The 72,089-nt window shown below is 31.4% G+C and overlaps 3 protein-coding genes across 3 annotated transcripts; 2 read left to right on the top strand and 1 right to left on the bottom strand.

Annotated features, from left to right (window-relative positions):
- The first annotated feature begins 32,568 nt into the window (after positions 1–32,568).
- LOC129289964 (putative two-component response regulator ARR13) lies at positions 32,569–38,581 on the top strand. The gene is made up of 7 exons (XM_054926702.1): positions 32,569–33,055; positions 33,612–33,688; positions 34,290–35,150; positions 35,583–35,678; positions 36,164–36,229; positions 36,355–36,398; positions 38,395–38,581. Exons 1-7 carry the CDS (start codon positions 32,569–32,571, stop codon positions 38,579–38,581), a joined length of 1,818 nt encoding a protein of 605 aa, XP_054782677.1.
- A 4,141-nt stretch (positions 38,582–42,722) lies between these two features.
- On the top strand, positions 42,723–44,696 carry LOC129290558 (late embryogenesis abundant protein 6-like). The gene is made up of 2 exons (XM_054927351.1): positions 42,723–42,881; positions 44,331–44,696. The coding sequence occupies exons 1-2, from the start codon at positions 42,804–42,806 to the stop codon at positions 44,523–44,525; spliced, it is 273 nt and encodes a 90-aa protein (XP_054783326.1). The 5' UTR covers positions 42,723–42,803; the 3' UTR covers positions 44,526–44,696.
- A 6,033-nt stretch (positions 44,697–50,729) lies between these two features.
- On the bottom strand, positions 50,730–52,775 carry LOC129290375 (uncharacterized). The gene is made up of 2 exons (XM_054927131.1): positions 52,243–52,775; positions 50,730–51,058 (listed from the first exon to the last, which is right to left on the bottom strand). Exons 1-2 carry the CDS (start codon positions 52,773–52,775, stop codon positions 51,016–51,018), a joined length of 576 nt encoding a protein of 191 aa, XP_054783106.1. The 3' UTR covers positions 50,730–51,015.
- Positions 52,776–72,089: the final 19,314 nt, after the last annotated feature.

Raw genomic sequence — 72,089 nt, 5'->3', positions numbered from 1 at the left:
TCAGGCATGTGGTTCTGTGCCACATACCGTGGCGCATGTATTGCACGTCGTGGCGTATTGTACTTTTTTAGGGTTGAAGAGTTGTGTGTTGTTGACTTATTTTAACAGCGTTTGTGCTTTTTTTAGCCCTCTTATTTGAATATATGTTTTAGGAAGTTGGGGTTCCACAAGTTAAAAATAAATAAAAGGCTATTACTCTGATATTATTGTGTTGGTAATTGTTATTTGTGTGATTGGGATGGTAAAGCCCGATATGAGCTGGGACTTTACAAAACACTTGGCCAAAGGTGTTTTATCCTATCTCCAAACTACGATTTCCTTAATCTCACATACTTATAATAGAGATGTCATTGACTACTAACCATACCTTTACGAGCACTAGAAAGTTGCCAGACTTCCCATATATCCCATGGTAATAGTCATAATAAAATGTTGCACTGAATATACCATGTTTCAGCCTGATATAAATTGTTGCACTGAATATCTCATGGTCCCAGCTCAACCATATGGATTTATTCACTTACATCTCTACCTACACCCATCCATATATACCCAAGGTGAACTCCCACCCCTTATGATCATGCTTTCACACATAAATCACTACTTTTTCATACTTTACAATACTATATATATATATATATATATCCATTTCATTAAAAAATTAAAATTCATTTAGTAAACATTTCAAAATAACTTTACATGCAAAAACTAGTTACATTGCAAAACAATGCACAGAAAACTTACAAACATTAAAACCATAATTACACATTTATTTCTATTTAGTTATAATAGTTAATAAACATAACAAACTATATGGTTATCTCAACCCTTCTATTCTAAATAAAGGTTACCCATGTTATACTCTTTCACTCCAAGTTCTTTCTCACTATCCAATATGTTACATGCATAAATCTACACCAAATTAGCACCTTAAGTCAATTGACATATTGACTAATAGTATCAATTATAGCAATTAAACATCTAAATGCTATCACTTCCTTTATTTAAACCTATCTCCACATTCTATACCCAATCACTGTTAAATACAAGCGTTAACATACTCATTAATAGATTTTTCCTATTTTTCTTCTTCTAAACTCATCTAGTTTGAGCCTACAGCTTCAAAACTTTATCATTTAAATTGAAACTAGTTGCAAAATCCTAGTTTAATGCCAGAAGACATTTTTATTACTATAGGGTGAGAATTCAACTCCTTAAAACTTTTAGACTCAATTTCTCACTAGTTTAAAATAAGAGAAAATAGTGTAGAATCAGAGGTCAAGGCAATATAAGACTTACCCTATAAGTAACAGGTCAAAAACATCATCATTGCTCTTAAAAATAGTTACCCTCACAAAGGTCCCTTTCTTCTCCACTCTCCTATGTATTTTTCTGTATTTTCTTTCTATTTTTGACGAGTTAGACACATTCTTATCCATCAGAATTCTACATTATACATCACGACGCATCTAGCATTAGCTATAGTGTGTACCATAGTGAGGAAACTCCTCACCATGTTCACATGCTCTACTTCACAATGCAGGTCTCCTACTCTATTCTATATATATAACATCCCAAAGAGTCAAAATAATATTCCACCATCCAAAACCCTAATCTCACATTAAATTACTCATTCACCCTTTAATTAGCGTTAATGCAATAATCTGAAATTTAGGATGTTACAGATTGAACAAGGGGAACCCATAGTCCAAACTTGAGTGATGAAGCTTTTAGTTGGGAAATTCCACATTCTTAAAGAGCGGGTTTGGCTCAGTTTTATGAACTGTAGCTATAGTTAATTGCCTATGGGTTCAATCAAAGGAAATAAGGAGGTTATAAGGGGAAATTTAGCATACACCACTATGAATAATTATATACAAATAATTATGGAAATGAATGTTTGATATGTATTCTGATAGATGGTTTGTATGTGGATTTAAGTTGTACTTGTTGTATGCTTTATTGGTTATCATTATTGTATTTGATATTTTAAGTATGTTGGTTACTAAGATTTTGAATAAAATCTCACCCCTTTACATCTTATTTTTCTAGAAGGGAAGCAAGGCAAAGAGGAAGCTGAAGCAACAGGAACAAAGCACTAAAGTGGTTTCATGCTCTGGTGAATGTTTGTAATGAATTCAAATTACCAATTTTGTCAACTATAGGGAGAAGCTTGTTAAAATCATTATAGAATATTCTATTCTAGTACTTGTGGTAATAAGTTTAATTGGTATGTTTATGGCCATGAGTAAGTATTTATTACTTTAAGATGTTGGGTTGAGTTTAGGCTCTTTTGTATTGTCAAACTCTAGTTGATTTAGGAATTAAGCTTAGGAAGTTAAGAAAAGGAAATTATATAAAAACTATGGGATTTTCTAAATTGGGATTAACTACTTTGTATGAATAATACCTTGAGGAATATTGACATGTCAATTCTGGAATTGACAATGTGTGACACCTGCCTAGGCAAATGTGTGACATGTCTAAGCGAGCATGTGGTATCCTACTAAGGTATGAACACATACTAGTTAGGGTGAGTATGCTTTAACAGGTAAGACATGGTAAGTTATATGGCAAGCTAGGTCTAACATTCTTTGAGTATGCTAGTTGGGTTCTAAATGTTTGCAAAAATGATTATTAATATTTATGAATAGTTATATTAACGATTTATAACTTGTTCTAGCTAGCCTTGGTATAATTAAGGATTAACTAATTAATTAATTGTAAATCAATTAAGCCTAGTAGTGATTTAATGTAAAGTTATGTGGTGTTAGGAGTAATGATAAGGGTCATTACAAAATAACTCAATGTCATTTTCTTGATTTCTCTAATTCCTATTAGTTTCCATTTGACTACAATCCTTTTGTGACCTTATTTATTTTTGATGATGAGATTCTTTTATGTTACATAATTTCTAAAGGGAATGTACTATGACTTATGAGATTTTATATTTGATTTTGTTATCAAAAAGCCCCTAAGAATGAAATTAAACAAAGAGAAATTTTATAGAGCAAGGTGTATTAGGAATTGATCGAACTTATTAAAATTTGAACTTTATGTGCTCTTCTAGTTATAGCTCTTCTTCCACTCCTTCTTTTATATATGACACTTTTTCTTTCATGCATTTATGGTGCAGCTAGATAATATGATGCTTAATTATAGAAGAGTTGATTGTATATGATGTTAATTAGTCATCCTCTTATGCATTTATAGATGCTTTCGCTGTGCAATAATTTACAACTCAAATATATCATTATATGATTTTAAAAATATTTTATTTTGGGATCCTAAAGTTTTCAAAGTTTTCAAAGTAAATGATTAGGAATTTTGTAGTGGAGCGCATGGTAATGTCGGTAAAGGGCATTACATTGTGACTACCATACTTTAATATGCTTTAATTAAGTTTTCTTGATTATTGAGATTGTTTAATCTTACTCCCATTATTTATTATTTTCCAGGAGACAATAAAGAAAAGAGCAAAGGGGAAGCCTCTAAGGCCAAGAGCCAAAGTATAGCATTGTAATCTTTAGTCACTTATTATGTGTAATGAAATATATTTATATTTGCCAACATAGGATTGTTGTATATGTTTAACTATAGATCATTTCATGTGAGCTTTATTTGCTAGATTTGGGCATTTGTTGGATAGCCTTGAGCTTTTAGTGGAAAAGATTGATCATGTAAATGTGTGATTGTTGTGATTGGTGTTATGCTTGCTTGGATTATAACAAATAAATAGATATGATTATCATGCATGATTGAGTAGTTATAATTGGTTTGGCAAATTTTTCTATGAAGGGAGACACTTATTTCATATGAAAGGAGCACAAATGCTCACCTTGGCACTTGGTGTCTTAGGATAGTGTCATTAGTTAGATGTCTTATTTATATATATGTAGGTATTTGGATCACCTTAATTGGAGGTCCAACCAATTAATTAGGAACTTTTAAAGTTAATCTTTTCTATTACATTTCTATGCTGTCAATAAAGGTATACTGTGGTAGAAATGACTATTGGCCATAAGAAAAAGGCTTTTGTGCCTTGAGCCATAGTGGATTACGTATTTAGCTGTGGCAGAATGTATGTGGTGGAAGGATTAGTTAATTGTGATGAATTGTCATGTCTTGGGTTAGTAATGGTGGAAGAGGTTTTTAACTATGGCAGATGTACCCAAATTTCTAAAGTGTCTTTTTTACCCCATTTTGAATTTATTTTAATGCTCAACCTTTTTGTCCACGTTCCCGTATATCTTTCTTACTCTGGCTTTAATGATATTTAAGTCTTATCTCTTCTAAAATGATTTTTTGGATCATAACATTTATACAATCCTTTCTAAAGTTTGATTTATTTACCATGGTTGATCCTTAGTAATTAGGAATGATTTGATTTGATTAATTGAAATTGCTTGGAGTTAATGACGAAGGTCATTATAAAAGTCACTTAGATTATCTCATCAATATTTTTTCTTTATTAATATGGATAACACAATCTATTTTAGCATATTATTCATATCTATTGATGTACAGAGAAAATAAATTCTAAATAGGAGACCTATATCTATACTAGCAGCCTATTTAAAAGAAAATCCATAGCAGTATGGGGAGTATCAAAACAATGAGTGACTTGACATTTCTAAATATTTTAATTTAGTTTATTTACTAAGGTTGTCCTAAGATTGATAGTACCATCTATTATATCTTTTGCATTTGATCTCAAGGTCTTAGCATATAATTCATATTTGTTGATGATATCCATATATGCATTAGTTGCCTACCTAAAAGAAAATCCTTACAACTAAGGGCATATCAATAGAATATTTTTAATGTGGCCCATTCAAACTATGTTAGTGTCATTATAGTTGATTTCCTTCTTGGTCTTGATGCCTTCATGGGCATTCCATGATAGTACCATAAGTATGTAAGATCAAGGTCTATACACTACTTCATATGTAAATATTATGGGCTTACGGATTATAAGCGAACATTATTACTAGTTGTTTTTGCTTCTTCATTGCATGGTAGTTAATGTCATGAAATTGTTATAACTGAGAATGTTCTAGTAAATATATTCAAATAAGACCCCTTCTAAAGCAATCATGGTTATTATTTTCTATACAATTATACCAAGAGTAAATCATGGTTACTACCTTAGCATTACACCCAAGCTTTCTAATATATTATATGTATTCAAGTATGGTTCTACATCTATGTTGGAAGTTCTTGGTGGTAGTACATGGGAGATGTCCATGTAAGTAGATATTTCTTATTACCTAATATAAACAATATTGAGATATTGTGTATTATTTACTCGTGGTTGAGAATATATATGTATATAAATTATACATCCTTGGTGCTTGCGCATTTCTTGCAGGGATGATATTTTATTGATTTCACTCATGAATGCAATGAAATGTTAATGTTATTCTCTTTGTTTTAATTAAAATGATTTTTGGTTTGTATGTCTTTGGAATAATATTCTATATTTAATGTAAAAACTATCACATTGTGATTGAGTAGATCGTGTTTGAAGTTTTTGCTTCCCATGCATCGAAAATCATTAGCATTATCCTTTATAGTAGTACATATTAATAATGTTGTAAATGCTTTATATTTTTTGTCATAGATATTATTTTTTATATGATCATATGGTGTTGAATGCTTCCCATATAATACATAAGGGAGTTAGTGTTAATTGTCTTAAAAAACAATGTCCAAATTTTTTTTTCTTATTAAAGGCATAGGTTGAATAATCTTAATTCATAGATGATTGATTTTATGGATGTCTTTGAATCCTATGTAAATGCACAATCAAGGGCTCTTCTAGAAATACATCAATCTTGTTGTTTATAATATCATATACTATTGTGGAAAGTCGGCTTATGTTTTTTCCCATTAAATGTAAAGGATAGATAATCCTTATTAGATATATGATTATAATTGATAAGTTTTTGTTAGTTTAGTTATAATTTATTAAGATGGTTTAGGTTGTTGAAAAGTTTGATGCTTGGCCTACTGTGATGGGTCCAACTCACTAAGCTCTATATAAGTTATGTACATTTGAACATTCAATTTTAGAACATATGGAAATACATTTAGAAATATTATTCTCTTTTCTTTATTTTAGTATGATATCTAAGTCTACAACAACTCTTTTTCAACCCTCTTTCTTCATCTTCATGGCAACCATAGATAACACATTCTCTTCCAAAGTTCTTTATCAATAAAAAAATCATTATATGTCTCAATGATTTTAATTTTCTTCTTTAGGAGCAGCAAGTGCTTCTAATGGTAAAGTAATATTGTCTTTAGTTTTTTCTTAAGGCTGCTCAACCAATTCCTTTAGTGAAGATAAAGGACTCTAATGACTATGATATTTCTAATCCTACCTTTGAGGATTACCATTAGCATGATTCAACTCTTGCATTATGACTTTTGTCATCTGTCTCCCCCTTAATTCTCTTAGAACATGTTGGTTATGACACTACCTCTTAAATTTAGAATTGGCTCTGTACTCTCTTATCCAATAAATCAGAGTACAAAGTGTTACATTATCATATGCTTCTTTCCAGTTTGAAAGAAGGAAGATCTCATCATGCATGATTATTTGGGTTAAATCAAAACCACTTGTTATCACTTGACAATGCTTGTCCATTGTGTTGACAAGTGTTTGCATATCTCTTACATTCTTCATAGACTTTTTACCAAATATGAGCCTATTGTAGCATTGGTAAATTATGATATTACTTGATTTGGTCTTAGTGTTGTTTCTACAATGTTGGTTGATATAAAGGGCATACTAACGAGCCTTTCTTACTTATATTAGTGTTCAAGTTCATATGGCTTCCTTAGATGTATTTAGCTTATGTCCTTCACAAGGTGATAATATAGTTGAAATGGCATTTTACATGTAGGCGTCGTGTAATATCTTGATTTCCAATCTAAAGAAATAGTTACCAATCAGGGGTAAATTAGTAACCAGTGGATTAATTATGGTTGGGATGTTAAGTTGATATTTTATGTTATTGGTTGATATATTAGTAGGGTTGAAGGGTAGAATGACAGTTTGAGATGAAACACGTGAGCATAAGTGAGATTAAACTCACTGTGCGATACATCACAGCAGGTACAACATGTACTGCAGCATATTGCATAGAATTTTACTTAAGAGTTAAGTCAAAACTCGTGAAAATAGAATAGAGGAGTTAGGAAAATGTATCTGAAGAGAGAGAAGGCTTGGCTTTGTTAGGGCATTGATTTGCGGGAGCTTAAGAGTCTGTTTTGGCTAGTGACTTGTCAGGTAACTATCGTATAGTTCTAAGCTACATTTTTACCCTATTTTCTTTGAATTTAATTGGTTGAGAAATTGAATCAGGAAGTTTTAGATATTGGAATTTTAAAAAAAGGTTCATAAAAGGCTTTTGAATATGAAACTAGATTTTATGACTAATCCAGAGTTAAACGGTTAAAACTTTAAGAGTTTAAACTAAAATTAGCCTAAATAATTAGGTCAAAATTGAGAAATTGGTTGCTGAGATGGGTTAGGAGATTGTATGGTCATTTGAATAGCCTATAAGGCTAGTGACTATAAAGAATGGATTATATGAATTTGAAGGGTACTAATTGAACTATTTCATATGTTAAGGGATTTGGTTTAACCCAATTAATACTTGTGTAAATGTTAGAAATTAACTAAGGGACATTCCATTATGTAGATTAAGCATTCGAGAGTTTTATGAGGAAGCTGGACTAACTTGAGAGGTTCAGTGCGAATAGTAACCTTTAATAATAAGGTTGAAAGATAACTAAAGTAACCCTTATTCTTATTTGTTTGTGAAATCTATAATTATACCCTAGACTAGGGTTGGGGGTCGCGGCCCTACTCTATGTAAGTCTAAGAAGTCTTAAAGGTCTTGAGCGTAGAGCTATACTCCACCAGGAATGACCTAAGAGATCTTGAAGGTCTTAAGCCTAGAGCTTGACTTCGCCATGACAAACTTAGGATAATAATCCACGAGTGTACTCTAGACTAGGGTAGGGGGTTGTGGTCTTACTCTGTGTAAGGCTAGGAAGTCCTGAAGGTCTTGAGTGTAGAATTTGACTCTATCAAGTAGGATCTAAGGGACTAGCCAAATGTGAAGAGGATATTTGGTCAGAGATAGAGGTTTGGTAGGCCCTGTTTTGATAAGACTGAAAGTCTTGGTTCGAGCATAGAGCTTACTCCACTAGGGAGAATTAGGAGTGCATGATTATGAGCATGTTGGATGATCAGTATGCATTTATGTATATGCATAATGTGTTGTTTTCATTAAAACACATGCTACTTTATCTCTTGTTTATGATTTTACTACTTAACCAATATTTAGTGTTATATCTAAGTTACTAGGACATATGTTTCACTCCATTACCTTTGTACACAGGTAAAGAGAGCATAAGAAGGCTGGAAAAGGAAGTGAGGAAAGAGTAGCCTCACTTGATAATGGTATGACTACTAATTATGTATAATGAATGTATAAAGTTGTAATTAGAGATTTGAGTTGCCAACTAGGATGCATAAGTGTATGTGAATATAACTATGTGAATGTGTATATAGATTGTGATTGAAAACTTACTTGGGTATGTCATAATGCATCTCACTGAGGGTACCATAGTAATGGATATATGGGTAGTCTAGATGCTAATCAAGTAAGTATATGTTATTGTACAACTTGTTCCATTATGTATTGATGTGATTTTGTTATGTGAAATTATGTTTATATATGAGAACTTGACACAAATGGTGAGGTTGAGCCCTATTTAGAAGATTCAAGTATATTTGTTATTCACAACCATATAGTAAGCCTAAACCCTACATGTGAGAGTCGGATGGTTGAAAGTGGAACAAGTCTATATGTATAAGTGATTATATGTTTGTGTCCCATATAAGTCTACAATTGTGTAATATAGCATTGAGAGGTCAAAATAAGCATTTGATGTTATATATGTGATTTGTTGCATTAATCAAATGTATATAGTCCTTTTAAACTTAGTTCAAGGCTTGAAATATTTAATGGGATAAGGGTTGAGAATTGAGTACTTAGGGTGCAAGTTTTGAAAGAAAAAGTGGCTTTTTACACCTCAGGTATCTAATTTTAGATCAAACCATCGGATCGAATTCGAACGTATCTCATTAGATAGAATACATTGCAAGCTTCGTGTGGCCACTTGAATCACTTCAATCGGACGTTGGATGTCAAAAGGATAAGCGGTGGAAGTTCACCTTGAGAATTGTCTTATGATAGCATAATTTGCTGTTATATGCACTGTAACTCATTGTGTGCCATACCATGGAGCATGGCAGAGAGAAGAATAAAGCCCATGGCTTTGTACTACATGCTGTGGCACATGGCCCTTTTTCTGAGAAAATGATTTATGTTTCTTTAAGTCTTAAAGTTATAATTACACTTTTGTTAGCCCTCTCACTTGAATATATTTTATAAGATATTGGGATCCTTCATTTTTAAAATGATTTGAGGGCTATTACTCTGATATTATTGTGACTATATTGTAATGTGTGTGAATGGGATGGTAAAGTTTGAATTAAGTATAGACTTTACACATCATCAACAGGTGCTAGAAGAAGTGGTTTTTGTTCTCTAAATCCTGTTTTTTGAGGTGGATGTGGATGTAGACATTTTGCTTCACCTATTCAACTGACATGTCAATTTGTTTTCAAGTAGGTCATATGGCTTTTTGTTGTTATTTTAGGTTTGATCATTCTTTTTCATATACACCTAGACCAGATCAGTGTGTATACTATGTGTTTGGACCTCCTATGGTCTATCATGCCTTTTTGGACTATTCTTCTTCTCTTCTTCCTACTGATGGTTCTTATGCATATGTCATGCCTTCATTTAACTCTACTTTATGCCTAGTGTTTCCTCTACTTTGTCGCCTATTGTTTAGTATTGCCCCTAATACTACTAGTTTTATCTCTCATCTATAAGTTTTTGTGGCCACCCTTAACTCTATTGCTGATAATTCTTGGTACATGAACACTGATGTGATACAGCACATAGTTAAAGATCTTTCCTTGCTTTAAAAAATCAATTCCTTATACTAGCTTTGGATTTGTTAGCGTAAGTAATGGTAGTCTTAAACCTATTATTTTTGTGGGCAATTTATCTATCCATTCTCCTACTACTCAAATGCATATGTCTTGTATGCTATGTGTTCCTACTATAAAAAAAAATCTTTTTTATGCATCTCAATTCACTAAGGAGAATAATGTCTCTGTCAAATTCTTTCTTCTTGCTTCCTTGGTGAAGGATTTGCAGATACGGTGGCCTCTCATGCATGGACATGAGATTTATGGAATGTACCTGATGGTTACAATTTTGCCATTATTGTCTCCATTTGATGTCAATAGTAATCCTTTTTGTCTTCATACATCCACCACTGATACTCTGGATACTTGGCACCATCGTCTTGGCCATCCATTTGCAAAAGTTCTCCAACATGTCTTACAACTTTATTGCCACTATATTATTAGCTTGAAGCTTTTACCACTATGATTTTTTTTATAAAATTGTCTTGTCACTAAGGCTCTTGATAACATTACACCCTTTCAAAAATTATATGGCATATCTACTAATTACTCTAATCTTCGGGTGTTTAGCTACTAATACTTCCCATCTTTGTTCATATAATTCTCAAAAGATGGAGTTTTACTTTGCCCCTTGTATTTTTCTTGGCTACAACTCTTAACATAAGGGATACAAATGCCTGCAACCTATTTCTTAGTGATTATACATCTCAAGTCATGTTATTTTCCATAAACATTTTTTACCTAGCCCTAATCGTACATCTACTTCTCATTTATCTCCATCATCCTCTAACTTTTCTTCTTTCAAACCACTACCTACTTTTACTCAACCTCATCCTTCTTTTTCCTCCTCTTCTACTACTTCTTTGCGATTTATCCCTCTTGCCTCACCTGACCCTTATCCTTCATCTCCTATCATCTCTTGCCACCTCTATTTTACCCTTCCCTTCTTCTTCATCTCCCAACTTGTCTCAACCTTCCCTTTCAACTTCCCCTCCCCTTACAAATACTTATCTTATGACTACCTAGGCAAAGGATGATATTTTCAACCTAAGATCTTTCTTGTTAATTTTAATGATGTTGTTCCAACTTCAATAAAGGAGGCTTCTTATCCAAATTGGGCTTAAGCTATACATGATGAATATAATGCCCTCCTTAAGTTTGGTACTTAGGATCTTGCTCCACTTCCTAGTAGTTTGGTTTAAATTTTGTTAATCCTACTAGTTTTCAATTATTTGATGGTTAAATTATGAAAGTCTCTAGTTTTAGAATAAGTGGAACGAATGTGTTTTACTTGTATGGGTATTGGCATGTTACTTGTCATTGTATAACATATCTTTTAATCTTTGACCTCAGGTTTTGGTTTTGGTTGTTGGTTTTTGATTACTTAGTGTTAAATACAATGGCTCTTTTATTAGATATGTCTATCTTACACAAATGATTAGAGTTAGGGTTGTTGCTTGTTGTTTTGAAGAGGTTTTGTTAAAGAAGATTGTCATGTGTTAATGTTGGTCACAACACAAGGACATGGGTGATAACTCCTATATGAATACTCCAAGCTAGGCCTATTTGTACCAACAAGATAGTTGAATCACTTGATTTAGGCAACATGGTAAACAAAAGAACTAAAATTAGAAATATTTATATTAGAAAATGTAAGTCTTATTACAAGCCTCTCCATTCAAGCTATTAATCTCCTAAAAGAATTTACAAGGTTTAAGGAGAAAATAAAACAAGGATGGTGATATGGATGGTCTCTTGGATGAGAGAAGTTCAAATTGCTTAGCAAGAGATGAGAATATCTTTGACTAGGTTGAAGTGGATGGAGTGAGAAAGGTCTTAGTTTTGGATGGGTTCTCTTATAAGAAAAATCAACAAACATTTCTATGAAGTTTAAAAGGGGTTATTGTAGTTAGGGTGATACTATGATGGTTCCAAAGATCAAGAATTTATCTATGTACTCTATGTATTTCTTGTTTCCATTTTTTGAATTTCACAAAGTTTATGGATCAATGTAACATTTGAGTTTTTATTTTTAGAATTAAGCTTATGTAATTTGATTTAGTTAAGTGCAATGTCCTCCCTGACATTACCATATGCTCCACTACAATCAATCTAATCACTTTGAAATTATTAGTTTGAAAACATTGAAAGCCTTGAGATCCCAAGAAAATATTTTCAAAAATCATTTTACAAATTCCTCAAAACATAAAACATTACACATAGCAAAAGCAATTTTTAAGGGTAAATTCAAGTCTAAGAAAACCTGTACATTTCAGCAAAATTAAGTTAAATCTAGCATTGTGCACTGTAGATCATGCCACTAGCTCCAGTGAGAGATCCCTACTCAGCCAATATCTTTCCCCTTTGAACCACTAGCTTTAGAGCTTAAAAAATGTGAATAACCACAGGTGAGATAAAAATCTCAGTAATCAATATAGTTTATTTAATGCCTATTACCACAAATAACCATGCTAAAGTAACGAAAATAAAGTAATATCACACACACACACACCAAAGTATAAAGAAATATCATCCTTTCAAGAATATTTCCACACAAATACATATTAGCATGATTATCTAGTTACCGAACCTCTAATGCTCCTCAACATGAAATCATAGGCTCTCTTGGATCAACCACTTGTTAACCAGAGCATACTTTTGGTGGTAGAAACACCCGGCCAAAGGTAATCTAACCCACCTATGGACTATGGTTTCCCTCTTCACACATTTGTGATAGAGGTGTTATTGACTCCTAGTCGCACCTTAATGGGCACTAGGGAGTTGCCAGATTGCTCATATGTGCCATAGTAATAGTCTCATAATATGCTATACCGTATTTCCCATGCTAACAGCCCGTATAATGCTGCACCAAATATCCCATGGTGCTAGCCTAACCATATGAATTTTTCACTCACATATCTCTACACACACACACATTTCTCCACATATTCTGGGTGAATTCCCACCCCCTATGATCATGTTCTTTCACAATTTTTACTATTTATCCATATTTCTACAACATATATACTTTCATATCATATATGTACATATCTATTAAAATCAATGACTTTTCAAAATACATTTCACAAACCAATGTTCATGCCAAAACCATTTCAATAACAAATCATGCACAAAGCTCTTAAAACAACGAGTTCTCATTTGGTATTTACTTCTACATAATTATAATATTTAATAAACATAATAAACTATATGGCTACCTCAACTCTCTTGTTTGACTCTCCTGTTCAATAGAAAGGTTAAAAAATTCTCACTCCACTAAACAAAATTAACCAATAAAACACCTGGTAAACAGAGACTTAGCTCAACAAGATAATTACCAAGGTTTAATTTTAAAAATAAGGGATCCCAAGTTTTCTAAATGAAAATGAGTTAAAAATTGATCAAAATCTTTCATATCAGAGTAAAAATAAATTACGAAAGCATGGGATATATTAGAGGAGCAAACGAAGTTGAAAACGGTTGAAAAACAAAACATGTACTGTGATACAAGGCAATGCGCCGTGGCTCATGCACGCTGTGCCACGACATGTTACTCTCTATGCCACACACCACATCGTGTTGCATGAAATTTCTACTGATTCTGCTATCATTTGATAGCAGAATTATGAAACTTTTGACTCACCTTGATTCTCTGTCCAATGTCTAAATAACGTGAGGTGCCTATGAAAAGCTCTTTACATGAACTAGCTAATGGCATAGGCTTTACTTCCAAAACAAGACACAGTAGGAAGTTGGACACCTAAACACATTTTAACCACTTTTCAACACTTTTACACAAAATAGGTGTTTAAAATTCCTCAACAAGTGCCAAAAACTTTTCCTAACACCTGACCATGTCCAATGGACTTAGGACTACCAGTACAAACATCACAAGCACTGAAACATCATTATAACAAAAATTCACTCCTCAACCCTATTTTACCAAAAATAGAAGGGGAGGTAATTTGTCATTGCATTTTGCCCAAATCATTCACAACAAGTTTAAATCATTATTTCTACACTTGCACTAAATTTTGGCCCTATAAATGTACATATATCAACATACACAAAGACTAAGCTCCCAAAATACTAATCTAACATTTCCAATAATAAAATAGTGTAAGTATAAAGGCATGTATCCTAGAATTAGCAAATCATATATCATTACACAATTAAATCTAAACTAGAGGCATACAGTAGGAATTTGCTAATTCCCCACCTCTTGAGTCTTCTCCCTCTCAATACCAGAGCTAGAGCCTGAAAAATATTAAATAAAAGGGTAAGTCTAGTCACTTAATAACCAAGGTTAAACCTACCCTATGTAGTCATATGTCAATTAAAAACCAAATACATACACAAGGAAATCAAGTATGCAAAAAAAGTCCACATATATTACAATTTATCATTCTATAACTTCTTTAACTCTCATGACTAGGTACATGGTATCATATTCTTAGATATGTAACATGACCTATACTCATATGACTTGCCACCACTTAACACGCGTGACACATCATATATTTACTTAGGTAATGATCAACTAACCTTATATCCTCTGTATTTCCTCAAACCAAAATTGTGAGCTATAACACTGATTAGGGCTTCGTCCATGTGACTAGACTATCCAAGCTCACCAATTGTGAGATGTGACTTGACCAACAATCACAGAAATCACTCTCGGACCACGACTTCTCCCATTCTCGAATCCTTGGGGTATCTCATACCCTAAGCTATTCTCCTCATTAAACTAGTAGAGATAGTTAGATTCTAGTCCCTCGACAAACTATAGGATAGTCCCTCGACAAACTGTGGGACAAGGCTATACTCCCGTGCACTAGAAGGAAGCCTAAATACTATATGAATTTTTCTCTATTCCCAATCCCTAGGTGAACTCCCGCCACTGATCATGCCATAATCAATACTCATTTGTTCCCACTATTTTTTTTGCTTTCATATACTCACTATTACAACAACCATGTTGGCCTCACAACCTTGCACTACAAAAGTGTGTATTTTCATCATTTTCTCAAAATTCATTTTTCCTTAACAAACAAATACCTCTACACATCATCACATCCATTTTTCCAAAACAAAAGCATGATCATAGTTAGAATTCTCTTGACTTCACATTTTGTATTTTTAAGTCAAAAAGAATAGTTTTTTCATGCACTCGTTGAAAATAATATATAGTTTTTACTTTAACAATCAATCCTATGGATGTAACATTCACGATTTGCATTCAACAATCAATTATCAATTAACATATAACTACCCAAAGTAGAGTTTTCCCCCGGTTACCTCAAACCTTTGAGAGGTCAAAGGTTTACCCCTCAATCAACTAGCTTCTAAGCTTGAATTTCCAGTCCTCAAGGTGACTAAGAGCTAAAACTATAATCAACCAAGTTGAATTCCATTAACATAATTAACTCAAACATTTGAACCCTCAATCTCTACTCTCAAATTGCCCAACATTCACTCTACAAGAGTTAGAGCCTATCCATCAAGTATAATAATTACCTTTAGAGCCATTAAATCCCTATTAATGGTATCATAAACTTCCAACCACCTATAATAAATGAGATTTTTGAATATTAATGGTGCCTAACAACCCAAGACATCAAAACTCATTATACTTAGGTTTAGATACTCTAATCTACCCCCATTAACTCCATTTAAGTTAATAAATTTGGACCTATAACCTATATGGACCAAAATTCTACTTCCACTATCAAACCCTAACCATAAACTCATGAATGTTAAAGAAATAGAAAAATTAATAAGTGTGATACTTACTTTAGGTGTTTGTAACCATCAAAATACTCTCAATGTCATCTACAAGTAAACCTTAGTAGAGCATTGGCACGTCTCTTCATTCTTCCTTTCCTCTTTTTTTCTATTTCTGTCTTATTTCATGCCTGATAAACTACAGAAAATGGCCATGTGCCACAGTGGATGCACAATGCACCGTGGTGCATGGCACAGAGAGGTCCTTCTTCAATCAAAAATGTCTGTGTGCCGCAATGGATGATCCACATGCCATGGCGTGTGGCACAACAATATTAATTCTTCCCTTTCTTCCTTTTCTCAGACCTGCAACTAGGGTTGAAGTACTATCAAATATGATTATTAAACCTCTCTAGACACACACCACTTCAACTTACTTAATTAGCCTAATTAGGTTTAATTAATTAGGGAATAAAAACTCAAAATTTTATAAAGGTTTACCCCTGTAACTTTCTTATTGGAATCTCTTTGCTTTTTTACTCATCGTACACTAGAATGTACATAAAAATTGGCATTCAAAGTCAATTTCTCTATTGACAAAAGTGCCAATTATTATAAATTAAGCACCTAACTGCTTTCAACTCTACAATTCATACTCGATTACATGCATTACCACTGATTACCCCTTATTTCAATCTTAACATTTTTAACTAATTTTCTCTCACTACTTTCTCTAGATTGGGAAAAATTTTGCCTACAGCTTCAAAGCTTTATTGTTTTAACTTTAACCAGTTATAAAGTACTAGTTTAGTTTCAAAGAACCTTTTTATTACTATAAAGTAAGAAATTAACTCCTTAAAACTCCTGAATTTAATTGCTCACTAGTTAAAACTCAAAGAAAATAAGGTAAAATTAGATATTAAAACAGTACGTGACTTACTCGATAAGTAACAGGTTGAAAACACTATCCTTGCTCTTAATTTAGCTTGCCCTAACATATCCCCCTTCTCTTCTCCATGCCAGACCTCTCCTTCACACTCTCCCTTTCTATTTTCACAAGCTAGAAATGTCTTATTAATTAAAGTTCTGCACCATGCACCATGCACCATGGTGCATCTATCCCTTGCTGCAATGCGTAGTATAATGAGAAAAATCCTCAATATACTCATATGCTTTGCTTCAAAAACTTCACTCTTTTACTCATATCTATTCATATAACATCTCAATTAGTCAAAATAGCACTTCAATAATCAAAACCCTAATCCCACATTAAATTATTAGTTCATTCCTAATCAATCATTGATATAGGATTAAAAATTTGGGATGCTACATTAGGCATAAATAGGATTAATAAATAAATTAAACATCATATTAAGGTTGAGTATGGGCCTAGAATAGATTTAAGGGTTATAGTAGGTTTGAAAGAGGTTTTAGGATTAGTCTTAGGTTTATGGAGCATGGACTAAAGGCAAATGAATGCCTCTGTACCATGCATCACAAAGCATGCTGTGTCCACAATGACATACTTTTAAATAAATCAGAGTTGCGAAACATAATGAGAAGGAAGAAAAAGAAGTAGGGTAAGTGCAAAAATTTACTTCTTTACAAGAGTTTAGTATGGGGCATTGACTATACATGTTTTGGAGCGTTAAATCACTATGGTAATCTCCCATAACCCTTTTCCTACCATGTAATATCTATTATAAGCTAGATTTGTAGGAGTGAATAGTTAGGGTTTCTATATAATATTAGTTTCCAATCATGAATTCGAAATGGAACACTAAAAGGGTGTTTTATTGTTTTGTATGGTGGTGGATTGCTAAACAAAGTTGAATAAGTAAAACCCTAGATGTTTAAGTAAGGATTTAGGTATATAGGGTTGTAATTATGAGATAGATGTTTATTGTAATTAAGAATTGGCATGTTGCATGGCTAAATATTATGAGAAGAATTGTTAGAAATAAGGTTTAACCAATCTAACCCTAGAGTTAGGGTGATTATGGTTTCAAAGCTCAAATCTAATGTTCTTTATTATTGTAAATCGAGGAAATTAGAGTAATACTATGCTTTTCTTATTATTGAATCAATCCTTATAGGTCAATTAGGAATAGATAAGGTTTAAATTCATGGTTTTGCCTTGAAACTTCAAGGGTCTTCTTACTTTCCATTTGTTGTTATTGACCTTCAGTTCTTAGTTCCTCTTCAATTTGTTGATTTATGTCCCCTTTGGATTGAATTTTTGGGAGACAAAGAAATATGTTCATTGAAAGTAACATCCATAAAGACAAACACTTGTACCTCTTCTGACTTGGAGAATATCCTAGAAAAATACATTTGAAAGTTATAGGATCAAGTTTGCTTTCATGGTAGTTATGAATATAAGTAACATACCTAAATACTTATTTGTGATATAGAAGAAACCAGTTGATGATCAGGATATAATTTAAACAATACTTATATGGACTATTGAAAATCTAAGATTTTTTATGGTAATCTATTTGAAAGAAAGTTAGCAATTAGAACAACATAACTTCACCCCAAAAAGTCTTTAGGTACATTATGGGTTATTAAAAGAACTCTAGCTATTTAAGAAGTTGTCTTTTTTTCCCTCTATGCTATGCCATTTTATCAAGGGATATTAATACAATGGGTTTGATGAATGATCATATTGTCATTCATATATAGAGTGAATTGAGAACTAAGATACTCTCTCTCATTATCACTCTAAAGAATTTTGTTTATGGATGTTTGAATTAATTTTTTTATCATTTGATTATAATTTTTAAAAACTTAAACAAATCAGATATCTTTTTTGTAAAAGTTACCAATGTTAATTAGAGATGTTGGGTTTTGCTCTTCAATGATTTAAGTCTATTTATTTAGTTATAATTTTGCCATTTGAGCCTAATAAGATTTAAATTAAGGTTTGGTTTTTCATTATAAGGGCTAATGGTGAAAGTTGGTGACACTAAGTGAAGGTTTTTAATTGATTAAAAATTATATAAATTGGAAATTAGCCTAGTGATGTCTAATAAATGGTTTTGGTGGTTAAGTGATACTATGTGAATGGTTAGTTTAATATATGGACCATTAGGATGGATTATGACTCATTGGCTCAAGTTGTGTGGTATTAATTATAGTCTTCATTAATGCTATTTGTCATAATAAGTGATGTGGATCACTTATATGTTGTAAGATTGTTGGTGGAATTTGTTCGGAAGTTAAGGAACAAGCCAAGTCCTATTTTATACAAGAAGAACCCTTTTGGTACCAAAGGGTTGAGGTAATAGGGAAATTTATATTTCTTATTACTTTGTTTAGCTAATTTTTAATAAATATTACTAGCTATCATGCATTATATTTTTAAAAGATTAAATGTGCTTTATAAGGGGTTATGGGGTACTACTTTGATTATAGTGCAAATATGTTTTCTAATTGTTTAACAACAATATTTTTATGGAAACAATATTTGTTTACATGTATTGTAATCATAAGAAGTAGAAGTTGCACTTAAGGAAGTGTAACTAAATAAGGTACCTTAGATAGGCTAAGGAACCGTTTAAGGGAGATTTTTAAATATTATACTACCTTAGAGTGTTAAAGTGGTCAATACTCAGGAAAGGTAGACACGAATAAAAGGCATGATCTCGGTGGGAGTTCACCAATGAGAAGGTGTGGATTTTTGATATTCTATGGTATACTATCAGTACTCAGTGTTGCCTTACGTATTATGAGCTCAGTGCACTAAAGTGGTTAGTGTATTGAGTGTTTGACAGCTCTCATAGGGGAGGAAATCTGACATATAAAGTCTGAGGTTGAGTGCCTAGGCCAAGGTAGCCCTCACATGGAAAGTAAGTCAGGTTGGCTCTGGGAAGGAGTTAGCTTTGACTGCTCAAGATTCGTGTCAAAAGGGCATAGGTGGTTCGGTGGATTAGATCATGTCTTAGATATGTTTTATGCCAGTGGAGGTATAAGTAGGTATAAGATTTACCTGTGAGTTAAAGAGTGCCAGGGGGCATTCTGTTGGTCATGAAAGGCCATACCAGCCTATGTCATACATTCATGCATTTTAAATGGCTAAATTATATACTATGTTGAATTTATTATTCATTTATTCGATTATGGCTTACTTTGTAATAATCAATGTAGATTTCTTTGTTATTGAGACTGTGGTTGTCTCACCCCCTTTCTTTTCAATATTTTTATGTCTAGGTGAAGGAACCAATAAAGGACGGGGAAAGGAGCAGAGCTAGGGGTTGTTTGTGGATTGTAAAGAACCGTAACCCCTTTCTTTTGAGTAAATCTATTGTAATGTATTTAGGATTAAGGTGTCAGTAGGATATGATTATGTATAAGTGAGTGAGTATGTGTGGATTGTTTTGGCTTGTGTGTGAATTTTGTTTGCTTATCGACTTATGGTTAGAAAACTTAGCTATAGTGTGTGGTTTTGATGGATTTATTTAGAGACTAAGTTTTATTACAAGCAAATATTTATTTTGATATATATGTGATTCCACAAGCAAATGCAAAGTGGTTGCATTGCAAATGGTGTGCTATGGGCAAACATATACCTTGGATAGAGAAAGTAGGTGCGTGGGCCTCATAGAGATCTCTGGGCCAAGTAAAAATATTTAGCATGTGTATTCATATGTGTATATGATATTTGGATAGTTTTTAGCCACTCTTGTGTGATTTGTGCATTTTGGGGGTTTAGGGTCCATTTTGGGAAATGGCACCGGGTGGTCAAATTTTGGTATAAAGGGTTTTTCTATCATTTAAATATTCTATCAGGTGTTTTTAGTCCTATTTGATGTTTTCAAAGTTTTCCCATATGTTTGTGAATATTAGGATGAGATTTGGACAATGTTGAAAATGGTTTTTACTAAAAAACTGCACTTTTGCATCCGCGTGTCCAAATCTTAATCCGACCGTTGGATTTCTCTAAAATTTGGGTCACGAGTAAAAACTTTTATAAGCTTCATGTGGGATTTAGAATCACATTGATCGGATACCGGACGGAGAAACGGCACACTCCGGAATTTAGTCCGGAGGAGCTGTCATGACAGCAATATTTGTTGATATTGCAACATGCACAAAATTCAATCCGTCCATTGGATCTTTCCAAAATTTTATATGTTAATAGTACTATTTAAAAGTGATATATGAGCATTACAATCACTCCAATCGGAGGTTGGATGATGAAATGGTACACCCTGAAAGTTAGTCTAGAGGTGTTGTCATGACAGCTAATTTGACAGCAAAAATGACCAAACTTTTAACATATCTAATTTTTAATCCCACCGTTGGATTTTTTTAAAATTTGGTACGCTTATAGTACCCTTTGAATGTGATATGTGAACTTTAAAATTACTTTAACCGGAAGCCAGACGGTGAATCGGCACCTCTCGAAAGTTTTCCCGGGAGGCTAATGCTGTCATGACATCAATTAACTGCCCCTGTTTGCCTTATTTGCTTCCGTGCGCTACATTTAATCCTTTAAACTTTTCTAAAAGTTTTTATACGTGTGTTTTTCTATTATGTAAATTGTTATTAATTTAAATGATTTGTTTCCTAAGTTGCTTTAGGATTAACTCCTTAACCATATTTAGTTTATTGAATTCTGTGACTGTGATTTTTGGATAACACTCAGGGCAAGTGTCACATAAGTAGTGTAGGCTACCACACTTAATATGCATTATTTTGATTTGTGATCTATATTGCCAAGCATAGGGCATCAATATATCACCTAAAGGAAAATAAGCCATACCCTATATGAGTGAATAAGGATGGCTTATTTGGCTTGCATTGGGCTTATCGTGCCTTTTTTTTTTTTTAAGTTGAACATAATGGATGACTTTTGTCTTTTTGAAATTGAATTTTAAGGATAGTTTTTAGGTCCTTAAAAAAATAATGTTTTGATTAAAACACCTTGTCTGAGATGTACATTTAGACACTTACTTTTAGGAATATTTCAGTCATAATAATAATTTATACATTAAAAAATAATTTTTTTAATTTGTATGTATGAAAATATAATATATTTTCCTGTATTTTAGGGTGTTTGAGCAGAATTTTATATATCTATAATCTTTTTAATTACTACTAGGTAAATATATATTTTTTGCCTATTATAAGATTTACCACTAAGTGCAATACTGCATCCCTAGAGACTTAATTAAAATGCTTCATGCCTCATATCTAAGTACAATCATTGTTTTACCAAAAGACCCTTTCATTTCCTTGAGGGTTTTACAGTGTTTTTAAGAGCAAAGAATAGAAGAAGATCCACTCGAAAAACGCAACCCCTTCAAACAAAAAGAAAGCCCCACCGATGGTTATGCTTTTGACAAGGAAGGAAAGTCTTTGAGATCATGCCAATTATCACTCTATTAACCATGACTCCCATAACTACACCCTGAGCGTGTAGCCTCAACGGAAAGATCTTCGAGCTATAAACCCACATGATTAGACCTACTTTGATTAAGAAACTTGCCATGTATGTCGTCACTGTGGCGATAGTCAATTCATGAGCTCTGATGACTTTATGCCCAACTCCATATGCATTTTTGTGCTTTTGGTTTCAATTCAAATACACACAGTAGATAGATTAGTATAACCTCTTCTTATATCCACTTAATATAGCCAGGATCATCGCATTCAAACAATCAATCATAAAAGAAGTTTAGTTCAAAAAGCTTCGGTCGAAGACTTAATTCTCAAAACATCAAAAACCACAATACATCAGAGAATACGTAATAAAAATAATTTATATACATTCACCTCCATCATTGTATGCCTTAAAACTATAAAATTCAAGTTGGGATTTGGTTTGTACACTGCGGGATGTGGTACAAAGCCACATGCTCAACTTTTTTATGTCATATGCCGCGGCATGTCATACCATGTGCTGTGACACACCTGTCTAATTTTTTATTATCATTTTGACAGCAAAAATGATGAAATGCTGGCGTATGCCATTTTCACATACAACATCTGATTGGAGTGATTCAAATGCCCACATAAAGCTTAGCTCATAATCTAGCTAATGAGATAGATGTGGATACAACTAATGGTCTAATCAAAATTTAGACACCCAGTGCAAAAAGCTACTTTTTTGAACAATTTGCATACCCAAGCGCTCAAATCGATCTATTTCTCTCATTAGACCACATGAGGCTTTGAATTAAGTCCAAAAGGACCTAATACACCTGGTTGACCACAATCTATCTTAATCATAAATATATATTAAAATTTGACCTTCTCCAGTCAATTTCTACATTTCACAATTTCACACACTTTGCCATCTATTGGCATAACTTAGTCCATTTGGCCTTTTTTCAACATAATCAAGTACATTTACATTCATAACATATGTACATTACACTATTATCCCAAATTACTCATTTCGTTATAATTTCTCACTTGAGCTTAAGATTTACTAACACAAACAACCATTTTAACACAAATATACTCAATCATGGCCCCTTAAGTTATTTCATCACAAAAAACATACAATCGAGCTACAATTCCATAAAATCATCACTCAAGTTATCGATGCAATTCCTTTGGCAACTCATTTTTACAATATACACAAGATCTTAGTTTAGTTCATTACAAAGACTTAGATTATACACAACTTCACAACTTAAGTCAGTCTAGACTCTCTTCCCTTGCCTCATCACTGCCTAGTCTTGAAAACATGTAACCACAGGGGTGAGATAAAAATCTCAGTAATACTCCTATCAACTATCACATGCAATAATATAGGAAGTAAAGCATATTATACCATTTAAATCTCATTAAAATAATATTTATATTACTTTTACATATATCCATAACATCTTATAGCATATCACAGCATCATATAGCATGATATAACATGATTACTACTAACTGAACCTTTAAATTATCCTGACATAAAATCATAGGCTCACCTTAGACTAATGTATACTCTTATTGGCCTTGAGCTCACCTGCAGTGGTAGAATCATTTGACCAAAAATGTCCTAATGCACATACGAACTATGGTTTCCCCTAATACACGCAATGGGGCGTCGTTGACTCTAATGCTATATCACAAAGATATAAGGAGTCTCTCATCTCCAACACTGCACCTTAATAGGTACTAAGGAGATCTTTCTAACGTCGCACCTTATAAGGCACTAAGGAGAATTGTTTTCAACACCACACTCTATTGGGTACTAAGGAAACCTTGTTGTATGGTCTTTATTATCTCCTCCACTCAAGTGAACTCCCATCCCTATGATCATACTTCCTGAACCATTTAAGGTTTTCATTTATCGTTTTACTCATTTTCTCAAACATAACAAATATATTTACATTTTAGTTGAAATTACACATTTCAATGCTTTATTTCAACTATAAGCCATTTCATATAACAATCATAATGCTATAAAACATGCTCAATTCAAAATCATTTCATGCACTACATAGCTTACTCACACATAGTTACAATAAACAGTCAAACAAAGAAAGTTATTCGGTTACCTCAACCCTTTTGTCACTAAAAAGGTTACCCATTGATTCAACACCACAAAACTTATTCTAAGTTTCTTTTCTCTACTCACACATCCAATATGCCAATCTGAACACATTTGGCACATTTTAGTCATTTAGTCCCTTTTGACTAAAAACTCATTTTTACAACTTAGGGTTATGTTCATCCATAAACTCTTTTTTATTTATCCATTTTAAGTCTATTATTACTTAATTACTACTTTACCTTACCTCAATTGGTCTTATTTCACTTAAATAGATTTTTGCCTTAAAACTCTCTCTCTAAAACTAAATTGAGCTTAGGGCTTCAAAGTTTTACCATTCAATTTTAAACTAATCATAAAGCTCTAATTTAACTCTTGAGAACCTTTTTATTACTATTAGGCAAGAATCAAACCACTGAAATTCCATCAATTTAATTTTTCTATAACTTATTTTTAAAGAAATTTGTGTAGAATGGAAGGTAAGAGTTATACATAACTTATCTAACAAGTTATCAATTAAAAGCACCTTCTAATGGCCTAAAATAGCTTACTCTAGCTTCTCAACCCTTCTCCTCTCCTTCTCTCGTGTGTTCTAAAATTTCACTTCTGAAAATCACCAGATTTTATGACTTAGGAAGTAATTTCTTGGTTCATGCACTGCGACGCATGTAGCATAAACTGCGACACATGGCATAGTGAGATTTATTCTCACCACATGCACTTGCTTTGACCTGAAATACACTCCTCTGGCATATCTATTCGTACAACACACTAACAAGCCAAATCATCAAGTGATCATCTGAATCTTTAATCCCATACTAATTTCCACTTCACCCTTGATTAACCTCTAAACTCAGAATTAAAAAATTCAGGATGTTACAATTACGGCTTTAAAACTCTCAGATTGCTCCTCCTTTAATGCTTTAGCTCAATTTCTTTGGGTATCTTTTAGAGCTTATTTAATTATCTCATATGAGGGAGAGAACGCCTGATATATATTTAAGTGATTTAGATGTCCTATCTGATATTGAGTATTAGATGCATTTATTTTTAAATCTTACCCTAAATCTCCACAGGAAGGCCATGCCTCCTTCTTAATTCCTTTTGTTGAGCTTCGTGTATGTCTTTTGTGTAATCAAAAAGGAAAAGTTCTCAATGCATTTAGATATGTATCTTCCCTTAATATCTACAAGAATGCCATGCATTCTCCTTAATTCCTTTTGCTAAGCTTCTTGTACATCTTCAAATCCAAGCTCATCTATCTTTATTTTGATTATTGTCATCCATTCTTGACTTTAGAGCTTAACAAAATTATGTCTGAAAATGCTCAATTCTGCAAGCTATAAACACTCAAGTTTAAAGTACAACTGTAGGTATCTTCTTTTGTGTTAAGTTTTAGAGTTGAGATTTAGTTGAGATCAGTGCTTCCTCCTAAATATTATCCATAGACAACATTTAATAGTTATAGTATGTATTGGCTTTTTGTTTACTATAAATTTGACATGCTGAGTAGTGTATGAGCATACAAAATTGTTCTATTCTCTTATGTGTTTACTATGATTTGTTTATTTGAGATCATTAACCATACCTTTTAAGCCCTTAGGCATGTTTATTTAAGTGACATTCATTTAAATTCCAATTAATGGAGCGTGGTTGTGAGGATCTTGCATGCTTTCTCTAAGGCTTATGGTGAGTTTCTTAATGCTGACTTAAGCTATTCAAAGAAGGTCATATCAGTAGACTTTGTCCTTTTAAATGCTCAGGTACATTGTGGTGGAATAGTTGTGTTGATTTCCCTGTAATAACTTCTTTTTTATTTGCTATTTACATTTATGCATGACAAGGCACTAAGATGTTGGCTTCTGCTATGGGAGGACTTTTGGTTGACCATTTCATGTTTGAGTTACTGGAGAATAAATGTTACAAGATCAACTACTTTAATGTTGGTGAATGGCCTAATGAATTCCATAATGAGCATGATATTAAACTTCATAACTTTACCCAAGTCTAAGAGGTTGTTCTCCTCTTGCCTTTTTATGAGTTTAAGCTATGGTCTATAGTTGATCTAAAGGCATTACATATCTTGATGGCATGTGTTTTGGTACGTTTCCTTTAATATACGTGTTGATTTTACAGATACTAATCATTTGTTTTAAGTGAAGTTAGAATAGATTCTGATACATGGCCTTTTTGTGTGGTAGATATGTATAATGTCATGAAGAATGTAGGGAGTTTGGTTCCAATGAAGGTTGCAAGGTAATATAATGTGGAATTCATCTTCCATATCAAAGACAACTGATTAGGATATGTTGATATGGTTGTTGTAAACTTACAACTGAAGTCTCTTTTTTAAATCTTCATATATTTTTTTTAAATGCAAGGAGAACAAGATGAAGGTTGTTCTTCAAGGGGATGCTGCAAAGGATGCATGAACCCATTACCAATACTACAATGGGAGGGAGACATTGATGGTCCTTCTAGAATTTACCAAGTTGGGCTTCAAGTATGGTATGTTTCATTCTTGTTCTTGAGTTTAGTCACTACCACTCTTTAATTTATTCTAATAAACCATTTCTTTTGGATAAAATGACCGAGAGATATTGTGGTCTTAAACTATTCATTTATTACCAAAGTGTGTTATGATTCTACATTTCATGAGATAACTGGATTTAGGAAGGCAGCAAGGGTATTAGATTGAGGAAGATGTTGGATTTTATTGAAGAAGTTTGTGCAATCATGGCCGGAACATGTGTATCTATATGAAGCTAGATATGTTAGTTTTTAAAAGTTATCATATGTGTAACTATAGGATGAAATTCCTTTATTTAGCAAATGCTATAGGAAATCTTTGTGTTTTGGTCATTATCTTGTGGAAGTAGGAAAATGCTATATTAGATATGTTAATTTCTTGAAGTAATTATTATTGTTTTTTGTGTCCTATAGCCTTAAATGCTATGTTAGTTTCCGTACCAGTACAAATTTGGAACTCCTATTGTATCAAGTGAACCATTAATATATAATGAATTATCTATTCTAGTGTTGTTTAGCATTATGCTCTTTCTTTCAATGACTCTACATCAACTGCTCTCCGTGCAACATATGGGAGTAAGAATCTAGTTGTTTTATATATGAGCATAATTACTCTGCAATTTTGATTTGGCCCCATTTATAGCAATCACAAGATTGTAATTTTTTGTGCCTATGATTGTAATACACAAAGATATGAATATTTAAAATGTGTGTGAAGACTAATTCAAATTTATGAAATTATTGTTATGGATTTTATTATTTATGTTGGGGTGATTGTAATCCAAATTGAAAATATAATAATGTGATTGACGTTTTGATGTTTGTACAAGTTGTTTGGGATATATTGAATGTGGTCAAGTTCCCACACATTGACTATTAGCTTTGAAATTGAATGTTTTTAGGAATTGGAAAAGTGATATTTGGTAACCAAATGATTTTTTGTGAATTAAACTATCAAATATAAGTATTTTTATGTGAAATCAAAGCCAATAGCTAGATTTTATTTTTATGTGACATTTGAGTCATTTAAATTTTTTTTTAGGGGTGGGTTGTGTGTGAAGTTATCGAATTTTGAAGTTTATCATTATTCATTCTAGTATGGTTCTTCTCAAGTGCTATATGCCATGAAGGATTGTACATTGGCCGTGGTACACGACACAAGGGGGGACTTTACTCTCTGTGTAATAAGTCGCAGCAAATAGTGCTTCAACCACCACGTATCGTCTCTAAGTCACCAGCCATAGCTTAAGATGCATGTGCCATGGCAGATGTGTTATGTTTTACAATAATGCCCCTGTTTGTATTTTTAAATGTATAACAATAATTTTTCAGCTTTTTACCCTTAAATATATGTTGGACTATTTTACGCTTATACATCATATTCTAATATTATTTGGATTTCTTGGATACAAACTCCTTTCTTTCTGAATCTCATTTGTCCATTAATTATTTGTTAAATGAAATATTTTTTCATTGTGGTAACTTTTATTATTAAGTCTATTTCTTTCTACCACAATACATTCTTTTCTACCATGATAGTCAATGCATAGTTTAGTTTGTTATTTAAGAAAATCTTTTTCTTTCATAACATTCTCTAAAGTTGGTTTCTTTTTTCTTTCTTTCTTTCTTTGTTTTTTTTTTAACCATGGTAGATCCTTTCTTACCATGGTAGTAATTTAAAGGGATTAGTTTCATTTTAGTTACCATGGCACTGTTCTACCATGTTAGAGCTAAGCTTTTACGGATTGTAAATTAATCATGTGTTATTTAATTAAATAAGTGAATGTCATGTGTTGTTTGGATTTTATCATCATGTGTGGAAGTGGTTGCTTCACTTGAAGGCAACTAAGCCATGCTTCGGAAGTGCTTGTGTGGTTTTCTCTCCATGCAACCTTTTTCTAGTGAATGCTCATAGTGGCACCAGTGTCCTTGAGGTGGCATATCTCCTTGCTTGGGATGATAGCACTCTGTGAAGCATCCTTTGATGGCGAGTTCATTTTAGCTTCTTTTTCTGTTGATGCAACAGCTATCATACACTCATATCGCATTTGCTTCAAGACTTATGTTGTCTGCATACCTCTTTTTAATTTTCTTTGCAAGTTATGTTTGTTTGTATTTTTTTCTCACCCACATGAAACTAGTCATTTAGTTCATTTGGGCTTGTATATATACTCTTTTTATCTTTAATGATTTTTTTATTTTTATATAAAAAAGATAATACTAATTCACAAATGATTGTCTTTATATAGATATATTTAAATTCCTACAGATGCACCACCAAGGACTCTTCTAGAAATACATTAATCTTTTTCTTTGTAATACCATTAACTACCATAGTAATTCGGTCTATGATTTTACCCATTAAATGCTATAGATATTCTTAAAGATACATTAATCTTTCTCTTTGTAATACCACATAATTGTTGTAAAAAAATCAGTTTAATTATGCTTCTGTTCTCGTTAAATGAACAAGTTGAATAATCTTAGTTCGCAAATGACTGATTTTGAGGACATTTATGAATTCCGTGCAAATGTATAAGTATGAGCTCTTCTAAAAATACATTAATGTTTCATTTTTCTCAAATATGTAAAAAGTCCATGTGTAATTTTTCTCATTAAATGCATAGGATAAATAACCCTAACCTACAAATGATTAATTTTATATATATTTTTGAATTTTAAGCAAATGCATAGCGAAGGACTCTTCAAAAAATACATTAATCTTTTTCTTTGTAATACCGTACCATTGAAAGTCGGTCTTGATTTTGTCAGCCCATTAAATGCACGAAAAATAGATAATCCTAATTCGCAAAAATGATTGATGATTTTAATTTGCATAAATATTTTTAAATTTGTTATAAATACACCATTAAGAGCTCTCCTAGAAATTAATACATGAAAAAACTGAACAACTGCTATTTGATATTCTCTTTATCCCAAATTATAAAATACTTTTAGATAAAATTATACATACCAATAAATCTCATTAAATACACTTAATAATCTTATCTTTTTTAAATAAAAATATAAAATTTTTAAAATATCCATGATTTAATACATTGAAAAGAGAAGAGATGAAAATTAATTATAAAAAAAATACTATTAAAATTAATACATTTAATAAAATCTTAATTTATTTAAAATATTTTATATTTTAAAAAAATTTAAAAAAATATTTTATAATTTAAAACGTGAGTGTAACTTTTTTAATAAATTTGCATTTAATGCAATGAAGCCACTAGGTTTTGGTCATTGCCGAGTGTGACCAATTATCAGTGGGTAAAACCACTGGTCATGCATTGACTTCACTACTTTTTCATTTAATAATTCAGATTTGGTAAAATCTCTAAATAAAAGCGAACCATCTTATTATTATATAAAGCCTCTCTCAATCCCTTAATTCCTCCTCCTCCTCCTCTTAAATCTGTGTTTTTTCAGTCTCAGAAAGATAAATCATGGACTGTGAAAGAACACAAATATTAACTAATTTTCCTGGAAATAAAATTATTAGTAACAGAAATGATGCTCCGTTTGAAGTTAATGTTCTGGTTGTTGATGGCAATGCTGCTTCGCTTGAGATTACCTTGGGATTACTCGCTTCTCTGAATTATAGAGGTAATTAAAAATATCATATATCTGTTTATTTTGTTCTTTGTTTTCCTCATGGTCAAAATTTTGCTAATTAAATTATAAAATATAGCAGAATTCATATGTATGATGGAAGGAAAAATGAATTGGGATGTATACAGAAATTTTTTGTCCGAATTAAATTTAACGAAATTTATACAAGAGGCCTATTTTTTTAAGTAAGCTTTTAAATAATCAAGCGCCCAAGCTGCCAAGAAAATGATTCCGTACTACAACCCTGACTCATATATTATTATTATTATTATTATTATTATTATTATGAATGTTGATCAATTTTAGGAAAAATGACTATTTAATATACTCTCTTATTTTTAATTGATACTATATTTTTTAAATTTTTATAGTTTGTGATTTGCTATTATTACTCTAGAATTTGCGAATAGAAATTATTTTGGAATTAAATTGATTTTTAGGGGTCAATTGTCATTGATCCTTTATTTTTATTTTTTTGATCGATACATTATTGATCCTTTATAGGTTGTTTTCCTATGGATATATTTGTCTTACAAATTAACTTTTATGACTATAATGAAGATTTTTAAAGATTTAGATCTCTTAATTTTAATTAAAATTTTAAATTGACTTTTACTTAATACATTTATAATTCTATAAAAATCATTTTTACTTAATATCCACAAGGCCGTGTGTGGCTTTTGGTCATTAAGGCGGCAATCTTTAGACCTCAAAATCTTGTTTATAATTTATTTGATCATTATTTTTTTTTTCTATTAACAATTTGTATCAATCTTATTTACAACTTTCTATTAAAAATTTATTGCGACCTCAATGCTTTGTCAACAACAATTTTCACCCCCCTCTTTCTATATCTATCCTATCAATTTGGTAATGAAATTAATGTATTTGTGAATTAATTGAATTTCTCAGCTGAAGGAACAAAACATCCATTGATAGCTTTGGAAAGACTAAGAAGGAAAGAAGAGCATTTCGACATAATTGTGATAGACACTCATTTGCCAGACATTGATGGATTCCAACTAGTACACAAACTTGTTGATCACCATTGCTCAATACCTTTCATAAGTAAGTCCCATTAATTTCTTTCTTCTTTTTCAACTACACATGAGCATGTATGTTTTTTTATTATTGGATATAGAAATGAGTTGAATATATTAATAATGGCCAAACAAGGCATTACAATTTTATTTTATTCTATATATACATACACATCACATTACTTCATCAGGTATAGGACCTCAAATAAAATGAATGTTAGAAGGTATAGCCAGTAAAACAGATTTTGCTTGGCTAGCTAATGATGCCAAATTAAATTTTTATTTAAGGACAAATAATTGTTTTCAATATGAGTGTATGTTAGAAACAACAGAAGGATAAAAGACTAAATAATTTGAAATTAAATAGAAGTAAATCAAAAGAAGAAAAAAAACGAAAGATAACACAAAATTTAAGTTTAGAAAATCTCAATGTGAGGGACAAAATTAATGGCTGGGCAACGATAAGTGAGAAATTTTAGGAAACAAAATATATTTTACAATTATCGTTTCATCTTTATGAGAATGTAGAGACTAGAATAGATATAAAATTTCTAAAAAAAGCTAAACATATTAACTGAACCAATAAATAATATCTCCTGAAATCTCAATTATATATATAAAATAAAGATAATAAATTTTAATTAAACTAATATATTAAATAAGACTAATCATAATAAATTATAAAAATTCGAGTGATAGTCTCAGCAACGTATTATTTAGGTAAACAATATAAAAATTTTTGTTAAAATGAACATCATTCTCCCCATATAATTAGAGTGAATTATATATATATATATATATATTATTTAGAACTTGTGAATTAGGTGATCACTTTCTATAAATTTTATAAATATATTGAAAAATTGAGAGAATATTTGTAAACTAGTTAGTAGCCTATCTAGAGTTATCAAATAGACTAACCTGATGAACTGTGTTGGGTCAATCGTGAATTAGACAATTTTGCCCCTATTAACCCCCTTAAATCCTATTTAGTGCTAATTTTTATTGATTTGATCCCTTAAATTTTCCTCGTCAACTAATCATGCACTCTCATATATACAGTGATTTCGATGGAGAGGGATGAGAGAATGATGGAGAAAGCGTTGAATAGTGGTGTGGTGGTACGTTACATTGTGAAACCAGCAACAGCAAGTGACTTCAAAGGTATATGGCAGTACACAATACCTTCAATAGTAATGAAAATGAAAGGTAAGAAGAAGCCAACATCTTCATCATCACCACCATTAATAAGAAGCACAAGAGATCAACAAGATGATAATAACATTGAAGATTCTTCATGGACTACTAGCAAAGGACATCATAATTATTATAAAGACATCATCATGTCATCATCATCATCACCACCACCATTGAACAAAATTGTCAAAAGAAAGGAGTTTGTTGTGAGGGCTTCAAAGAATGCTGCTGCTTTTGAAGGCGGCGGCGAGAACAATGGATCATCGTCGTTGTCTGGGGTTATCAAGAAGAGCAAAGTTGTGTGGACAAGCGATCTTCAAAGCCGTTTTTTACAAGCCATAAACATTATTGGGTTAGAAAGTAAGTAATTTTTTCCCTCCTTAATTAGTGTGGGAATGATGTTTTGCATAGGGCTTAAGAAATTAGTCAAAGTGTTGATAACTTATAAATTTTATCACATGTTAATTAGAGTTTTATATTATATATATGGTTAAATCGCAAATTAGCCCCTAAACTATAGGTCTAGAAGCATCTAAAACTTTAAACTCATTATTTCCCCTCAACATTTCAAAACGGTATAATATTGTCTTTTTATACAATTCACCAATATTAACTTTGACTATTAGTTGTTCAAAAAATTACAGAAAATGACCTCAAAAATCACAAAAAAAATGACCAATCATATGTAACTTTTGGCTTCTTGTCTGTGATAGTTTTTGTAATTTTCTAGTTAATTAATAGTTAAAGTTAGCTTTTGCTAATAATAAGGGTCACATTGTACTATTTTTAAAAGTTAAAATAAACCTATATTTCTTGGATAAAGTTACTCTTTAATCCTTTTTTATATATAGATATATTACTTTACATACGTTAGTGTCATGATGTTTTTTGAGCTTTTTGGTGTATGCATATTCAGATGCAGTTCCAAAAAAGATTCTTGAAGTCATGCAAACACCAGGACTGACTAGGGAAAATGTGGCAAGTCACTTGCAGGTTTGTGTCCTTTTTAACATAAAACCAATCCAGATATTGATTAATTATAATGATATAATCGAACATATTTAATAGCCTGTAATTAATTTTAATTAATCACATATTATTATATGTGTGTGCGTATTCTATACTAGCTTTTTGGATGCAGTTGAAGTGAAAGATTGATTATCTTCACGGGGGGAAAAAAAGAGCAAAATCCAGACATGTCTTTTATTCTCAACATTAAGTGCATATTTATAAGTATTCAAATTTGAAAGAAGCGCTCATTATAATGAAATAAAAAGCTCATTGAGAAATGAAACAGACATAAATAGTAAATAAATAACAATAAGAAATCCTATTTTTTTATATATTATGTTGAGTTTATATGTGAGTATAGAAATAATCATTCATGCACACCAAATGTAATGCTTGCCCCACTCTAGAATCGGGTCAAGCCTTGTGTTGTGATATCTAAAATTACTCATGTCAAGCTCCTACTTTAATTTTAGTAAAAAGAACATAATTTTCGTGAATTGATAATCATGTTTTATTAATATTTAATTATCTTCTATTAGATATGAATAATTAATAAAATCTTGATCTGATGAATATTTTGCAGAAATATCGGCTTTTTCTAAAGAGAGTGGCTCGGATGTTTGCGATGCTAATGAACCATGAGACAAACAAGAAGGATGTATTCACAAGTTTGGGATCAAAGTACCCTAATTCACTGATGTTAAAGAACATTAAAGAGGAATTCAGAAGAATGTTAAAGTTCAGAAAACTTAGATCAACTTTTTCTTCTTCATATCCTTATTCCTCATCAGCCAACAAGAACCCTAATTCTTCTCCCTTATTCAAACCAACATCCATGTTTCAGTATCATCATCATTCTAGCTTCCCAAAGTCTCATCATCGTCATTCTACTTTTTCATATTCCACCCCAAAAATGAACGCTTATGAAATGTTACAGGATCAAATAATGCCTGCAAGTACTTCAAGTAATATTCACACCAACAATTTCACTGGCACTGGATCAGGGTTTGCATCAGCTTTTGATGAACAAAGGGATCAGATGATTCAGCCTATTGGATCAAATATTGGTGTTTCAAACACTTATTATGATTCTTGTGGGTATAATATTAATAATGATAATTCCTTCATCAATGGCTCATCAAATTTCGGTTATTTGGTTGATGGAAGGTTAAGTCCCTCTAGCTGTGAGCTTTTTAGGTCAAATCAAAGTATGGCAGATAAAGCGGGAAGCAATAATGACAATATTCTGGAGCAAGAAAATCTGTACGAGGTTTTGAATAATGAAGGAGATCACAGTTATCAAACTATTGAAGTTGAAGGGAATTACAATAATGACGCCTCACTTGTGCCACTAGCTCAGTATTCAAACTTCAGCACTGGATTTGATTACTGTGGTGATATCATCATGGAAGAATTAAATGATAATGGGCAGTTCTCTAATCAGGTATGTCTAATTATTTTCTAATGTGTTTACTATGATATTTTTTAATTAATGAATTAAAATTTTTTATCTAAACAGATTACAAGATTTTTAATAATTAATTTGATGAATTAAAGTGTAAGCCTTTTCAGTTTATCCCATAAAGTAGTGTTTTCCCTTAACCAATTTTGTGCCCAATTTTTCCTTAATTTAGTCTTTTAGTAAATCTAAAATGTAAAAAACCTTAGAAATTAAGAAGTACTGTTATGTTTGGTAAATGAAATTTAGTTAGCTCAAATCCTAATTAAATGGAAAATACCCGAATTTTAAAAATAGATAAAAATAATTTCTTGTGCATATTATACAGCATTATATAACTGTTAAGCGAGATAATCAATATTGTTCACCAGCATTTCAATTAATTTCCATTTCTATTTCTAATATATATACCTGCAGCAGCAAGAAAATCAAGAAGTGGCTGGCAAAGATATTGACCCAAGAGTTGAATCTACCAATGACTATTTTCCATCATTTGACCAAATCTCTGATCAGGCAAGTTTTATAATTAGTTTTCGATTCTTCTCATGTTTTTATTCCTTCATTTGAAATTCCATGTTACTCATTTTTCAATCTGTGCCTGCATAATTTTTATAGCTGTGAAAAATTAATAAAAATCTTGAAAAACTAATTAGGTCATGTTTGGGGGTTAATTAGGGATGTTCTGTTCATTTGAATTTAGTTTTCAAAAACCTAACATGTTCTAAGTGAATGCATTTGAATTTACAACTTTCTACATATTTATATGTCGAAATCATTCACTACTAGTGTTGAGTTTTTAATGCCTCTTACATGTTGTGAACTAACATATATTTAATTTCCTGTTTCATTTTTAAGTGTATGTACTTGCAATAAAACTTGGTAAAATGTTTTTACTTTGATTTCTAATTAATCAATTGTTAATCCAGTCTATATTGACGTGTTTATATATAGTATTTAATTATAACTAATATATGTTCAATTTGTATATACATATACAGTTAATGGAAAGCCTGAATTTCTCTGAGAAAGACTTGGAAAATCTCAACCTCGAACAAATTCCCCAGGCATGCACACACACACACACACACACACACATTGAATTAGTTAATTCGCTTCAAAGTTTATTCAATTACTGCTTAACTTGTTTCTTTTTCTTATTAATTTATATACCTCCATTAATTTTTCTCAGGATTGGGACGATGACTTCCTGGAATCTTTATTCAACAATGGACTGTAACTAAAGTTCAATGAATTTAAGGCCCTCTGTGTGTGTGTGTGTGTGTGTGTGTGTAACATTTCAGAATGAACTTGAGCTAGCACCGATGTTGTCCTCTTTTGAATTCCCATAATTAGAGATTTTTCTTTGCATAGTGTAATGTGTATATTTTTATATTTTATAAGACATGATAGTATAAGTTTAAGTAAGATGGATTTTAAAGCCTTATTATGATCAATATAGGTTATAGTTCAAAGACTGCATACTAATGTATTTACAGATTATTCATTAATAAATTTTTCATATTTTCAAATTGGTTGCATATCCTTATTAATCGAATCATTGGTTATATATATATTGGAATGAGAAATACTTGCAATTGCATATATATGTATATATATTTCACACACTAGTGGGAAGATATTAAGGAACATGCAGATCAAATATTAAAATAACACATTGTAAAACAAATATCAGCACTTGAAATTTAATTAGAAAAGTCTAAATTCTTATATATAACCTTTGAAAAAACAATTAATTTTTATTTTAAAAGAATGTTATAAAAATGAATCTTTTGTTTGAGTTATTACTATAAGTTTAATATTGTTTTCCTAAATAACTAATGGGGGTTGGATCTAATGAAAAGAGATGGTCCCTTACAATGTGGTGAACTAAGGTTGAAATTTTCAGTGAAAAAAATACCTACATTTAGTGCTATATTGCCTCTAACCACATATCTTACATGTGTATTTCACCACTATGGATTTGTCTATTTTTTTACGGTTATTTTTGCCTATATTTGACGATCGACAACCATCAAGTATAATCTAGTCATATATTGAGGTGGCTATATTTGACAATTAAGGAACCATCAAATATTATGCATAAATATTTCATAGTTGTTATCAACTGTCATATAGGTGCTCATCTTTGGCTAATAATATGAGTTATGAGGGAATAGTTGATGGTTATCATATATAACTATTAAATATATCATAACCATCAAATATGCCCCTTTTTTTTTCAAAAAAAGGGGGGCTGCATATCTCATAGCTTCCCTGCATTACAAACCAGAATATATGTATTCAGAATAAATTTAAATATTTTTAGTCTAAAATACTTCTAATACATAAATTAAAACTAATCGATTGAAAATATATACAATAATGATAGAATACATTTATTACACATTTTTAGTTGTCAATTAGGACCATTTTATTAAGGTTTTGTCATCTCAAAGTGCACACATTGCATTATAATTGAAAAATTGCTTGAGTGTCTAGATTTAGTGCACTAGGAGTATTTTGTTCCAAAAATAAACTTTTGAGAAAATTTATAAAAAAATTGACAAAGTACATTTTATGTCTAAAAGATGAGTGATCATATTATATTTTTAAAATTCATTTTAGTTTGAGAGGAATTAAATAAAAAGTCAACATCCTTTTAAGTGTATTAGTTTAACTTAATTTTTGGTTTGCCTTTATATAGAAATTTTTATCTAATTTTGAGCAGCTTAGAACTTAGTTATTTTAATAAATTCTCCCTTTTAATTATAAATTTAATTTTAGACTTTAATTAAATTTTATGATGTCACATGTTATTTAATTGAATTATGTGATTTATGTGACATAAGTGACATATGACTTATACATTAATTGGGTAATTGAAATCAACACTTCTCAAGGTCAAAGTTGAGCATTGGGACACTTTTCTTCATTAATTAGGGGATTAAATTAGTTGAAAATGTTGATGACACATAAAAAATTAGACATATATTGGAATTATCTACAAGTCAATAGGAGGATGCTATCTTACAAGTATGACAAAGTTCTCAATTTCCTTTTATTTTATTTTCTTATTTTTTAATTGTGATCAGCTGAAGGGAATACTAGGAGCACATCCATTCTCACCCAAATTCAGATTCACCCCACCTCATTTCAGCATCTCTTCCATTCTCTCTCTATTGTTCATAGTGTTTTCCTCATTTTCTTTATTTTGTTCTTTATTTTTCAGCACCCTACCTTCATTTTCAGCCATCAAACCTCCACAAAACTCACACCATTCTTCTCCTCTCCTCAATTTTGTTCCATCCCTCCCATTTTCTCAAGGATCCAAGCTCTTCTTCTTCATCCAAGGTGCTAAGATGTTCGGCTACTATGCTCTTCTTCTAGGGTTCTTGAAGATGATGAAGGTTGGCTAAGTTTTTTAGTGAAATTCTAGAGAGATAAAGATAGAGAATGAGTCTTGAGCTTCAAATTGGCCAATTTCTTTTGTTTCCTACTATCTTCTCTTTTTACTAGATGGTTAGATTCTTTAATCTAGGATTTAATCATTTTAGCTTGTAAATTTTAATTTGAATTTGGTTTTAATGTAAAGATAAGATGGTTGTTCCACTTAATTTCTTCCTTAGCTGCCATGACTAAATTTTTTTCACTTTTTATTTGGCACATAATCTTGTATTTTTCAATTAGTGAATTACATGTGTTAATGTAACATAATCTTGTGATATTAATGCTTGAATTGTTGAGCAGCTTAACATAATCTTGTGGTTACTCGATTCCTTGTCTTTGTCATGGCATTTGAGGGGGAGGTTTGAGTGAGTCACTTGGATAATTTCTTCACCAATTGGTTAATTGGACTAGCTAGGGACTTTAATCTAAGACCTAAGAAAGTTAGCTAATTAGGTTAATTAGCTTAGGATAATTTTTCTTAAGTCATGACAGCTTTAGTCAAAAGGAAAGGGAGGCTTAACTTATCCTAATCATGAGAAGATAATGAGTTTAAAATTAACTAATCTCTAGAGTTCTACTCTTATGAAAAGAGATCTTCATTTTACTTACTTTAATCAGCATTTTAATTAATTGCATATTAGGTAATTAGTTTAGATAATTAGGTAATTAAATTCCAACTCTTTGGGTGACTTATTGCATTAGTTAACCTTTTGTTAAATGTGAAACCATTCCTTGAGAGATGACCTAGGATTGGCCTTATGTTGTATTAGGATAAGTGACTAATTCCTATCAAATAACTATTTTTCATATATAATAGTACTGAATCTTCTGATAAACGTAATCTAAATCGAAGTTACCCCCTATGAATTTGTCACATATTGAGCTAGCAACTGGAATGAACTTGACACCACTCCTTGATAGCTTCATTGATACTAGCATTTCTAAATACTTCACAATACATGCTTGGGTAGTGCTACATTATAAATAACCAAAGAAAAGTTAGTTGATATATTTTTAATATTGTAAAATAATTGAACTTAAATGACACAACACACACACAACCGTTGGAGGAATGACAGTCCATTGATGAGTGATGATATCTTTAAGATACCTCATAAGGCAATATCTATAGTCTACTTGGGCTATTATCCTTTTCTCGAGGGAATTTAAAAAAAAAACCAATAAAAATATATTAATGACTTAGAACTAATAAGCATATAATAAAGACAATATTCAAAAGCAATACCTTAATTACATTCCAACTATAGGCTTGATCATATTTCTTGTCTCTTAGAATACTAAGTTGTGTTTGGGAGCGATATAACACCACAGCCCTAATAAACAAACAAAAATTGTTGATGTTTAGAATTTGAAAGAACAAAAAATACATAAGCTAATCAAGAAGCTTATTTATTAAACATCTCCATCATATTTTACCAATTACTTGGTAGCTGGCTAGCAAAATCCAATTAGTAAAATCTTGGGTATGTACCATTTGGTTGGAAGGCAATTAACATTCAATAGTTCCTAAGAGAATTTAAAAATGTTATAAAATGAAATTCTTGAAACAAAATTAATTTGACAAGTTCAAGTAATTTACTCTTACCCTTGTATGTAAGGTGCTAAGAATAATAGTTCCTTTGAAGGATTATTATTCCTTGTCTCAAAATACTTGGACAAAGCAACTAATTGAGCTTTATGACTCTCGGCAAATTGGTCACGATGAGCAGTGATGTCATAAGGACATAGAAAGATGAATTTTGAGGCAAGGTTGGTAGGGAAGATGAAATTTTCATACATGTACCTAAATGAAGAAATCTATCCATGAGTCATGAGCCACCACATGCAAGAAAATCTCTTTTTAAGCTAAATGAAAATAAATACTTACAATTATATTTAATTTTTCAAGAAATTAAGTATATATTGCAACTATTAAATGAAAATTCAGCAGTATAACATTTTAAAAATGACACTTTCCTAGGCATATACCCTCTATTCATACTTAATTTCATTCCTATTCAATATAATTTAATTACTTTTAAACAAAAATCTAGCAGCATAGCAACTTAAAAATGGGACTTTTCTTGGTCATTTTACCCTTATTTCACAGTAAATTTCATCTCTATACAATTGAATCCAACCTAATTTAACTCTACTTAGCCATAACAAAAACAAAATTCATGATACAATAGCATCAATATATATTAATCCAAATCTTTTCATATTATAACAACCACTAGGTAGAAAATTTCAACATAAAAATCACAAAGGTAGAATAAATTGCAAGAAAATCCATGTTTCCAACACACAATTCTAGGTAGCTTTAAAACCAACAAATTCAAGTTGTACTAAATATTAATCAATAAAAAAGTATAGTAACATGTTCAAATTTCAATTTCCATTCAATATATGTTCAAAAAATGCAATTCCAACAATCAAAAATCAAAATCATTAGCAATAAGTAATTCTTAAACAATATAAGTAGAATTACTCACCAAAGATTGAGGAAAAACAAGCCACAATGTTCCAATCACGTTGGCCAATGGATACCTAATAACAATTTCACGCAATTTACAGCCAAAATGAGCATAATGGAATTTTTAAATCAATATGGGAAGTTTGAAAATGCTAAACAATGATAAATTCCAACACCCTTATGTTAGAAACATAAAAAGTCACTCACCAGTAGTCATAGAGCCAAAAGAGAGTGAGCAAGGATGAGATTGAATCTCAAAATGAGTAGAGGAAGTGCGAAACCTCAAATAAATGATGGGGAAAGGCTGATTTTAAGTTGAAAGCTTCAAATGGGAGTGGGTTGGACGAAATCATGGAGAAAATGGGTGGGGGAAACTATTGCAATATCAACAACGTAATGAAGAAGAAAAACAGTGCAAGGGCTTTTTAAATTTCAATACTTGATGGTTGTTTATTGAAACTATCAAGTATATTGTAAAATATTTAATGGTTATTTCACTAAAACCATCAAATATGCAAAATATATTTTCTTTAGAAAAAAATATTTTCTTAAGTTTGATAGTTCTCCTGCACAACCATTAAGATTCTATATTTTATTATATTTGATAGTTAACATAGGGAACTGTCAAATATAAAATTCCGCCTTTGTATATTTTACGATTTCTTAAATAACTATCAAATGTAAAGCATCATTTATGGCCAAATCTATAGTAGTGTTTACAATTATTGGTAATTAAATAAAATGAACAAAAACGCATTATGCTCAATAAAATACAAACAATTTAAGTTTTTCGTTTATATAAAACAAAGAAGGGAGCCAATCAAGGATGGAAATCACAGAAAATAAATAACAAAATTATTTTTTCAAGGATTTTTCATTTTTATGTTATCATTGAATTCCTGAAATTGATGAACCTGGGAGAAAACGTGATAAACTTCAACTGTCAAGTACAATATTTGCAGCATTATTGACAGATTTTATAATAAGGGTTATAACAGTCAATTACACTAGCCCTTGTCCTTCATAATAATTTTAAATTTTATGATGTTTTATAATAAATTTTAGCAATTTTAATTCCATCTCCCTAATTTTCCCTAGAAATAATTTTAGATGTTCACTTGAGGGATATAATTTGTATTAATTTGCTTAAATATTTTTTGATTCCAAGACTCATAGCATCACCAAAGTAAAATTGTAATAATTATTTTGATAAAAAAGTGAAAATTTCATTATGTATTATAAATATAGACAACAGCGTTCTTGCTTCCGTAGCATAGTGGTAGTACGGGAGCTTCGTACGCGAAAGTGAAAATTTACCTATTTTCAGTAATAAAAAATGTCTGTGTTTTTTGACCTTCAATTTCTCTTGGCTCCTGAGTCTTAACGATATAATCGCGAGATTATTGAATTCAACTGAAGGCCCATTATTTCTCATATCGTGAGTATCATATAATTTCTTCAATGGGAACCACACAAAAATTAATGGCTTGCTTTCTGCAACAACATTGAGCCATCAGATTGAGAAAGAAACGGAGAGAACCAGAAGCATATAATTTCTCGTTGCTCCTTATATATATATATATATATATATATTTCTCTCTTTCCTCTCTTTTTTATATGTATGCATATGATAAGGCACTTTCCAGTGTTGTTTCGTTACAAGTTTTAATTTGAGGATTTTTATTGTGAAGAAAGAAAACAAATACAAGTGAAAAATGCAGGCTATAAAGGAAAAGATTCAAGATATGAAGGCCATGAAAAGTGTAAAGGCTGAAGCCAGAGCTGAAGAAAAGGTTTGAGAAAAATTAAAGCATCATGCTAATGACATGTTTACCTATATATAATTTCAATTGTTTATAATTTTTCATTCTCATTTTTTTTATAAACATCTCTTCATTTTTCAATTTATCTATGTTCTTATCCAAAGTATATTATTCCCTTTGTTTTTCTTTCTTATTATTTATTTATTTATTTATTCTCTTTCATTTGAAAAACTTTGAGTGTTTGCGTTGGTATATTCAAACTAGAGTCTAGACACATTGGTTTCATTTTTTTTTTCTTTTTAACTCCATATGATTGTTTTAAAAAAAAAAATCATTCTCAATGCAAGTAGACAAGCTTGAGAGTATATTTTAGATGAGGAATGAGGCGGAAGTGAAAAGTGAAAATTCTCTCTGTAATTTTTATACTATTTTCATATAGCCATCAAGCCACATTATTCATAATCCATTAACAGTATTATTGATTCTTCAAATTAATTTCATATAATGCATGAAAAAATGTGTTTAATTTAAAATTCCACTCCTTTTTCATTTCCTTTAACCCAAACATATACTATTGTATAAATTACTTATTGGGCATGCATATATATGAAAGCCATGAAAAAACTTACAAATTAAAGGTGCTGATTAACATCGACGATCAAAAATATAAATGCAGTAAACTCTGATATCATTTTCAATCTAGGGTTTGAATAGAAGAAAAGGTGGGAGGAAAATATAAGCGAGAGAATACTAGGAAGTAAAGTACTATTTTTAAAACTGCTTTCCTTCCTAATATATTCTTTTTTCCCATATTTTTCTCCCTATCTAAACCAAGAGCAAAGGTGAATAAAATATGCCATATCAAATGCATTAAATCTTATGTATTATCTCTCATTTATGTTACTTTAAATTATTTTAATTTCTTTCCTTTTCTCTCTCCCCTCATATTATGATGATAGATAGATAGATAAAATGCAAGAAATTAAAGAATAACACACAAAATTTTATTTGATTGAATCGGTATAATTTTATTAGATAGAACATAGATAGTATGATACTCCTATTATATGCAATTATTTCTTAAGAGTAGAGAATATACTAGGACGGAAAACTTATTATTTTTGGCCATTTTCTTAACATGTTCTTTTCTCCATATTTTTTCCCCAATCATACCAGAGTAAATGTTGACTAATATTTGAAATACTAGATCATATATATATATGGCTAGTGACAAATTTAAAGGGGGGCATGCAAAGGGTTGTGCCCCCCCCCACTTCAAAATTTTCAATTTTTTTGGGTAAAATTGTATACTTTTGTTCACGAAAAATGTTGAAATCAATTTTAGTCCCCACTTTTAGATAAAATATCAGTTATATATGCTCCCTCATGATGATTTCTGGATTCGTCCCTTAGAGCATATTGTATATAGAATGTTACATGTACATATATATGATAAACATTGATTTGGATTATGTGTAGCAAGAGAAGGAACTTGCAAAATCACATATGGAGATAGCACATGAAGCAAGGTTGGCAAAAGAAGCAGAAGCAGAAATGGAGTTACATGCAGCCAAGGCAAATCGCAAGGCTCAGAAGGAATTGGCAAAGCATGGAGCCAAAAGCCCTAATCCTACTGTCATAGATCCAAACCACCCTGATTACACAGCTCATTGATTCACGTGCACAAATAATATATTATGTGTACACACACATGCATATGTATATACGCATGTATATATAATACTTATGTATGTTTGCATGCAAGCATGAAAAAATTATTGTGGTCAGTCGTTGATCAAATGTGTTTTTGTGGTGTGACCAATTGTATGTATTTATCCATTTATGTTTTTTTTTTAAGGTTGACTCTAATCAAATTGATGTCAATGTATAAATGTAAACATTTGTTGTATAAATAAATATTATTATTATTATTTATTTATTTGTGTGTTTTGTTGAATGAATCCTTTAAATGGAGCTCGCAATATGAGTTGAGCCTAATCAACCTATCGAGTTTTGACCTGTATTGCACAACTTGAACCTGCAGCAGATTGATTTGAGGGTTGACAAGGTAGCCTACTTTTTTTTTTTTGAAAAAAAAAATTATGACTCCTCCTTATTCATATTCAACAATGAGCTTCAATCTTCATCAATATCAACTTATCCAATATAATTAACTAATGTTATTTGTTGCATATTTTTTATATGTTTCTCCCTAATTTTAACAATACAAGTATACAATCTAGTGACCATGCACTATGCATCAAAAGAAGAGAGGCTTTAAAGTACAGTACATGTTAAAAAAACATGCTTTACATACTCGTACATTTGAAGGATTTTGTAGTGTTACATAAAACACGCACATCATATACATGATAATAATTAAGATTTTTCCATGCTTATGAAAATAGTTATTAATTATTAGATGACACTACACAGCTGAGCGAATAATGGAACGAATTAAAATATAGCTGATATGCATTATGTTTGTTTGTGATGGCGTGGATATTTATTTGGAATTGTATTAATGTATTTTAACTTTGTAACGTGTTTTTTAATTATTTAAACGGAGTTTAATTGTTATTTGGATAATTAATTTTTAGAAAAAGATATGAATTTTGTACATTAAAAAAATAGTGAAAAGAGGTGGATTTATAATTTTTAAATTAAAAATATGTAATATATATATATATATATATGTCTGTGTGTGTGTTTAACTGGCAGGTTGGCACCCTATGGGTTGTGGGCTAAGTAGAAATACAACCCGTTAAGATGTGAGTTATGTCAACTCTCACAGAACAGCTCGCAACTCGTAGGTTGGTCCATATATGTATCACTAGCTCCACCCTTAAATGTGTTTCACAATTTTAATTGCAATTATTACACAATGTGATGTGAATTACTGTTTAAATTCCATCTTATTATTCCCCCCTCCTTTAGACACTAGTTGGTCTTTGAATCTTGTTTTGGAATTCAAGTACCCTTGAAAAGTTGAGTTTACCAAGAAAATAAAAAAAAGACTTCATATGGAATTAGAACATAGTTTTCAATGGGCCAATTTGGTTCAGCTTCTTTCATGGAAAAGATCACTTTTACAAAAAAAAATTATTTTGTTATTTTTTATAATATTTGTTTAAATTTTTAGAAATAATCAAAATTCAAAAAAATAAATTTCTAATTATTTTAAAAATTTACTTTGAGTAATTTTTTAAAATAATCTAATACAGTAAATGAGTAAGATTATTTTAAAAAAGTGGGATACATGAAGATATCTTAAGATTTTAAAATAATTAAATAATAAATTATTTTTAGAAATAAACAAAGAACATATAATAAAATTTAAAAATAACTAACTAATAATCACTTTTTTTAGTTATTACTACCAAACATAAAATAATGTATTTTTTTAATAAAATCTTTACAAAATAAATATTTTTTTATAAAAAAATATCTAAACAATCTAAATTTTAATCTTAAACAAACAGGGCTTGAATATTGTAGTTATTAGTTATGACATGAATATCCTTAAAAAGAAATTATAAGAGTAACATTATTATCATTATTATTATTTTAATACATCAGGAAGGCTCGAACTTTTAGCTGCTCTTTACCTACACCCCATCTCGCCTTTATCACCTAAGCTAGTGCCAGATGGTTTTCGAGAGTAAAATTATGATATGGTAAAAAAAAAAAAAAAATCCTTGGAGTCACTTTAATCTTTACGTTAAGTTGTGCTGATTAAGAGAGATGAGTGCTTTGGCCATTGATCCATATCTGAATGTTCATGGTAGATTGACAAGGTTTCGATCCTTTTGTTTTTCCCTCAAACCTAGGGGCGGAACCAGGGTGCAAGCAGTGGGGAGACAAGTTTATAGAAAAACATTAGCACATACTTAGATTTTATATTTTTTTAATATTTAAAATAAGTGATTTAATTAAAATAAATATTATAATCTGAAAAAATTATAAGGTTATAATATTTAAAAATACATAATATTTTTAAATACATAATCATATTAATTTAAAAATAAATATCAAGAAAAAAATATTACATTTTTAATATATTTTGGTATATTCATATGTAAATATATGTTATGTGTTACACACACACATATATATAACATATAAACTTAAAAATAATAGTTGATGCGTGATTTCTAAATTTTGTGAAAAAAAAAAACATGTTGAATAGACTAAAGTGTGACTTTGGCCCTCTAATTTAACATAAGGTTTCAGTTTTGTTCCTATTAAGGATCACCAATCAACTAATAAATAATAATAAGGAAATGTTTTTTTTTTCAAATATTGAAGAAGCTTGTAGTTGCAAAAGAAAATAAAATTCTAGGATGATGGGTCCGTTTGGATTTCAGTTGGGTATAATAGATTATGAAAATAATTGATTAAGTGATAGATTTTAATCATAATTGATTATGTTATAACGTAATCTGTTTGGATACTGTTTTTTTAAAATTAATTTTAACAAAATTGAAGATGTTTGGATAATTTAATCAGAATTAATTTTTAATTATATAAATTACTATATAATTAATTTTTAAATATCAAATATTAATTTTTTGAATATACAAAGTTTAAATTTTATTAAGGAAAAAAAAAGGGAAAAGAAGAGAGTTTAATTTTATTTTTATTAAATTATGTGCTTTCTTTGTAATTTTTTCTTGGGCCATTCTTTGTAATTTTTCCCAACGCTTTTTGATAAACGTTCTGCAAAAGCTGATGGAGAGAACTTACGGAAAAACGCGCGTCCTGACCCATAATCGATTTTTGATGATTTTTGACTGTTTGGCTAACTTTTCATATTAATCGATTTTTTGCCTCAAAAATCGATTAATGAGGCAATCCAAACGGACTGGATGTGAAAGAAGAAATCTTTTACTACCATTCATCGTACAAATAAATACTACTAAAAAATAGACTATCATAATGCTATCTATACAACGGTAATTGTAAAAGCTGTTATATCGTCAAGCTGGGATTAGGGTTTAGAGATTATATCGTGGTTATATTATATAACAGGTATATGAGTGTATATAAATAGAAGTAGGAAAATAGACGGGCCCAACTTTTAGGAGCTTAGACCCATAAGCTTGATTTCTCATAAAATAATTAATTTTTGAAGCTCGGCCTTTATTTAAAAGGCTTAAGGATAAAAATTTTTAATCCTGATCAAATTCAATAAATACAAAAATTTGTGTATTATAGAGTATAACACTAATCAAAACCAAAAAATAGATCTTACAAAGTAATTGTGTAAGGAATCAATAAAAAAAAATTTCAATATCATGTTAAAATAAATGGCAAACAAACCAACATCAATTATATTGACAATACAATACTTAAAAAATTATCGATCTTTTAAGGAACAGAACTTAAAGGGCTACTCGAGCTTTTTTTTAGGGCCTATCAGGGCTTGGCCTAGAAGCTTGATTTTCAAAAAAAAAAAATCACTAATTTTTTAAATTTAAATCCTTATCTAAACAGGACCTTTAAGACCAATCCTCTAGGCTCGACTCTATATATAAAGGTTATTGAATAAAATTGTTATATAATAACTTTTTTTAAAAAAAAAACTTTCTAAAGATTATAATGGTTGTTTACAAACAACTAATGTATAGTCTTTGAAACTATATAACAGTTACTTTATATAGTTTAAATAATGATTATATAGTTTCAACATTGTCTGATATTTTAATGTCATAGTGATTTTTTTTTTTTGTTTTTTTGTTTTACTTAACCATAGTTTCGAGATTATGTAATAGTTGTTTTGAAATAATTGATGTGTAGTCTCATTTAAAACTTTTAGAATGCTTCCATTCCAGCTGACATTACATTTTCAGATTCATCAACTCCGTCCTTCACCAATGAAACCTCTCCATTTCTCCACGAAAACACTCCCCCTTCATAATGAAAACACTTTTCTGGCTTATTCCTATTGTTCTCAACTGTCAACGAGCCTTGCATTGCCACCATCATCCTCTGCTGTTGTGGATATCTTGCTTTTTTTGTTTATTTTTGCCGTTGGGAGTCCATTAGGGGGTCTGTGGGTCATCTATGAATATCGTCTTCTCTTGTTCAATATTTGAATATTAGGTTGGCGATTCTATCCCTAATCTCCCTCCCTTATCAATTTATTGATTTTTGATTTCTTTCTTTTTATGTATGTTGTGTATATTGAGGGGTTCCTTTCATTGTTGTGCTTCTCTGTTTCTCCATTTATCTATAATATATTGTATTTACCGTTGGATGGTACTGTATATCTACAGTACCAACTGACTTTTTTACTTTTTTTTTTTTTAATTTCATTTGTCACTGCTTGGATCATTGTTGGATGACTGGATCCAACTTTTCACCTTTTTTTTTTTTTTAATTTTGGTTTGTCACTGTAGGACATCCGACTTTTTAACTTTTTTATATTTTTATTTATTATTTTTTTGATATGATATACTAAAAAAGGTAAAAAATAATATGGACCTCGTAGTAAAAGAATTACAACTAGAATTTAAAAAATTAAATTGCTAACATGAAAATTATAATTAAAAATAAGTAAAATATTTTATCTATTTTTATCTTAATTAATGATACATTTCTTTTGCTTCTTAATATTTATATGAATATTTCTTAATATGAATAGTTATAAAATATAAAATTTTAATTTTTTCTATTTTTAAGATTTTATTTTCATTCATTTAACTAAGTGGAGGTCAAATGTGAGTGAGACCTGTAATTTAGATGAAAACCATTGTCAAACAAATTTTCATTTGTAAATGTTAAAATTTTAGATAAGATGTAAAAAATAATAAAATTTTTATCTTTTAAAAGATCAAATAAGATATATAGTAAAATTTGATATGGATATAATATTCTTATTGAAAATAATAAGTATTAGACATATAATAAAATTTATAGGGGATAACATCATTTAGATAAAAATAATTTTCTATTTAATTATTATTAACATATGGTAACAAATTAAAATATTTTGTAAGACCATATATAAGATACTTGCTCCATTAAAAAATGTAAAGTATTTTTAACAAAATTTTACCCTCTAATAAAATAGTTACTTACTTTTAAACTAACTGTCACACCCCAAAATAGGAGGTGATTGGCACAGGATGTGAACCAAATCATACATCCCGTAAGCCACAAATTTAAAGTTTATTTCATTTAATTAAAATATTTTTAATTTTACACTGTCATTTTAATACTATTGATATTAATCATTATAATAATTATTTCAATATTTTTGTAAAGATTTTGACAAAAACCTCCTCTAAAAATAAGATCTGCCAAAAATTCTGTATCACAAAAATTTTCCTTAAACATTATATCCATCAAGAGCTTGACTCCTTCCAGCCAGCAGACAAAATATATAATAAAACTAAAGATTATAATTATAAGTTATGTGGAGCACCTAATCATATATCTTATGTCATAATACATGAATTTCATATTTACATCTATAAGACATATTTAAAAAACAAACCTCCATTTTGTTCCGCAAACATCCATCATTAGTAAGCAAGACATACATCGTCAATTATGCTATCTGAGACCAAAATAATTTTTCAATGAATAACGTCCTAACAATAAATAATTGAACATAAAAAAATTAAACAATTATATAAGTTAAAGAGGCAACGATCTTTATAAAAAATTTAATAAACTTCAAAATAAAATAACTCTATAAAATTTTAAATAAAATCTCGAACCGTTAAAATCTCATAATAAATATTATTATCACTTGCTTGCAAATAAGCAAATAAATAAAATCAATAATTATAAATAATTTACTATTTAAAACCAATGGGATGTAAAATTACCAAATGATCAAATTCATATAATAGAGACTTATCATAACAATTAACAAATATGGACACACAGTCCACGAGGGTAGATAACCAAACGCAGCTCTCGCCACAAAATCAAATGTGGATACACAGTCCAAGAGGGTATGTAACCAAACGCAGCCAAAGCTACGAAACAAATGTGAACACATAGTCCACGAGGATACGTAACCAAACGCAGCTGAAGCCACGAAACAAACGTGAGTACGATGCTCACGAATAACCATCCCTCCATTCCAAGTGCGTTGGCCATCACACGGGACTAGCACCCCCTATACACACCTTGCTAGTTAGGTGTACCATCATGAGCCAGAGCTAATAGAACTGCCGTTAGCAACCAGTGCTCTGTATAAAATTCATTTTTAAAACCATTTTCAAATATACGAGAAAATCATCACTTTCAAGATATAGTTTTCATTTCCAAAATCAAACTTGCATGAATACTTTTAAGCATTAAAACTTGCCAGAATAAAATTTCATATCTAATGCTCATGCGTGCATTTATCGATAATAAAAAAAAATTTTAAAGTCAAACTCGCATGAATTATTCTCTGTATCAATTCAATATTTGATAAAATAAAAATCTCTTAATCAAAGTCCAAACTTGATTTAATTGATCGAATAATATTTCAAATTTGGTAAAGCTAATTTCTCAAAATAATGTTAATCAACAAATATCCAATAATCGCATTAATGCTATTAAAATGATTTCTAGAAAAACGTAATATTCTAGTAAAAGAAATTTTGATTTAAAAAAAATAATCAATTAGAATGCTATCCACTTACCTCCAATTTTCTAAAGCACAAGGTTCTCCTTTTACCACACTAATCGATTTTCTCTCCTTCCAAACTCCCTATATAATATATTAGAGTCTTAATAAACTTCTAACAATGCTTAAAACTCTCTTTCAACATTAACACATCTATATATATGTGTGTATGTGTCTATGTATATAATGATTATAGATTTAAAGCTTCAGAATCAAAATTTATATTAAAGTTTCTTTATGAACATAACTAGTTTTTCAAACCCCTCAAAAAGCCTTTGTAACATTCAAATCTCTTATCACACAATTTATCAACACCCATCCACGCCCAAGAATTCACCTAATTACAAGCCAGTTTCACAATAAAAATTCCTTAGCAATTTTGAATTTAGTTCATAAATTAATGACACCCACACTAACATACTTTTTACAAGAATTCATGAAATAGCAGGAAATATAAAATCAAGTAAAACTTCTTTTAGCAAACATTTGCCAAGCAACTCTTGTGCGTTAATTCTTAAACTCAAACCAAATTCCTTCTCCTTCTATTCCAACTCCCACAACTTGATAATAGATATATTTGAATCATACTTAAGCTTTCCAAATATGTATTCCTTAAAAGAAAAATCAATCTCAAGCACAAGGAATTCCTGATTCCTATCACCACATTTCATACGATTGAAGAAAAGAAAAGGAAATTTCCATAATTTAACCTACAGTACGCGCACACAGCAACTAAGAAGAAGGACTGAAGCTTCTCACCTTAGAATCACCGACGGCAGAAAAGGGAAAAAAAAACGACAGGAGCTGGGGAAAAGAAAATCATGAAACCATGGCAGCAACCACGAAGCAACACACAAACAGAGGGAAATTAAGGAGGAAGTTTCTTGCCACTCATGGTCTTCTATGGCCGCAAGCAAAATGAAGGAAGCTGTGAGTTTGACAACCCCCTGCCACAGCAGCCATCGGCAGCAACAAAATGCAGGGGAGGAAGAAAACGAATCTGAGTCAGAACAGGAGAGAAGAAAACAATAACTGACCAGCTTCCAACTCACGAATTCGGCCCTTATAAATCCTAGACCAGCTCCTCGTGTGCTCACAACTCTCAAATGGAAGAAATAAAGAAGAAAGAGAATCAGATCGCACCAATAACAGAGAAGGATGCGGAGGCTGACAGCAGAATGAGTGACCAAGAACCCGTTACCCGAACCACAGCACTCGCTTGCGTGACCGGCGACCCGAACAACGGTGAAGAGAGGATGGAGAAGCCAAGTGAGGGACCAACACTCTTTCATTCTCACGGGTCTAGAATTTTCGGAATGAAGGAAGAGAAGGAAGGAAGAAATAAAAGCACGTTTTGGTTTGATTTTCTCTTTCTTATATTCTTTTCTTTGTTTTCTTTGATAAGGCAAAAATGATAATTTTGTAGGGGTTGAAAAAAGTAAAATTTTCACTCTTTATATAAGAGCATTCAAACCTTACTCTTAAAGCTGACATCAATAATAATTATCATTGAGCCATTAGTTACCTTAATAAATTTACTTCAAAATATATAAATATAATCAAATTACCTTATAATCATTTTTTTCAAGCTTTCGAGTTATTATAATTATTAATTCTAATTTTACAATTATATTTTGGGTCGTTAAACTAACCGTATCTTTTCATATTTGTCCCTATTAAATACTCTCTAATAATTATAAAGTTAATATCAATAGGGGTCTTTTAAAAAAAAGATAATGATTATACCTCAAAAGACTAAAAATGCCTTACATTTTTGAACGTCTAACTCTTTAAAAAATACCTTATATTTTTAAATAGAGGGAGTAAGTTTTTATTTATATTCTTCAAATGCAAAAGGTATAAAAATATATTATTCTTTATTTATATGTAAAAGTTAATTATAGTTTGAATGCTTATGGAAAATATTGATGTAATTATGTGCCTCAAGTCTAAGCAAAAAATATTATGGGCTACAAGTTAATTATATAATATTAATGAATTTATCTTTTATTACACACCTAATCTTTTCTTATAATCATTAATTACTTGTAATTCTTATACATATGGTTGGTCAATGATATTAAAATATAGATTATATCATTTGCTTGATCTACAACCATTGTAATTATAATTTATAAATAATATTATCACCTAAATTATAGTACGATTCATTATAGTATATGTTTTATTTTCTTTAAGATGATACAATGTGCAACACATTTGAAAAGGAACAAGTTAGATTATCTTTCAAATTGTAGGAGGCACAAAATGTTAAAAAACAATCATATTTTTTTAGTATATATAAAAGTAACTCATTACAAAATAGAAATTGTTCCTTATAGGTATTATCCTATTAAAATTTTGATCTCATACTTGCCAACCATGGAAATACTTTAGGTAAAAATGAAGAAGTTGATCATTAAATTTTAACTTATACAGGATAATACATTTTAAAATAAAATAAATTATGATTTATATTTTTAACATATACAAACAAAACAAATTTTAAAATAAAATATTTTTTAGATTTTAATTTTCAAAAATCAAAAATCAATATATTATAGAGGAAAATGCACTTGTAGTCCTTTTATTTTGTTAGAATTATAAAGACCTCTTCTTTATTTAAAAAACTTATATTTTGGTCTCATTTTTAATATGGTTAGGAATATTATGTTAAATATTTTAAAATATTCAATTTATTATTTATATTTATGTTGAAAAAATTTAAATTATTAATTTACCCCTATAATCTATTTGTCTATCCTTTTGCTTCTTGATTTAAGAAACTTCAAACAATTGTTGGCAAAAAAAAAAAGTTTAACAATTAATTATGACAATAATTTAAAAATATTTTATCAAAATTATAAAATTCAAATAAACATAAAACATAAATTGTATTGATTAATTTATCTCTTATTCTATTAAGTCTTTTTTTCTGCACATATGTGTTTGAAATATTATTTTAATAACTTACTCCCTTAGTTAGAAATATAAGGCATTTGTTAAGATTATTTCTTAGGGTTGGATGTTAAAAAATATAAGATATTTTTAGTACGAACATTTTCCAAAAGTGTCTCTAATAAATAATTATTTCATATTTATTTTAGAGTAAAACACCTAATTAAATAGTAAATATAGAAAGATGATGTTATTTTAAAAATAAGTAACTACTTTATTAGGGATGAAATTTGGTTAAAAATGTTTTTCATTTTTGAAAAGATGGAGTATGCATTTAATTTTTTTTAAAAAAAACACTAAATAATTAGTTTGTATGACTAATAATTTTAAGATATAAATAAAAATTTAAAATAATATATTAATAATAATATTTTAGTCCAACATATATGACTTAACTATCAACTAATTATTGGATGGATGAAAATAAGAACTTAAATATAGAAAGTATATTTGTATTTTATGACTCTTAACTATTAATTTTAAGAGGGATTCATATAGATTTTAAAAATAAAAAATATTTATAATTAAGATAAAATAAAGGGAAAAGTAATATATTTTAATTTAAAGATATTAAAAATAATTTTTAATAGGGTTAAGGTAGGATTTGAACTCTAAGCTATAGTTCTAGAGGTGATTTAAACCCTAAATTTTTAAAATGTATATTTTAAACTTTAATAATTAAAATTAGAATAATTTTATCTCATCGTTAAATTTAAACAAACATCTATTAATTTTTTAAAATTAAAATCTAATGTATAGTTTTTTATCAAATTTTATTATTTTTCTCTCTCACTCGTGCATCACACGGGATAAAATTCTAGTTTTTTATAAAAAAATGATATATTTAATAATATGAATCTTGCTTTTATTGACTTTTCTTGATTTATATGTTGAATTTACTTGCTTTACTAAATGTACATGCTCTATTGGTATTGGTATATTTGATAAATAAACTGAATTCTTGCTCTTCCCATATCTGATCCACCTTTGCAGTAGTGGCAACCTTTTTAAGGTGCTTTAGTGCCTTTTCAAAATACCCTTTCTTGGTTATTATGAATCCTACTTGGTTATAACACCACTTATCACTCCAATTGAGGAGTAAGAAATGGTGTTATACCATAACTCAACCAGTAGGTGCCATTTAACCTAATGTTTTGGGAAATCACTAGTCATGCAATAAAGGTAGCACTCCAAGTAACGATTAAGCACTTCAATTTAGCCATCACTTAGGGGATGATAAGCTAAAGGAAAATGTAATTTAGCCATATAAACCCTAGCAGCTCCTTCTAAAACGTACCACATAAGGTTGAATCACTATAAGAAATAATAGACTTAGGAAAGCTATGCAGCTTAACAACATTATCGATAAATATATTAGCAACATCAAAAGCAGTAAAAGGATGTTTCAATGCAATAAAATAGGCAACCTTAGATAAACAACCAATTATGACCAAAATAGTAGTCTTAAAGTAAGACTTAGGAAGGCCACTAATAAAGTCCATAAAGAGCCTAGACCAAATGTATTCAAGTATGATAAGTGTAATGCCTGCCTTGACAATACTAGGACAACACATTTACATGCCGTTGTGATAACCAAAATTAAATAAAATACCAAATGAAAGTTATCACAACCTAAGGATTAAAAAGATAATTAGTTTAAAACATTAGGATCCCAAGAAAAATCCTTTTTAAAATATTGTTTGAGCTCAAATTAAAATTTAAAATCGATCAAATATGATAATGAAAGTATAGAAACACAATTTGCACTTAAAAGCACACTTTGAGCAAAACTAAAAAATTTAAAATTTGCACCGTTCGCCACAGCACATAAATCATCCATCATGATGGATGGCACAGAGAGCCAAGCCCTCATTGGCTCATATGTTGCGATGTAACTACCACGTGCCGCGGTGTACTCTGCTGGCATGATAGCACCACAGACCACCTTTTGGAGCACGTCGTTCACCATTTGAACGATTTGAGTGTCTATATGAAGCTTTTCGAACTGTCTAGCTAATGGCACTAGTCTCATACTCAAATAATTATTCATTAAAAAGATGAATACCTGAATTTAAAATAGTTTAGTTTCACCTCAAAAAACTTTCAATGGTGTCCAAAATACACTACCAAATCCCATTAGCTCTGGAATCACTTTGACCACCTTAAATGGACCATACACAACACACATGGCCATTCATATCACGTAAATAACTAAACATACTAAAAATGACCACCAAACCTCCCATTCACAACAACACAAAGGGGTGGATAAAACTTAACGCAAATATTGTTTTGATCATTTTCACACATAAATCATCACAATTATATCACTTGTATTAGTATCTTAGCCGAAACACTCATTCAATCATAATAGCATCAATCTTAGGCCAGATACACATACATTCCATAATTTCTCATGCAAGTGATAATAAAATAATGAAATGTTCCTAAGTTGGCATTATAATATAGCATATTTGTTACAAACCTAAAAAGAGGAAAGAGAAGAGCTATACAACAATGCTCTTCACTCTTTACTCATCCCTTCTTTCCCATTGCCCTTATAGAAGCCTTCACCTATAAAATAGGACCATAGGGCAAGATAAACATTTTGGTAACAGAATAATTTGTAACGTTCTAAAATTTTCAATTAATAATTATCAGTGTTTCCAAGGGTACTTTGATCAATTGGATAAATTATTGATTAATGAGGTTTATGGGATACTAATATAGTTTTTGGATCCTTAGATAGCCTTAGAAGAAGGCTAGGGCAATGTTTGAGCAGGCTATGGCATGAAAGAAGTTTAAGTTTGGTGAGATTTTTTGTTCCATGCGCTATGATGTACGCACAAAATTAGCATTTATCAATCACGAAAACAAATCAAAAATAGATGAAAGAAAGAGAGATAGTGAGAGAGTGATGGAGAAGAGCTTGTGTTTTGCTAGGGCACAATCCTTAGGCTATATTGGAAGCATTTAGAGCTTAAATCATCATTGGATAAGTTTCACATTTCCTCTTCTCCCTCTGTTATGCGAAATTTCTAACTTACGTAGTAATATGGGGTTGATCTTGGATCCTTTAGGTTTAGACCGAACCCATTGGATTATTTAAGGTCTTGAGGAGTTAAATCAATCCTCTAATCTAAGTTTATGAGTTTTATGGTGATTGAGAATTTTATTAAGGGTTTGGATGAACCCTAGGTATAATGTGAAGATTTTGAGACAATATAGGGAATTGGATGATGAATTTAGTGTGTTGGAATGTTTAATAGGATAGTTAAAGTATTTTAAAATGGTCGGTTTGGTTAGGTAAGGAATTTGGGTGTTATAAGAACTTAGAATCTTGTGAATTTAGGGTTATCTGGAGTGATAATTGATGATTGTCACTTGATTGTATATATTGAGTATTACTCGAGCTATCTTGTACATATAAAATGTGTGGAGCTAATGTTGAGCCACAGTAACCCTTTTGTGTGACAAAGGGTTAAGGTAACAAAATAATTTATACTATTTGATTATATTGCTTAATTGTTTGTGAGTAGATAAATATATTGGTTCACATGTGATTGAAAGCTTGGCATGTTGTGAAAGATGATTTTCCTTGTGTATTAGAAACTTTGAATTGATAAAGATTTTGAACCTATATGTGAAGAGTAATTACTTTTCATAAGTGTGTGAAATGTGTGGCAAATTGAGCATGATCATATTAGGGGTGGGAGTTCACTTGTAGGAAGGAGTAATAGAAGTCCATATAGCATGTATCTCCTCAGTGTCTAGTAAGGCACGGTGTTGGAGATTTTCTCCTTAATATCCATGCAGGATACGGTGTTAGAGAGTAATGCTCCTTAGCATCAAAATGTGATGTTGGAGTAATGATACTTTGATTCATGTGTGATAAGGGGAGATCATAGTTCAGAAGTGGGATAGGACACCTTAAACCAAGTGATCCTACCACAAAAGGTGAGCTCAGACTATTGTGAGGGTGCACTTGGTCCAAAGGCCTATGGTTTTAGTCAGGATGATATATAGGCTTGGATGATAGAACGATCATGCTAGTAGTAAATGATTTGTGTTGATAAAAAAGAGTATGTCATAATATGCAAAAGTATATTTTGGTGTTTTAATAGCTTTACTTCCTAATGGTTGTGCATGATAATTAATAGTAGTGAATTATTTTGTTATTAAGATGTTATCTTAACCCGTGGTTATATTTTACAGGTGAGGGCTCTGGTGGTAAAGGCAAGTGAAAGGCGGGGCGATTGAAAAGTGAAGAGAAATAGTTATATAGAGCTCTTCCTTTTTCCTTTTTAGGTTTGTAACAATATGTTATGTTATAATGCCAATTTAGGACATTATTTTGGTTATCACTTGCATGAATTTATGATAAGTGTGTATATCTTGATCCAAGTTGATGTTGTGGATTAAGTATGTGTGCTCAGCCAAGTTACAATTACAAGTGATGAATTTGAAGTGATTTATGTGCCAAAATGACCAAGTTGACATTTGTGTTAAATTTTATCCACCCTTTATGTTATTATCAAATGGGGGTTGGGTGGTCATTTTGAGTGTGGAATGCTTAATTGTATGATATGATTGTTTTGTTATGTTATAGGTGGTCTATTTGAGGTAGTCAAAGTGTCTCTGGGGCTAATGGCATTAGGCATATGAGTTAGACACCTTTATATTGTTTTTGAGCCAAGTTACAATTACAAGTGATGAATTTGAAGTGATTTATGTGCCAAAATGACCAAGTTGACATTTGTGTTAAATTTTATCCACCCTTTATGTTATTATCAAATGGGGGTTGGGTGGTCATTTTGAGTGTGAATGCTTAATTGTATGATTATATTGTTTTGGTATTTATAGGTGGTCTATTTGAGTAGTCAAGTGTCTCTGGGGCTAATGGCATTAGGCATATGAGTTAGACACCTTTATATGTGTTTGAGGTGGAAATGAACCATTTTAGGTTTGGGTGTCTATCTTTTTTAATGAATGCCTATGTGAGTGTGGATTGGTGCCATTAGCTAGAGGGCTCAAAGAGCTTTGTGTGGATACTGAACCACCTAAATTGAATGTTGGATGATAAAATGGCACACTCTAGAAGCTTAGAGAGTTGTCATAACAACAATATGCTATCATGACAATAGGGTGCGCACTACAGTGCATGGAGTTGTACCGCGATGCAGGTGCCTTCTAAAGGATTTGTCCTTCTATGTCATCTATTGTGGTGAGATGTCTTACGCCATGACGGACGGTCCAGATTTTAAGAGAAGGCTTTGTTTCAGCTTGTTTTGAAGCTATTTGATTTCCATACTTCCATATTTGTATTTATTGGATTTTTAAATATGTTTGAGCTCAAACCTACTACTTCTTTTTTAAAAAGGGTTTTCTTGAGAATCCATTATTTTAAACTAATTAATTTTTTAACTCTTAGGTTGTGGTAACTCCTTCTTAGGACTTTATCTAATTTTAGTTATCACAACAGCATGTATGAGTGTTGTCTTGGTAATGTCAAGGCGAACATTACATATTTTACTATCATTGATTAACATGCACAACCATATGGAGTAAAGCTAAAGTACATTAAAATTACTCTCTTTCCATAACATAAGTCATTAACTACTAGCATGATCATTCTACCATCTGAGCCTCTATATTACCCTGACTAAAACTATAAGCTCTTGGATCGAGTGCACATTCACAATGGCCCAAGCTCACCTTCATTGCTAAGATCACCTAACCAAAAGTGTCCTATCCTACTTCTAAACTATGGTCTCCACCTATCACACATGAATCAGGGTATCGTTACTTTAATTTTGCATCATGATATTAAGGAGTGTCACTTTCCAATGTCGTATCCTTCATAGATACGAAGGAGAAAATCTCTAACACTGTGTCTCACTAGACACTAAGGAGATACATGCCACATGGACTTCCACTACTACTTTCTATGGGTGAACTTCAACCCTTTAAGATGATCATGCTCACACTCATCATATATAACACATATACATTTTAAAATTTCTCAACCAATACATATAAAACTTTCACCATTCTCATTGTTTGCAAATAGTTTTACTTGCATAAAAGTACACTTTGTAATATGAAAGGTTATCAAATCTCAATGAGAAATTAACATATCTACTTTAAATAGTTAAGCAATATAATCAAATAGTAAATTATTCCGTTGCCTTAACCCTTTATCACAAAAAAGTTACTATGGTTCAACATTAGCTCTACATATTCCCACTCACACAATAACACACGAACAACCCTTAATCTACACAATTAAGTGACAATTATCAATTATCACTTTGACAAACCCCAAATTCATTAGGTTTTAAGTACCCATAACACTCAAATGCCTTATCTAACAATATCAACAATTTAAAACACTCTAAGCATCCTATTAAACATTCCAATATACAAAATCACCATCCAATTATCCACATTGTCTAAAAACCTCAAATTCTCACATAAGGTTCATTTAAACCCTAGACAAAAATTTCAAATCATTATAAAACCCATAAACTTACGGTTAAAGGCTTGATTTAACTCCTCAAGATCTTACATAATTCAATGGGTTTGTCCATTACCTAAGAAAATTGAGATCAAGCCTCAACCATACCCAAAAGCATCAAAATTTGCATAAAAGGGAGAAGGGGAAGAAAGAGAAGCTTACCTAATAATGATTTAAGCTCTAAATGGCTCCAAATCTCTCCTAAAGTTGAGCCATAGCAACCATAAGCTCCTCCTCCATTGCTCCCTTCAATTTCTCCCTTTCTCCTTTTTGATTTCAGGTCTGGTTTATGACTAATAAAACACAATTTTTGTTCACGCGCCACGGCACATTTACACATTCGCTGCGACGTATGGCATAAAGAGTCCCACCACAATTCAACTTATCTTCATGCTATGGCCCACTTGAACTTCAACCTAGCCTTCTTCTAAGGCTGTCCAAAGATCCAAAAACTATATTAGTCTTTCATAAATATCATTAATCAATAATTCATCTAATTTGACCAAAATACCTTTTACTTAACATACTTAATAATTCTCATAATCCACAATCCACCTGGTTTAGAGATAGGTCAAATTTTCTTTTTATTTTTCAGCTTAATAACATGAGAAAGATCTAGTTGATACTTCTTAAACTGACTCACATGAAACATATCATGAACACCTAATAAATTGAGTAGTAAGGCAATTCGATAGGCTGAAGGTCCCAACTTCTCCAAAATCTTAAAGGGACCAATAAACCTAGGAGTCAACTTGTTAGCTTTTATTGACCTCCCAATGCCAGTCATCGACATGATCCTTAAAAACACATAATCACCTACCAAGAATTCCAAAGGTTTTCTGTACCGATCTATGTAGCTTTTTTTATCAACTCTAGGATGTTAATAACTTTTGCTTAATCAATTAGATCTTTTGGGTGGTTTAGTCTATCAAATCTTGACCCAATAAATTTTTCTCACTCAATTCGGTCCAATGTAGAGGCAATTGGCACTTTCATTCATATAATGCCTCATACAGAGCCATTCCAATGCTAGAACGAAAACTATTATTATAGGTGAACTTTGCCAATGGTAGATGTGTGTCCCAACTACCTCTCAACTCTAAGGCGCAAGCTAGCAACATATCCTCTAGTATTTGGATAGTACTCTCAATTTGGCCATCTGTCTATGGATGATAACCCGAGCTAAATTTCAACCTAGTGCCCATTGCTCTCTACAATGCTCTCCAAAAGTTTGATGTGAACCTTAGATCACAGTCAGAAACAATGTCCTTTGGCACCCTATGAAGTTTTACTATCTCATTCACATAGACCTCGGCATACTTTTCAAGTGAACATGTCATCTTCATTGCCAAGAAGTGCACTTACTTTGTCAACTGATCCATAATCACCCATATTGCATCATAGCCTACTTGAGTTCTGGGCAATCCAATGACAAAATCCATTGATACACTATCCTATTTCCATTCTAGAATTTCTATTAGTTGTAACACACCACCAGGCCTCTAGTGCTCAATCTTAACCTTTTGGCATGTTAAACACCTGGTCACAAACTCTATCACATCTTCCTTTATTTATGGCTACTACCACATTTGCTTCATATCTTAATACATCTTGGTGACACTAAGGTGAATAGTGTACTCACTATGGTGTGCTTCCTCTAGGATCATCTTCCTTATCTCCTCATCATTTGGTACACAACTCTAATCCTAGTAAGTCACATATCTATCATTATTGAATTCAAATTTTATAAGTCTCCACTCTTTAATATCCTCGCAAATTCCCAAGAAGTATCCATCCTCAAACTGAGCAGTTCACAACTCTTTCCAGAATTTATTAGTTACTACCATAGAATGCACATTGCACAATGTCATTTAAGGTGCTTTCCTCTAGGTATCCAAGAAAGTCTCAAGGAGTTGATACTCTCGGATCATCATGTAAGAGACCTGCACCATTTTCTGACTTAGTGTATTAGCCATCACATTAGCTTTACCTTGATGGTACTTATCTTAAAATTATAGTCTTTAAGGAATTCTATCCACTGCATTGCCTCATATTCAACTCGTTTTGATCCACTAAGTACTTTAAACTCTTATAGTCATTGAATACCTCAAACATAAACCCATAGAGATAGTGTTGCCAAATTTTCAAGGCAAAAACCACTATTCTAGCTCCAGATCATGAGTCAGGTAATTCTCCTCATGTGATCTCAATTGTCTTGAGGCATAAGCAACTTCCCATTTGTCTTGTATTAGGACACATCCTAATCCCTTTAATGATGCATTTGTATAAACTACATATGGTAATTAAGGATTAGGAATAACCAGAATTGGAGTAGATGTTAGTTTCCTCTTCAACTCTTGAAATATTGACTCACACTTTTTAGTCTACATATACGGCTGATCCTTCTGAGTTAACTTAGTCAATGGAGATGTAATATGTGAAAATCCCTTAATGAAATGTTGATAGTAGCCTGCCAAACCCAAGAAACTTATGATCTTTATTACTAAGGTAGATGGTTCCTATTTTAGGATAGCATTCACGTTGTGTGGATCCACAATAGTCCCTTCTACTAACATCATGTGACCTAAGAAATCTCACTTTTCTTAGGCAAAACTCACATTTATTGAGTTTGGCATACAACTCGTTGGCCCTCAAAAGGTGCAAGATAATACGGAGATGCTTCGTATGCTCTTCCTCATCTCTTAAATAGATTAGAATATCATCAATGAATACCACCATGAGCATATCAAGATAAGGATGAAATATTCTATTCATATAGTCCATAAACACCGCTGGAGCATTTTTGATCTACACGGCATCACTAAAAACTCATAGTAGCTATATTTAGTGTGAAAGGTAGTCTTCGGCATATCTTAAACCTTGACTCGTAGCATATGATAGCTTGATCGCAGGTCGATCTTAAAGAACACTGTAGCCCCAACCAGCTAATCTAAAAGACCATTAATTTTGGGTAATGGATACTTGTTCTTGACTATCACCTTATTCAACTGTTTATAATCAATGCACAATCTCACACTACCATCCTTCTTTTTCACAAATAGTACCGATGATCCCTACATAGACACACTCAGTCTTATGAAATCTTTCTCTAGTAATTCCTTAAATTGTTTATTTAGTTCTACTAACTTAGATGGAGACATCTGATACAGAGCCTTTGATATGGATTATGTTTTAGGCACTAGATTAATAGAGAACTTCATCTCTCACTCAAGCAGTAATATAAACACCTTTTCAAAGAACACTTAGGGGAATTCATTCACTACCACTATTCTCTCAATTCCTCTATCGTAAGCAGCATGAATGGAAAAAAACACCATATACTATTGGCAACCCTATTGGATATACTTTTCTACTTGTTTTAAAGACAAAACCTTGACTGACTTAGTTTTATTGTAGGTATAGTATACACTGATAAGGATATTATCTTTCTTGCATAATCTAGCATTGTATTGTTTGTCGACAATTAGTCCATACTAACCACTACATCAATCCCAACCATGGGTAGATAGATCAAATCAATAATGGTTGATCTATTTTTAAAGCTCAATTCAATGCCCAAACAAGCTCAGTTAGTCCTAACAGAAACTCTTGCCGGTGTAGACACATTAATCACATATGGTAGAGTATGCATAGACAATTTCAACCTTAACGCATAATCATCAGAAATGTAAGAATAGGTAGCACCCGAATTAAAAAAAGCATATATATCACAATTGTTCAGAGAGATTTTATCTCTAATTAAATTTAGAGACGCACCTACCTCTTCCTAGGACAACACGAATACTCTCATAGGAACAGTCGATCTATGCTCTGTGGTATCTATTCTACCTTCTTCACAATATCTAGTAATGTTCCCTATCTTACCATACTTAAAGTAAGCCCAACATTTACCCATATAGTATCTTCCATACTTCAATCACCGAAGGGTTCTAGAAGTGTTATGAGTAGGTACAGGCACTATAGAAGCCTACGGAGATAGCTATGCACCACTGGTATTATTTTTTAGCCCATTGCTCCTCTAGAAAGAACCTCAAGATTGTGATCCCCTTTGAAAATTCTTTTTCTTCCTGAAGCTCCTAAAACTAGTGGAGCTAAAATTGGATCTCTTACTAACTCCATTAGTAGGGCTAATTGACTGTGAGAATCTACACTGACTATTCCTTCTCTTCTCAATCTCTGTCTCTCTACCCCTTCTTGCCGCTATTCTCATCTTATTACATATCTCATCATAAGATGTGATCTCAAACAAGGCCAACTGCTGTTAGTACTCAGGCCTTATCTTCTCAAGTAATCTCTCAGCTTTTCATTTCGAATTATAATTTCCTATGAGGTAAGTATAGTACTTTGACAACTAATTGAGCTTAGCGATAAAAGCTTTTTCATCCAGATTCCCTTGTTTGAATTCATAGAACTTGGCCTCTTTCTCTATGTTAAAGGCCACTAGAAAGTAGAAGTTGAAAAACCTCACTTTGAACTCATCCCATATGTACTTGACTCTACCTGTTAGTCTTACCGACTTCCACTAGTATTAGTCATCTTTTGTTCATCTAATCATGGCACCACCTCTAATTTTATTTCAATTCTATCGATCCACTCCTCAGCTTCACCCACCTTCAAGTCATTAAAAGTAGGTGGATGGAATCGTGAAAAACTCTTCCATGCTCAGTCCATGGAATTTTGTGCACTACTGCTACCCATAGCTCTAAATTGCTTGGTTGTACTCTCCTCTTAAGCTTCATCTTCTTTTTCATACATTTCTTATTCATTTTCTACTGTTCTGTCGTCTCCTCTTGCCCTTTCATTTCTAAGCACACCTTATCCCCATACTGTATTGTGGATCTCTTACATTAAGTTCCTCATTTCAAGTAGAAAGGCCTCATTACCCTATGGCTCACTCCTCAATTGTTCTAAGTTCTAAGGAATCAGAATGTGATTCTTTGGTGGTAGCTCATTGATCTCTGGTACCATATCTGTGTTAGATGGGTTACCACCCACAACAGTTCTAGTTGACTATCTTCTTGCTATCTGATAGAACACATTTGTTATCCACTTTTATTTGTCAATTAGGACCCTTTTATTAATGATTTATCACCTTCAAGTACACACATTGTATTAGATTTGAAATTTTGCCTAAGTTTCTAGGTTCAGTGCACCAGGGACATTTTGGTCTAAAAAATGAACTTTTGAGAAAATGTACAAGAAAAATTAAAAAATTACATTTTATGTCTAGTTGATGAGTGGTGAAATTATATTTTTAAAATTAATTTTAGTTTGGGAGTAATTAAATAAAAAAGTCAACACTTTCTTAAGTGTCTTAGTTTGACCTAGTTTTTGGTTTGCCTTTATCTGAAAATTTTTATATAATTTTATGTAGCCTAAAACTTAGTTAATTTAATAAATTCTCCCTTCTAATTATGAATTTAATTTTGGACATTAATTAGATTGTATTATATCACATGCTATTTAATTGAATTATGTGATTTATGTGACATAGGTGGTATGTGACTTGTGCATCAATTAGGCAATTAAGGTCAACACTCCTTAAGGTCAATGGCTGATGGTTTGCACGTGAATTATGATTATTTTGAGGGATTAAATTAGATTAAATGATGTGGATGACACATGAGAAATTACACACACATTGAAATCATCTACCAGCCAATAGGAGGTTGCCACCTTGCAAGTGTGACAAGGCTCCCATTTCCATTTTAATTTCTTTTTCTTTTTTTAATTGTGTATTCAGCTGATGGGAAACACTTAGGAGCACGTCCATACACCTAATTTTTGGATCCAACACTCATCTCATTCATCTTTCACATTTTCTCTCTCTTGTTCATAGTGTTCTTCATTTTCTCTCTTTTGTTCTTCATTTTCCAGCACCCTAACCTCTATTTTCAGCCACTAAACCTCCACAAAACTCATACCATTCTTCTTCTCTCTTTGTTTTCGTTCCATTCCTTCTATTTTCACAAGGATTGAAGCTCATTTCTATCATTTAAGAGCTATGGAGTTTGGCCTTCACAAGCTATCATTAGGGTTCTTGAATATGATGAAGATTGGCTAATTTCTTTGGTGGAATCCTAGAGAGATAAAGATGGAGGATGAGTCTTGAGCTTTAAATTGGCTAAGTTCTTTTGTTTCCTATCCTCTTCTCTTTTTACTAGATGGTTAGATTCCTTAATCTAGGGTTTAATCATCTTAGCTTGTAAATTCTAATTTGAATTTGATGTTGATGTAAAGAGAGATGATTGTTTCATTTAATTTCTTTCGTGGACAGCCATGACTGAATTTTGCCACTCTTTGTTTGGCACATAATCTTGTGTTTTTCAATTGGTGAATTGCTTGTGTTAATATTGCATAATCTTGTGGTGTTAATGCTTATGTTGTTGAGTAGCTTGACATAATTTTGTGATTGCTCAATTTATGTGTTTGACCGTGGCTGTTGAGAGGAGATTTTGAGAGAATCACTTGGCTAATTTCTTCACCAATTGGTTAATTGAAATAGGGACTTTAATCTAAGACCTAGGGAAGTTAGCTAATTAGGTTAATTGGCTTAAGATAATTTTTTTAAGTCATGACAGCTTTAGTCAAGAGGAAAGGGAAGCTAAATTTAGCCTAATCATGAGAAGATAATGAGTCTAAAATCAACTAATCTCTAGGGTTCCACTCTTGTGAAAAGGAAAGTTCATTTCACTCACTTTCACTAGCATTTTAATTACTTACACATTAGGTAATTGGTTTAGATAATTAGCTAGGTAACTAAATTCTTACAAACTTTGGTTGATTTATTTCACTAGATAACTTTCAATTAGACTTAAGACCATTCCTTGGGAGATGACCTAGGGTTGGCCTTATATTGTATTAGGGTTAGCTTTAGTTTAATTTTGAGGATAAGCGACTAAATTCCTATCACTATCCTTTCTCCCCTTCTAAGGATGGAAGTAACCACATAAAAGGTGAGTTCTAAATTAGATAATTATGCAAAGGGAAGGTAAGTATAATGAATATATATGCTAACTTCTAGATATGAATGCAACAAACAAGACAATCAAACACTTGAATCAAACATATACTAGTCTCAAAATACTCGAAACTGATACCAAATTGTAATGTCTACCTTGACATTACCAGGATAACACACACGCCGTTATGATAATTAGGATTATATAAAATTTCAAGTAAAAAGTTATCACAACCCAAGGGTTAAAAAAGTAATCAGTTTAAAACATTGGGATATTAAAGTTTAGAATTGATGAAATATGATAATAGAAGCATGGAAACACAATTTACACTTAAAAGCACACTTAGAACAAAACTAAAAAAAATTCAAAATTTACACCATCCACTACAGTGCATAAATCATATGTCATGGTGGATGGCATAGAAAGCCATATCTTCACTAGCTCATATGCCCCGGTATAACTATCTTGCATCATGGTGCACTCCTGCTATCATGACAACAATTGCTGTCATGATAGCATCCCAGACCAACTTTCAAATTTTGTCATTTTGCCACTCAATGTCAGATTTGAGCAGTTCAAGCGTCAACATGAAGCCCTTCAAGCCCTCTAATTAATGGCACTAGTCTCATACTTAAATAATTATTTGTTAAAAAAGATGGACGCCTGAACCCAAAATGGTTTGTTTTCACCTCAAAACACTTCCAATGATGTCTAAAACATACTACCAAATGCCATTAGCTTTAGAATCACTTTGAACACCTCAAATGAACTACACAAAATACACATGGTCATTCATATCACACAAATAACCAAACCTACTAAAAATGACTACCAAACCCCTAATTCACAATAACACAAAGGGGTGGATAAAACTTAACACAAATATTATTTTGGTCATTTTCACACATAAATCATCATAATTATATCACTTGTATTAGTATCTTAGCCAAAAAAACTCATTCAATTAATTTAATCATAATAGCATTAATCTTAGGCTAGACACACACACATTCCTTAACTTCTTATACAAGTGATAACAAAATAATGAAATTCCCCTAAGTTGGCATTATAATATAGCATATTCATTACAAACCTAGAAAGAGGAAAGATAAGAGCTATACAACAATGCTTTTCACTTTTTAGTTGCCCTTTTCTTTCCTTTGCCCTTATCGGAGCCCTCACTTGTAAAATATGACTATGAGGTAAGATAAACATCTCAGTAACATAATAATTCACTACTATTGATTAGCATGCACAATCATATGGGAGTAAAGCTAAAGTACTTCAAAAATACTCTCTTTCCATAACACAAGTCATTAACCACTAGCATAATCATTCTACCATCTGAGTCTTCATATCACCCTGATCGAAATCATAAGCTCTTGGACCAAGTGTACTTTCACAATAGTCTAAGCTCACCTTCAGTGGTAGAATCACTTGGCTAAAGGTGTTTTATCCTACTTCTGAACTATGGTCTCCTTTTATCGAACATGAATTAGGGCATCGTTACTCCAACACTATATCACTGATGCTAAGGAGTATCACTCTCCAATACCGTATCTTGCATAGATACTAAGAAGAAAATCTCTAACACCGTGCCTTACTAGACACTAAGGAGATATATGCCACATGGACTTTCACTACTCCTTTCTATGGGTAAACTCCTACCCCTTAAGATGATCATGCTCAAACTCTTCATATATAATGCATATACATTTCAAATTCCTTAACTAATACATATAAAACTTTCACCATACTCATCGTTTGCAAATAGTTTTACATGCATAAAATTACATTTCGTAATATGCAAGGTTATCAAGTCTCAAGTGATAAATTAACATATCTACTCACAAATAGTTAAGCAATATAATCAAATAGTGTAAATTATTTTATTGCCTCAACCTTTTGTCATAAAAGGGTTATTGTGGTTCAATATTAGCTCTACATGTTCCCACTTGCACAATAACACACGAACAACCCTTAATCTATACAATTAAGTGACAATTATCAATTATCACTTCAATAAACATCGAATTCACTAAGTTCTAAGTACCTATAACACTCAAATTTCCTATCTAACAATATTAACCATTTCAAAAAACTCTAACCATCCTATTAAACATCCCAACATACCAAAATCACCATCCAATTATCCACATTGCCTAAAAACCTCAAATTCTCACATAGGGTTTGTTTAAACCCTAGAAAAAAATTTCAAATCACTCTAAAACCCATAAACTTAGGTTTAAAGGCTTGATTTAACTCTCTAAGATCTTAAATAAGTTAATGGGTTCATCTATTCCCCCAAAAAACTGAGATCAAGCTTCAACCATATCAAAAAGCATCAAAATTTGCATAAAAGGGAGAGAGGGAAGAAAGGGAAGCTTACCTAATGATGATTCAATCTCTAAATGCCTCTAAATTTCTGCCAAAGTCAAACCCTAGTTGCCATTAGCACCTCCTCCGTCGCTCCCTTTGATTTCTGCCTTTCTCCTTTCTGATTTCAGGTCTAATTCATGATTGATAAAACAACGATTTTGTACATGCACCACGGTGAATTAACACATTTACTGCGGCACATAGAACAAAGAGCTCCACTTGGGAAGAGTTTATCGTTAACTCCCAAAATAGTACTAAGTTTCATACTATATAGATAACGGTCAACCTAGGTCGATTCTCTTTAGGAGGCTTACTATGATTAATTAAAGCTAACCCGTGTGAATTAAACTACTTAAAGGGTTGATTGATTTTGATTTGATTTTCCAAAAATTAAAAAAAAGCTTTAAAACTAGATTAAAGTGTTTTTAGTAGTTTTCTTATAGAATGGTAGGATCTTAGAGTTGGAGCGGTGAGTGAGTCATTGGCTAAAAAATTAATTAAGTTAGATTTAGATTACTTTATCATCTTGGATTAAAATGAAGAAAACTAAGAAAATTATCTCTAGCCTCTTAACCTTCCCAACAACCTCCCCAAGTCCTAAATTAAGGTCCTTAATTCAATTCATTAAGTTAGTTTTAAGCATTGACCAAGTGTGATGTGAATTATGCATATGTGATTCGACCCTTCCCAAAAAACATGTAAACTCCCAAGATTATTGTAACAGTCACACCCCCCCGAGCCCACTGCTGCGACTGGTGGACTGGGCCGTAACCACCTCACGGCAACCCAGCCGGCTTTCCTCCTGGTAGTTCAGGAGTTATTCCCCGCACCCACTGCGCTAAGGGAGCCTTCCCAGGTTCGATCCTCCAACCTCTCCTACATAGCGAAGTTGAGGCTGAACCTGGTACCATTGAGTCACTGACTCAATGGTACCAGGTTCAGCCTCAACTTCGCTATGTAGGAGAGGTTGGAGGATCGAACCTGGGAAGGCTCCCTTAGCGCAGTGGGTGCGGGGAATAACCCATGAACTACCATGGGGAAAGCCAGCTTGGTTGCTGTGAGGTGGCACGGCCCAGTCCACCACTCGCAGCAGTGGGCTCGGGGGGGTGTGACTGTTACAATTATAGTGAGAAAACAAGAAATCAAACATCAACCACTCAAGATTATGATGTAGAAAATGCAAGATGAAACAAAAATGGAAATTTCAAGATTATGATAACATCCACTAATGTAAGGAAGTACCAAATACAAAAACATAATCAAATCACCAAGTTCTTGACAATAAACACAACTAAACTAAGATCATGGCTCAAATACATGATGAAATAATCCAAAATTATGGCCTTATAACTTCAAAACATTGATGGAAACTAGGGTAGAGTAATTAAAAATTGAAGAGATGTTAAGTGTTTGTCATCCTCTTCCTCTTCCTCTAAGATCCATAAGCCCTTTAGCCTTAAAACTCTATAGAAGACCTCTTCTTCATGTGCCTTTACTAAAATGAAGCTCACCTACCATTAGAGATGAAAACCTTGGATGGATGAATGGATGGAGACTAGGGTTGTGTGTGTGTTTTTTGGTGTAACGTAGGTGATGGAGGAAATTTATAAAGAGAGATGGAAGAGAAGAGATGAGAAAATGAGAGAAAATGAGTGGATGAGTGAATGGATGATGGCTTGGATGAAAATTACACCACCCTTAAATTAGTATGGATGATTGTGTGAGTGATGAGTGATGTGTGTGTGAGTTGGCCAAAATTAAGTGTGCGG

This window comes from Prosopis cineraria, unplaced genomic scaffold (assembly GCF_029017545.1).
Source record: "Prosopis cineraria cultivar Desert tree isolate PC_DT_omini unplaced genomic scaffold, ASM2901754v1 PC13, whole genome shotgun sequence".
Classification (NCBI taxonomy): domain Eukaryota; kingdom Viridiplantae; phylum Streptophyta; class Magnoliopsida; order Fabales; family Fabaceae; genus Prosopis; species Prosopis cineraria.
The sequence above is the reverse complement of the archived record's forward strand: the minus strand, read 5'-3'. Positions and strand labels throughout refer to the sequence as shown.

Excerpts from the sequence above, each read along its gene's own strand:
- LOC129290375 (XM_054927131.1), bottom strand. The coding sequence starts at position 52,775 with ATGAAAGAGTGTTGGTCCCTCACTTGGCTTCTCCATCCTCTCTTCACC. Across the intron at positions 51,059-52,242 it reads CTGCCGTCGGTGATTCTAAG|AGCACTGGTTGCTAACGGCA; the intron begins GTGAGAAGCTTC and ends AATTTTATACAG.
- LOC129289964 (XM_054926702.1), top strand. The coding sequence starts at position 32,569 with ATGGAGAGGGATGAGAGAATGATGGAGAAAGCGTTGAATAGTGGTGTG. Across the intron at positions 33,056-33,611 it reads AAACATTATTGGGTTAGAAA|ATGCAGTTCCAAAAAAGATT; the intron begins GTAAGTAATTTT and ends ATGCATATTCAG. Across the intron at positions 35,679-36,163 it reads TTGACCAAATCTCTGATCAG|TTAATGGAAAGCCTGAATTT; the intron begins GCAAGTTTTATA and ends ATACATATACAG.
- LOC129290558 (XM_054927351.1), top strand. The coding sequence starts at position 42,804 with ATGCAGGCTATAAAGGAAAAGATTCAAGATATGAAGGCCATGAAAAGT. Across the intron at positions 42,882-44,330 it reads AAGCCAGAGCTGAAGAAAAG|CAAGAGAAGGAACTTGCAAA; the intron begins GTTTGAGAAAAA and ends GATTATGTGTAG.